A 72,089-nucleotide genomic window follows, 5' to 3' on the forward strand; every position below is an offset into this window, starting at 1 on the left:
GTTAACTAAAACAGCTTTTTACAAACAGTCTTTAAAATACCTTTTTTTCATGTTCCACAAAAGAAAGGTTCAAAATGACAATGTGAGTAAATTATAAGTAAATGATTAATTCACGAATGACGTAAATGGCTCTTTATGAATGAATGGGTCTTTGAATCATTGATTCACATGATTTCTTCAAAACGCGGATTCATTCAGAAGTTATTCTTTATTTATTCATTATTTATTTTATGAAATGATGCTCTAAACAAAAAACTAAAACTGCCGACAGGTGGTGGTAAATGTCTTAATTCATTAATTTGATTCGTTCAAACGTCTGATTCATTCAGGAATTAAGTAAATGGCTCTCTTTATGAATGAATTGACATTTGAATCATTGATTCACACCATTCCCTCAAAACATGGATTCATTCAGAAACTATTATTATTATTATTTTATTTTATTTTATTTCATTTTTTTTGTGAAATGATGCTCTAAACAAGAAACTAAAAGTGCCAGCAGGTGGTGGTAAATGTCTTTATGAGTCATTCATTCATTCATTTGATTCATTCAAATGGCTGATTCATTCAGGAATGTAGTAAATGGCTCTCTTTATGAATGAATGGGCATTTGAATCGTTGATTCACGTGATTCCTTCAAAACACGGATTCATTCAGAAACTATTATTTATTAATTTATGTATTTATTTGTTTGTTTATTTAATTAAATTCTACTCTAAACAAGAAACTAAAACTGCCAGTAGATGGCGGTACATGTCTTTATAAGTCATTCATTCATTTGATTCGTCAAATGGCTGATTCATTCAGGAATTAAGTAAATGGCTCTCTTTATGAATGAATGGACATTTGAATCATTGATTCATACTATTCCCTCAAAACATGGATTCATTCAGAAACTGCTATTATTATTATTATTATTATTATTTTATTTTATTTTATTTTATTTTATTTTATTTTTTGTGAAATGATGCTCTAAACAAGAAACTAAAACTGCCAGCAGGTGGTGGTTAATGTCTTTACGAGTCATTCATTCATTCATTCATTTGATTAGTTCAAATAGCTAATTCATTCAAGAATTAAGTAAATGGCTCTCTTTATGAATGAATGGGCATTTGAATCATTGATTCACACGGATTCATTCAGAAACTATTATTTATTAATTTATGTATTTATTTGTTTGTTTGTTTGTTTAATTAAACTATACTCTAAACAAGAAACTAAAACTGCCAGCAGATGGCGGTGCATGTCTTTATAAGTCATTCATTCATTCGATTAGTTCAAACGGCTGATTCATTCAGGAATGTAGTAAATGGCTCTCCATTTTTCTGTGCACGAGCAGCATCATGCAACATGCAACATATCTTAAGCAATGCAGGTATTTTGTAGTTGGATGTAAAAGTGAACTTTGGCTTCATTTTCTCCCGACATCAGAGTTACTGAGAATGCAGCGGATTAGTTTTGTTTTTGATGGTAACACGTTTCCAAATACACAAAAAACTGAGAAGCAGGGTGAGTGGTAGCTTATTAGCATTTTAAAGGGACATGCACTGAAATGTTCTTTGTGAACATAGCTGTTTCTGACAATATACACAGCCATTGAGGAATTTTAACCAAAGTAGCCTATGTTGCAGACTTTTCCTAAAGAATCATACCAACTTGTGGAAAATGGGCATCCGATGTCCCTTTAGGACTGTTGGACTGTTTTCACTTGTAAACATTGCTCGATCTGTGCATATTTCTCTCCTGATTCAGATGTGACAGCTTTTTCACTGGAGAAAGCATTTTTATAAATAGAAGACTCGTACAGTGTTTTAGCCGGAGGCTCAACAAATTCATCTACATCTTGAATGGCCTGAGGGTGAGTAAAAATGCACATTTTTACTTGAATCAAGTCATGAGGTTCACTTCTTTGACCACATTGGCTCACCAAGATTGCCTAACTTTTGAGAGATTAATTAATAACTTTGAGGCAACTTTTAATTAATTATCTGGAGACAATTAATTTGAGGCAAACTGTGCTCAAACTCATACATCTTGTTCACAACTTGTTCAAGTTACACTGCAGTCTTGAGGAGAAAAGTGGTTTAGTCTCCCTCTCTCCGAAAGCCCGTAGATCTAACTTCCGAAAGCTTTTCCAGCTATTAAGACAAGAATCAGTAAGATCATTACAGAGGACTAATCGCTCCAGTGAGTCCGTCTGAGGAATTTGCCCCACAAAAGGAACTCGCATCATTTTCCAGCAGCTTCCAAAGCCTCTTTGCCCCTTGACAAAGATTGAGCGATGAATGCATCAACACAAACTACTCAAACAAAACTGATTTTGTGGTAATTAAAATATCAATGAAAACAAGAAACATTTTGCAGCATAATAGAAATGAGATGGACCATGACATTATTCTCGGTGGAGATTTCCTCTCATATTGGACTTTTCGCTTTAATTTCACTCCATGCAGTTAATGAACCCCTCTGAATGACTTCCTAAGTTACTTCAGGGGAAATATATCTGCATAATGTGGACACTTTGCTGTTTCCCTGTGTGTCATCAAAGAATTTGTATGTCATATCCTGAGATGTTATCGCCATGAGAAAATTGTTGCTTCTACAACAGATTGAAAGAGATAAGTTCATTGCAATCTACTCGATCTGTTATACTGTATGATCAGGAAGGCTTATGTCCTTCAGATGTTCTGGATCCTTTCAAATGCTTTTTTTTCCCCTTCTCACCCAGCAGAGTTCGAAAGTGGCAAGCGGCTTCATTTAAGAGACTCTGACAGTTTCCTATACATCTCTCTGTCCTCAAAATTATTTTTTTACATTGACTTATGAGCGACCTCAGAATTTGCATTTAACACCCTCCGGAATATTGAAACAGCATATTAAATAGCTGAGAAAGACAGATAGAAAGAAATCATCCCCTCCCCCCTCCCAACAGGTTTTACCCTCAAGAAGCTGATAAGGAAAGACTTAAACCAATCGTAAATTGGTAGAAAAAGAATTGCTATAAATGCATGAAATGTATCTTTATTTAGCACTTAGCATCAAATCAGAATATGATTGAATGTGTTTGTTGTCTGAGTATACATTCTCACACTGCTCAAAAATATGTCTTTTTCCACCTAATTTTCACACTTTATGTTAACCGTACACTCTTAAGGAGGTAATTCACCCAAAAATGAAAATTCTGTCATCATTTACTCACCATTTTCATTTTTTTAGGCAAATGAAATTTAATTTTAGGCAAACTGTTCCTTTAAGCCTGACACATTGCTAAGGCAAAAGCCATTACTAAGGTGCTTTACTTCAAATAGTTTAGATTTTGTGGTGACCTAAAGAAACTGAAATAAATAAATACATACTTTGAAACCGTAAGGCATGAATGAACAATATCAGTAAGTCGTTATGCCAGTAGGAGGCGAGAATGGATCATCTAGAATGAATCATTCATTCAACCGATTCCTTTAAAATACAGATTCATTCAGAAAAAAATAGGTGTTTTTTTTTTTTTAATGTGAAGTCACAGACACTGAATCATTCACTCAACTGATTCTTTCGCTGATTCATTCAGAAACTAAATGAAAATGAATTTGAATCAGTTGAGTTTTGAGAATCAGTTGAGAATCATGTTGTTGAATCATTCATTCCAATTCGTTCAAAAACACACTAACTAGTTCAGAAACAAAACACCACTGCTTTGTTATCTTTGTTAGCAGATAATAAACAGACCAAGTAAGTGACAATGTTATGTCTAAAATGTAAGTTATTATTCCTCTCTCTCCATTTTATTATTTTGTGTGTGTGCGTGTGTGTGTAAAACCAATATCATACAATATCATATTTTGTTATCATACAATATCATATTATGTTTTGTATCACAGTTATTCTGTAACTTCACTAAAACAACCAAAGCTTCGTTGTTACAGTAGTTCTAACGTGACTTTTCAAATTCATAATGTGAACAATTTTGAACTAGCAGGGTAAATATTAGCAGTGAATACTACAAACTAGTTTTAGGACACTCCTACAGATTTAGGTACTTGCCACAAGTCCTTGCTCATATGATATTACTTTAATACATTTATACATGCTGTATAATACACTTCTTGGGCCCACCATTTTACACTACTTGGCTGTAACAGGCTATACCATTCTGATTGCATGTATCATCATGTAAGACATCACGTAAAATATTGAGGAATCTGAGGATGCAAACAAACAAACAAAAAAATTATTGAGAAAATTGCCTTTAGATTTGTCTAAATGAAGTACTTAGCAATGCATATTACTAATCAAAATTTAGGTTTTAATATATTTACAGTAGGAAATTTACAAAATATCTTCATGGAACACGTTTTTTACTTAGCATAAAAGAAAAAATACAATGTATTTTGGCTATTGCTACAAATATACCTGTGTTACTTAAGACTGGTTTTGTGGTCCGGGGTCACATATGAGGATTTCCAGAAACAATATGTAATAATTATCACTTTTAATTGCACTTACTGTCTATAAATTTGTATGCATTTATTTATTTCTATAATGATTTACAAATGTAATAACGTGTATGTGTTAGACTTTTCTTATTTAAACTTTCTTCATTCTTTCCTTACCTCCATATTTTTTTAGTCATTTTCAAAATTTGGAAATAGTTAGTCTAGATATAGTAAATCCTGAATAATATTGGTATTAGTGGTAATGATGAGGTTTTGCCATGGTTGTCTTCTACCCTCTCATGTGCATCTGTGTTTAATGTCATGGGGTCAAAGCTAAACTCTAGTTCCAGTATTGTTGGTCTCAAGTTATTTGTCATGGTCCCAGGATTCAGCAGTTGTAAATAGAAGGTAAAATCATCTCTTTAATTCCTCAACCTGGTCCTGATTTATGTGTTTGTGTACATGTGTGACATATGATACGGGCTCATGCCCTCTGCCCTTTCACACGCACTATGAGAACTGCTTTTAGGACAAGACAGTGAGATGCACTTTGACCTCTCAATAACAAAAAAATGTTTTCGCTCAGATGAAGTCCCGTTGTGGGATGCTGACAAATTGGAGCTGATGTTTTTCAGTGTGCTCTATGAAAATTGCCTTGCTCTGTAATGACATTGCAGTATCAAGTTGGGTTGAAGGGGTCACTGAAAACACCCCATGTTGACACACGGTTTTGCCGTAACCTTAGCAGCCTGGGCTAAGTGAGGCCAACGGCTTTTCTGGGCTGTCTAGCTGGCAGCCAGTGTCCTATCTAATATTCATCACTCTTGCAAAACCTGGCCTTTGCGGTGTGAGAGGAAGTATTGATTCCACTGCTGCGCAGGCTGGCATTGAGGTGGCATTCTGAAATGAGCAAATAAAACCAGCAGAACAGCACAGATTTTTTTCAAAGTGATATCAAATCAAAAAGGGCAGACACCGTGGCTCGACGACGAACCTGGGAAGCGTTCAGTAGGGCAGGGAAATGGCTTGTTGCCTTGTGGGAGATGCCCTGGCCAGTCAAGCAAGTAAGGCAACCAATAAACGGAAGTGAAGTTCAGGCGGCACTCCAGGGTACGTCTAGAATTTCCACCACATTGTTTCCTGACTGACACTGAAAGGCAAATCAAAGTTTAGGAACAGCTGTCAGCACTCCGCTGTAGGGAAAAGAGGTGGACACTAAGCAGTAAAATATGTGTTTTCCCTGACAACTCATCTGCAGGAACAAAACAAGGTGCTCCCATTTATTTATTCCATTAGCACAAGAAACCAACCCAGACTCACTGGAGAAACATGCCTCTGGTGACATTTCTGCAGAATGATTTTACATTGCTTCTTGCATGTTTCGCAACATTTTCAAAGTGAAATGTCCAATGAGTGGCTCTAAAAGTCAGTTTTATCCAAAACAGATGAACGTAAATCTGGCAACGTTGGGTGAAGTTGTACTTATATATGTATTTCAGATGTTAAAAGGTTAATGCTTTTGTTTCAAGGGATAGTTCACTTAAAAATGAAAATTCTGTCATTACTCACCCTCATGTCGTTCAAAACTCATAAGACCTTCACTACAAACACCCACATGGAAAGAACCTATATGAGGATATATGCGCATATATGAAACCTATATGCAGTATATATGCACATATATGATAATATATATGCTGCATATATGCGTATATATGCCACATATAGGCAAAATTGAGGTGCATATATGTGCATATACAGGCCAGGTCCATGCTTCTTTATGTCCACAAAAAAGCCCTATATGTACATACAAGATATGTCTCCTATATAGCTCATGGCAGGATCTGGTCATTTTAGCTCATATCTCACTTTGGGAACTGTCATACATGATGCCTAGCTCATATTTTCTATGAGAACTAACTAAAAAAAAAAAAAAAAGCAAAAACTTATGTGCGAACACGTGAAATTGGTATCACATGTAATTGGCATGTTATGGAATTTACCCACACGGAAATAACCTATATAAACATATATGTTTTAATATAGGTTTTGATATAGGTTTTTAATATATGTGACATATATAAAATTGGCCATTTTCCTATATTATATGTACATATATGTACATATATGCACATATATGTACATATAATATAGTAAAACGGCCAATTTTATATATGTCACATATATTAAAAACCTATATCAAAACCTATATTAAAACATATATGTTTATATAGGTTACTTCCGTGTGGGCAGCAGAACACAAATGAAGATATTTTTGGTGAAATCTGAGAGCTTTCTCACCGTACTTAGACAGCAACACAACTGACACGTTCAAGACCCAGAAAGGTAATTTCAGGTAATTTTATGAAGCTGCACAAAGAAAATGAAAATAAAGACTTTCATTCATTCAACAATTTCTTCTTTGGTGTGCATTCATGACACCATTTTCTGTTGACAGTTTAGTTTTCTTTGCGCACAAAAAGTATTCTCATAGCTTCATAATATTACGGTTGATCCACTAATGTCACATGGACTATTTTATTGATGTCCTTACTACCTTTCTTGGCCTTGAACATGGTAATACCGTTGTTGTCTATGCAGGGTCAGAAAGCTCTTAGATTTCATCAAAAATATCTTAATTTGTATTCTGAAGTGAGTAATTATTGGCAGAATTGTCATTTTTTGGGTGAACTATCCCTTTAATGCTTTTGAGAATAATGTAATACCTACACTACTACCTTTTAATGAAGGCAAACGTGACATAAAAGCATATTTTCTGAAGCAACCATGGCATTTTAACTGTAGTACAGGGTATTGTAGGGAACTGTGCAAAAATAAGTCTTTATTTATTAATCATCTTCTGCGTATTGAAGCCTGTGTTGCAAGAAAGATGCCGGTACAATCCAGTTGAATCTTTGTTTACACTACCTTGCTTGTTTCTGCACATTGTAAAAGCTAGTCCCTCGGAAGCGGAATTACTCTTGAAACCAACCACGTAACCTTTGACTCTACTAACAACCCAACATATATTCGGTTGTTTTCCCAGCAATGCGTTGAATAGCCACCATCCATGTCGATGCTCCATTAAAGATTATTTGTAGCATGGCGTCTCTGTTTTAAATACGCTGCGATGCTGTTCAATAAAAATCAATGGTGCATGTGGTTTGAAACATTGGCATTGATGGAGCCACTTTTGCATCCTTGGCTGTAGTTTCATAAGGTCAAGTTGCTTTGTCTGATCAATGGCTCGAGAGCCTGGCAGTCTAACCTTTATTACCTCATGTTCTGGATCATCGCTGCCTTCCTGCTTGATCCAAATCGAAGCATCCCAAGCAAAAGCCTTAGGGTGCCTACACACTAGAGTTTATGTTGCATCAGAGAGTGCTGAAAATCCATTCATTTCAGTAGGGATAGTATTTCGCAAGGACATACAGTGTAGGAAAAAAATGCAAGTGGTTGTGAAAGTGGTTCCCTCAGTGTTGGGAAATGCAACCAGAGTTGAGAATTTCTCATGTAGACATTCACTGACCAATGAGAATTTAAGAGAGGCGGGTCCATTTATGGCTTCATAAATTAAATTTGCTGCATTCATGGTTGATTTCAAAGTGACACAGTTCTTTTCATGCTCTCCATATGCATCCCGTATGCTCCTTTAGATCACTGTAAAACTACTCATTTTTTTGGTCAACATATCAGTGGGTAAGTCTTTTTGTAAATAACAAACAGATGCAGCATTGGTAAGTGTTAGTGTTACTGAGTCCAGCACTATGTAAGAAGACATCATCGTGATTGTTAAAGTGCAGCCATGGCCCACTGTCATAAAGTTTATGTCAGCCCTGGGTCGCACTTGATTAGTTTCAGAGCTGTTTTTGGCATTTATGTGAACAGACCATGTTAGATGTCAAAACTGGCAGTGTAGTTTGCGTAAATGTGTTTTGTAAATGCAAAACACCCCGGGTTCATGCTATTTTCACTGTTGAGTAATTTTGAAATTTATTTGGCAGTTTACTCTACAAAATGAATGTCATGCAGCTACTCCAGGAAATAGTTTGTGGATAGAACAATTTCCCCCTTTTAGTCACTGAGTAACAAATGCATGTAAAGTCATGCGATCACAACTGGCTGATTATCTAGATGGCTCTGTGAATATATACAGTAGTGTGGGTAATGTTTATATGGTTGACAAAGACTGGAACGCTGCTGTACATTATAATCAAACTTGGATATTGACTAAATCTTTTATACATTTTACTTTAGATTTCCCAAAGAAATTGGCAAGAATTAACCTGCTGCCTCAATGATTACTGGTCTTTCTGACAACAAAGCACTTGAATGTGACAAACTAGTAAATACAACTACAGAAGTAGGAAGTAATCAATTTCCAATAGCATATGTGACCCTGAGATTGATACATATGAATAAATAAGCTTTCCCTTGACGCATGGTTTGTTGGGATAGGATAATATTTGGCTGAGATACAACTATTTGAAAATCTGTATTTTTTTTTTTTTTTTTTTTTTTGTTAAAGTCTATTTTTGAAGAAGAAATGCATATATTTATGTAGTGTAGAAGTCTGATCTTTGAAAAAAATATAAAGGGTCACTAACTTCTTTCATTGTTTTCTTTTTTGTTTGTTTGTTTGTTTGTTTGTTTGTTTACATTTTTACTGAACTGTACCATAAAAACTCTTAATAACATACAAATAGCATGAGAGAAATTTATCTTCATTTTTAGATACTTATTTTCGTATATTGTTATTTATTTAATATGAAATTATGGTTAACATAATGTTTTCCCTCGTTGGACAATTTCAAAACAAACTTTGAAAACAAAGCAAACTTTGCTGTCATCTGTTCAAAACTGCTGAAAATTATACCATTTTAAGATGAGTGATATTTCTATCTCCCCTGTTGCAATACTCAACTTTTATTTGTTTGTTTGTTTGTTTGTTTGTTTGTTTTTAGATATTTTGAGATAAAAACAAATCTGTGGTTCTTTTATGTGTATCACACCACAGGGCATTTCGCCACACTAAAGGACAGAAACAGCAGTTAGTAAGGTATTTCTATTTAATTTTGAACATCTCAAAGGAGAAAGAAACTTTCATTTTGATACAAACAATATCAACATGTTTTTTAAACAAAACAAAATAATTTTTTTAGCAACAAAATTCAGTCTCTTAGTGTGAGATTGTAAGAATCCTGACCTCCTGTGCCCCTCTCATACTAAATTGAAAAGCAGACATGACATAAGTCTAGTCTAGAGAATCATAGGACAATCAGTAGGTTACTAAACTCCAGCCTGATCTCACAGCAATTCGTACATATTTTTTTGAAGTGGCTAATTCATACAAATTGTTACGACCTTACTCGTACAAATTCATACAATTTTAGCAAAACCGTACATATTTTATGAGTTGCACAATACGTATAAATTTGTACAAATGATCTTCACCTAACCCCATCCCTAAACCTACCCGTCACTGAAATCATACAAATTCATACGATTCATACGGTATAAAAATACGTACAACATCATAAAAAATAGCGTTGGAAACACTTCTAATCTTATTTAATTATTTAAAATGCTTCTTAAAGAGACCTTGTCCTCTGGTGTGACATCTTTGTCCTGTGGTGTGACGGCTGTACAGACAGAGGACATTTCAGCCTTTAGTGTCAGTTAATGACCTTGCTATTCCAAACCTGCCATTAGCAGGTAGCAAGATGCATTTGCATAATTTTCCATGATTATGTAGTTTAAAATACAGTTTTTAATTAGGGGTGTCACACCAAAGGACAACAAAACGTAACACTTTTGTAGTGATTTCAAAAAATCAATTAAATATTTGAAAAATTCTGAGAAACAATTGTACCATGTGCACATGTCATGGGCCTCACAGGGGGCTTCAGTAACATGATCATCAATGGGGTCCTTCAACTAATTAAAATTTTCTCTGGAATATGGCGATTTAAAATCAGGATGTGGTGTCACAGGGGACATGGTTTTCAGAAATAAAATGTATCAAATTCCTACGCTTTCAGAAATATATGGATGAAACTAATGATTGCCATTTACTAAAATAGACAGTTGTACAATTATGCCAGAGGTATTTATTAACATTTTTATGCTTCTTTTTTTAATTTATAAAAGTTGTTATTTATTGAACCGTGCTTGAGACAGTCACACAATAGGAAAATTTTGACATTTGGCTCAAAAATTTAAAAAAATCAAATAACACTGCAGCTTTTATAACAACAGGTCCATGTAGGACAAAGAAAAGTTTAATGATTTGCTGCATTTTAAATAACGACAATATTAATTATATTCATTTTAATCTTTTGGGACAGTGAAAACGCCATGTCACGTCAACAACCCGGGTGCAAAAAAAAATCTAAATATTGAGAAAATTGCCTTTTAAGTTGTCCAAATGAAGTTTAAGCAATGCATATTACTAATCAAAAATTAAGTTTGGATATATTTACAGTAGGAAATTTACAAAATATCTTCATGGAACATGATCTTTACTTAATATCTTTTTGGCATAAAAGAAAAATCAATCATTTTGACCATTTATTTTTGGCTATTGCTACAAATATACCCATGCTATTATGTCTGGTTTTGTAGTGCCATGTGAGGACAGTATGTAGATCGCTAGGTCTCCAATAGCACACTGCCTGCTTTTGTGATTTGAAAGTAATTGAATCTTATGAACAACCAATGTTCCTAATAATTTGACTTTCAAATCCCAATATAACCCCAAAATAAGCAGTGAGAGAATCGTAGCTTTTCTTTCTTTCTTGGTCACTCTAATTTTGTACACTCCTTTGAAGGAATGCTGATGAGAATGCATTTGAATAATCAGTGATTATAGATGCTCCTCTGATTTCATGCACGTTTAAGATGAGTTGAAATTAATACAGCATTAAAGTAACACCTGCTGAAGAGAGAAGAACGATGTGTGTGCGAGCATGCTTTTGTGTTTTAGATGGACAGGAAGTCATTGCTGTTACCCTCCCAAAGCCTTGTAAGAAGGCCAGGACTGGGGTGAGGACACGATGCCAGGTCTTCCCCTTTGAAAGGTCTTTAATTAATAGGCTCATTACCTTTCAATCTAACCTTGCTCTCCCTCAGCAGGAGCTGAAAGAGTCTTGTCTGCATAAAGAATACAGCCCCTGGACTGTTAGCAATGGTTCACTGATGGTGCGCAATTGATGTTGCTGTAAGCGAGAGCACAAACAAAGGGAGAGGCTGCAGCGGTGCAGCGGGCCTCCTCCTGGTTGGGCCAATCCCAGGAAGCCACTGAAAGACCATTATCTCTTCATCTTCCTGGCCCAGGCGGTGTCAAGTCCTGTTGATGAGATGCAAGTCTATCAGCATGCAGGGCACAGGGGAAATTATACCACCCAGATGATGCTTAAAGACAAGGACCTGAAAATTGTGTGTGTGTGTGCAGAGGGGCTTCTCTAGCAAATATTATCAGAGGCTTATTTTTTATCCTAATGATCTCAGAGGAAATCTTTCATTACTAGGCAGATTGTTTGGCGTTATTTATGAAGGTGTACCTGTTTTCTTCAATTTATCATTTTATGCTTTTAAAGTTTGATTAGTCTTTGCCATGTGATTGCCCTGTTTTAATCAGTGCAACACCATGTTGACCTTGTCTACAAGCAGATGAAGCGCTTCTGCATAAATTTAGAGGCAGGCAAGCTGAAGGTGCGAAGAGCACAGTGTTTAAATTAGAGCCACGACCTACGCAGAGGTGAAACGGACCATTTTGTTTAAAAAATGTTAATTTATGTATAATTCTAAAATGGATTTGGTGATTTTAGTGATCATAGCAAACAACTGTTTTAGATTTGCAAATGCTTAAAAACTGCAAAGCTGGGGGGGCAGTTGAGCTAAAAAATCTCAGTAAATTTCACCCATTAGCAATATTCAGTACACTCTCACAAGAAATGTGCAAATTGTACCTTGGGGGTATTATTTTAGGGGTGTCATTTTAAAGGTATTGGCCCAGTGAATTTGTTCTAATATAATATAATATAATATAATATAATATAATATAATATAATATAATATAATATACTGACTGAGTGCAGTAGGTAATCACAGCATGCCTATATACAGCCATACAGAATTTATTTGTTTTGGGTAAACTATCCCTTTAATGTTTTTATAATTATTATTATTATTATCATCATTATTATTATTTTAATGAAATAATACTCTAAATAAGAAATCAAATCTGCCAGCAGGTGGCAGTAAATGTCTTTATGAGTCTTTCATTTGATTCATTCAAAGCGCTGATTCATTCAGGAATTTAGTAAATGGCTCACTTTATGAATGGGCCTTTGAATCATTGATTCACAAAATTTGTTCAAAACGTGGATTTATTCAAAAACTAAACACCGCTGTGTTGTTTGGAGACATGCTACAATTCTGCTATGGCTTTATAGTTAATATGTTTTCTGCAAAAGTGAGCAAAAACACATAATATTTTGTTTAAAATGTAACACAATATCAACTTAATATTTACTGAACTGTTGTATAAACTCACATTTAAGCTCGTCATAGATCGGGACAAAATCAGAACTTGTGTCATTTTTTTTTTTTTTTTTTTTTTTTTTGCACCAATATCTTGAATTTTAGGGCATAACTGCATTTATGGAGCATTTATTTATATCATATTTGTCATCAGTCAACTATATGGTCTGTAAGATGATGTACAGGTCCAGGGGCAAGGGCCAGTGTGTTAACTGCATTAAAATATTTTAATAAAGTTATTTTTTTCTAATTAAGTTAAACTGACAGCCCTAGTATAAATAAATAAGAAACAACAACAGAGTGGCTTTTGTATGAAATGCTTCTTTCCACTATGGATTCAAATGTCAGTTTGACAGGAGAACAGCTGAGCCCAAGCCTCCATTACTAATTCAAAAACATCACTTTAGAAGTATTACTGTATTAAAGCTCACTGTATTATATAAAGTATAATGAGAGAGAGATGGACTGAGCGAGTGTGATTATCTGCGTTTGATACAGCATACACTCTTCAGCTCATATTCACACTAAATCATTAGTTTAAATGTCTGAGGAAAGCGATATCTTTGTCGGAATATCCCTTCATCTCTTAAGGGTGACTTCTGAACAAATTATATGTCATGTCATGTAAACAGTATTGTTTATAAAATGATGGCGGATTTGTATGTCCGCCATGACATTCGCTGTGAGAAATTTGCTGTGATACTAACAGTAAAACGGTTGCAGTTCCAAAATCACTCTAATATCACACTCCTCTCAGCCAATCAGATTCAAGGACCAGAAAGAACTGTTGTATAAAATAAAATATTTTTTAGATGAATGTTTAATTGAAAGTTTTACTATAACAAAATCACTGAAAAAAATAAGAATTACAAATTAACTGACAAACTGGTGCTTAAGGAAACAAAGACAATTTAATGTTTAAGTTAATTTTTCCAAATATAAATAATCAATAAATATCACTGAGTTTTATTTTAAAGCTTCCTTTCATAAAGAAATTCTTCCCATGGTTGTTAAATGGTGTTCTCCAGGAGCAGATGTCAATAAGTACTTGTAATTATTTTTACACAACCCTAAGAATGACCCCCAAACCACCCACTTTCGCATTGTCTTCCCGCTGGATTCAGAAAGCAAGTGAACTAATTGTTGGGCTTGTTCAGACCACCCCCACATTGATAAAGCTGTGAGACGGGCAGCCTGCGAATCCTGGGGGACCATTGGCCAATGGGCTGATAGATTGTTGAGCTTTCTCACCAGACATTTTTATTGGTGTGTCTTTTAACGAAAAGGACACAACCGTGCTCGAGCAGGGCTCTGACAGACATTGTCCTCATTCAGACGGCATTGTGCTTGTTCGTGCGTGAACGTATCCAACACGACTCACTTTGAAAAGTCAACAAAGGATGCGTTTCGCATCTGATGCGTCTGACCTCTGCTTGCATACAAGCTGCTGGTTTGAAATAAACCACTGATGTGAAATCTAAAGTAATTCATTCAGAAGTCTAAATGAAATCTCTTAGGGCATTCATGAGCATTAGCAAGAGAATATAGTGCAGTACAGATGAGTGCACTCGAGACTGTTGGTGTGGATGGTTAACAGTAGACAAAGTCTGTGCTTGAATGCCCACAACAGCATAATCGCTCTCTGAAACTAATTTGAATTTTACTGTAAATGAACAGCTCTTGAAGGGCCAGATCCAGTTGAATAACTAAATGAGATAATTAGCTTTGCACAACAGAGAAAATGAATTCATTTTTGGTATTTCAGAGGTCATATGGATGTGCTAACCTACAGTAGTGGCATCAAGAGCAGATTATTCTGTATTTATAGTAAAGATATAAATACTTGATCTATAAAAGATCAAGTATTTATACACTAGGAAAGCGATGTGAACATGTACAGAGACAGTATGTTTAAAGGAGAAGTCCACTTCCAAAACAAAGATTCACATATAATGTACTCGCCCCCTTTTCATCCAAGATGTTCATGTCTTTCTTTCTTCAGAGGAATACATTTCTGCATTTTTCTTTATGTAATAGACTGATATGGTGCCCCGATTTTGAGCTTCCAAAATACAGTTTAAATGCGGCTTCAAACGATCCCAAATGCAGTTGTAAACGATTCCGAGGAAGAAGGGTCTTATCTAGCGAAACAATCCGTTATTTTCATTAAAAAAAAAAATACAATTTAAATACTTTTTAATCTCAAACGCTCGTCTTGCCTTGCTCTCCCTGAACTCTGTGTATTCTGTCTCAAGACAGTTAAGGTATGTCAAAAAACTCCAATCGTATTTTCTCCTTCAACTTCAAAAATCATTTCAAAACCATTCTACATCACTGCAGAAGTTCTGACCCAGTCTTTGTAACGTGAACATGCAAAGAAGATCAAACACCCTAAACAAAAAACAGCGATATAGGACGATTTCGAAGTTGAGGGAGAACATGAGATGGGAGTTTTTCAACATATCCTAACTGTCATGATCCGAAAAAAAAAAAAAAAAAAAAAAACAGTCCAAGCAGAGTAAGACAAGACGAGCGTTTGACATTAAAAAGTATACAAATTGTATTCTTTTTATTAAAATAACTAATTGTTTTGCTAGATAAGACCCTTCTTTCTCGGCTGGGATCGTTTACAACCACATTTGGGATCATTTGTAGCCGCATTTAAACTGCATTTTGGAAGTTCAAACTCTGGGCACCATATCAGTCCATTATATGGAGAAAAATCCTGAAATGTTTTCCTCAAAAAACGTAATTTCTTTATGACTGAAGAAAGAAAGACAGGAACATCTTGGATGACAAGGGAGTAAGTAAATTATTTGTAAATTGTTGTTCTGGAAGTGAACTTCTCCTTTAAATAAGCAAGGCATATATTGTAAGATGGTTTTCTGAGGTTAACAACATATGTTAAATTCCAAATATGTTTAGGATCAGGGACGGCTCACCTAAATTCTGTACCTATTCTGCACCTTCTGTACATTGCAAAGTGTTTATAGGAATATCAGTACAATAAACGGAGTTATAATAATGGAGAGATCAAAACGTGTATTACCTCAAGCTCAAACAGTCCAGAAACAGCAGAAACTTCATAATTTTTCATATTTCAGCTTTCGCCAACTGACATTTCAAAGAACATCTAGACAGTTGATCATCAAAGGCCATCAGTGAAAATGGACATATCTGAAAGCATAGCTCTTCTTTGAAGTATTATAATTAGCAATAGTTTACTTTTTATTGAAGTAAAAATGTGTGTGTACAATATATTGTGCTTACCAACAGAGTTATGTTTTATATTAGGAACAGTCCTCATTTATAAATCTGTTGTCTTTTATAACAGAGTGGACCATATGGACCAATTTAATTTATAAATGCTAATTTATAATTTATAGTGCTGCTTTTTGTAATTTTCACTCACTTACATTCTCCTAAATATTCACAAAAAAAAAAAAAAATCACCTTTTGTGTCATTGGAAGAAAGGGAGACCTTTGAATTTGGAACAACTTGAGGCTGAGTAAATAATGACAGAAAATAAATTTTTGGAGTCAACTATTCCTTTTTAGTACCGCAAATGAGTAAACTATGGAGTTCATTAATTGAAATGTAAGAGCTACATGCTGCAAAGATCTGCTTGTTACCTTTTCCTTTTGTTTTTTAATTTTTTATATTTATTTTTTAAAACCTGTTCATCCTGCTTCAGTATGAAAATATTATTATTGCACAGAACATTCCATATTCCTTAGAGACTTTTAGGTGATATATGTATCATTTCAGTATCTATTGGTATTTAAATTTGTCTTTTTCACTGAATGGAGGTAAATGAAATCTTAGCAACTGACATTTTGCAATTCAGGTGAACACCTCAGGGGGAAATGCCTGTGGCACTGTTTTGTGTTGTACCTTCTCAGCAGGTATGAAAATCAGTCAAGCACTGAATTTTTAGTGAGCTGTCTTACTAATGGGGTAGTCGGTGCAGTTCAGAATGGCTCAATTTGGATAAAATATTTCAGATCTTGGTGATATTTACCACATTAAGCACCTTGGTGTGGTACATTTTCATTTTGTTGACATGCAGTTGAATATCAGTAATGAGTGATAAAGGTTTCACATTCAAATTTTTGAGAAATTAACTATTTTGATATACCGGATGACATTTTAACTGTCAGTGTGATCTCTTTAGTAATTCTAGTTGTTTGTACATACAATTGTTATTGTATTTAATCAATGAGATTTAAATATACATTCATTTATTTAGCAGAGCAATATAAAACTGTAAGAAAATCCATAGAAAAAAAAAACAACTGAAAATATTCTGGTGCCCTACATGACTGCCTAATGCCAGTACCAGGATAACCATTACTATCTACAACCCAATTACAGAAAAGTTGGGATGTTTCGTGAAATGCCATAAAATTAAGAATATGTTATTTGTTCATTATCTTTAACCTTTATTTATTTAATTAAAGTACAAAGAAAAAATTCCAGTGTTTTCAGTGGCCAACTTTTAATTTTATTTTGTAAATATAACCAAATTTTGATTTTCATGGTGCAACACACTCCAAAAAAAGTTGGAACAGAAGCCAAATAAAAGTAAAAAGGTTATAGATTATCCAAATTAAACTGTTTTGAAGCCGTTCACAGTAAGCAGGTGAAATTGATATAGGTGCGGAAATCATGTTTGGGTATAAAGGGAGCAATTCAGTCTTTGCAAGCAAAGTTGGATCATGTCTCATCACTTTGTGCCAAATTTAATGACAAAAGTGTCAAACAAATCAAAAATCACATTTCTTAATAGAAAATCATAAGGAATTTAGGTCTTTCAACCAATTACCACACATAATATTTTGAAAAGATTCAGGGAATCCAGAGAAACTTCAGTCTGTTCAGGGCAAGGCAAGACACCTCAGTTGAATGTGCATGACCTCTGAGCCTCAGATGGCAATGCATAAGAAACCGTTATACTGTGGTGTTAAATATAGCCACATGGGCTCAGGAGTACTGAAAAGTCCTGTCTCTCAACACATTCTGTAGCTGCATCAATAAATGCAACTTGAAGTTATGTTACTCCAGCAGAAAGCTGTACATCAGTTCTATGCAGTGATGCCATGGGTTTCTCTGGGCCAGAGCTCATCTCATATAGTCAAAAAGACAATGGAAATGTGAGCTGTAGTCAGACAAGTCCGCATTTCAGCTTGTTTCTGGGAAAAATGGACGTTGAGTTCTCAGTACCAAAGACCAAAGGGACCATCCAGATTTCATCAGCGACAGATGCAAATGCAAACGACTGTCATGGTTGAGGGGTGCACTGGAATATGTGCAAAGGTACCATTGAAATGGAGGCATGTATTGGGATTGTACAGACACATATACTGCCATCAATATGACGTCTTTCATGGGAAGACCATGGTTATTAGATCGAGACAATGCCAGGACTCATTTTGCATGTGCTACAACAATGGTTTCGTAGACACAGACTGAATGTGCTAGACTGGCCTGCCAGCAGTCAAATGTATGACCAGTCATGAAAAGGAGAATCAGACAATGACGATCACAGTCTGCTAAGCATTTGAATTTTTTTTATCAAGCCAGGTTGGACAACAATTTTGCTTGCAAAACTTGAAGTATTAGTATCCTTAATTCCCAAACAATTAAACATTGTAAATAAAAGGAAGGCTGTCCCAACTTTTTTGGCATGTGTTGCAGCCATAAAAAATCTAAATTTGGTTATATTTACAAAATAAAAATGGAAAAACATTGGATTTTGTTTGTACTTTAGTCAGTTAAATAAAGATTGAAGAGAATGAACAGATAACATATTCTTGATTGTATGGCATTTCACGAAACATCCCAATTTTTCTGGAATGGGGGTTGTATTTTTAGCCATATATTTAAATCCAAATGTACTGACTAAAGTGGGAAAATCTGTGTGATCATCTGAGTTTTTCTCTCCTTTTACAAGCTGTGGATTACAGTTTGATAAAGTGCTCAGCTTGGATCTGGCACACACACTTCATCTTTCACAGCATCGCTGCAATCCATCTGTTCCTTCTGTGATCTGCTAGAGATTCAGGTGCCTGTTTTTAGTCTCTTCTCATCTTTGCTTAGGTTTATGTAGGGAGTGCTAAATCCAACAGTAAACATCATATAATCCAGTTTTTAAGATCACAAATACTTTTATTTATTTTTTTAATATTTAAAAAAATCACAGCATCATGAAGACACCACTTAGATCCATGGTTTCTTTCTCCTGGCCACTTATTTCCAAATAATGAAATGGGAACAGGTGCTGCAAAGCTCTAAAAAAACACCATAAAACAGTCATAAAAGTAGTCCATCTGATTTATGCATTATATTTCGAGTCCACTTAAGCCATTATAGTGGGTTTCTAATAAGGCACAGACAAAAAGGTTGGTTTAGCCCAAAGGGATCTTTATTTTTAACTGCTGTGATTTGAGTGAAGAGGAAATATTATTTTGTACAGGTGCTGGAATGACATGCAGTTAAGTAAATAATGACGTTTAAAAAGAACACTTTGCAGTCGTGTCAAATTAAAAGTTCAGCTTTGAAGTATATTTTAAATCTTAATGCTTTAATAATCTTGTCACACTTATTCTGATGTGTTGACTAACATACTAAAGCACATGTAAGAAAAGTACTTGATTATAATTGTAACTGTAATGTGTTATTTGTTATTAAATATGTAATTACAAAAGTATTTAAATACATGACATACAAGTTTCAATAGAAATGACATTAAAGTCAACAGTAATCATATTCAAAGACAATAGAAGTAATTATTAAACATGTCAAAGTAGGTCAAAAAGGCATTTTAAAGTTCAGCTAATTGCGCTTATTTTTAAAAGTATGGCAAAGCATTCTTCTTCATATATGTGGGTGCACTATTCCTTTAAGGCATACCCCATTTGTCCATTGTTATTGTGTATAGATTTTGTGTCTCAGTCCATTAAGAGCTAAACACCTTATCCCTGATTCATCTTTCCATGATGACTCATTGCTAGACAAACAGGCAACATGAATCTGAGGATGGTAATCTGAACATTAAAACATAATTCAACCGGGAAAAAACAATTGGAAGGCAGAGGGAACAAAAGAGGTGTGTTGACGACATGAATTGTCTCAATCCCCAACAAAGTCCTCCGAATCTCCAGAGCCCAAGCTTGACGCGGTGAAGTAAAGCAGTAAATAAAAGACTCTTGTCGGAGTGATCCTCCCTCTATAAAGCCTAATAGAAAGGCTGGCGTGCGTTTATGCCGAGGTTTACAGTGCGCCGTAAAACATGGAGCAGGGGGCTGTAAACGCAGAGTAATGAGATGGGTGAAAAATGGCTCTTCCTCACAGAGACGCATCTGGATGTGAGGGACCTGAGCTTGGCGTGCACTGTCCAAGTTGATATTCAACGACTAATACGGCAACTCAATTATCGGGCCGACCCCCCATTAGTTCCCCGTGCCCTGCGCGGCGTTGCGGACACGGGTTTTAGCGGCATTATCCTCACGCACCTGCTCTCCGGGGCGTTTCTGGAGCACCTCGGCCCCAGCACTCGAATTCTCTGTCGCCTTTCATTACTCACCCCTATTATATCCCAATCCCCACCCACAGTGGGGAACTGGCAAGCCTGATCACCGTGACGATTTGTTTTCACTGGCAGCCCAGGGTGGGGGCAACTGCTCTTTCTCCAGAGAGACTCCGATGAAGACATGAGATGGAGCACAGTTACACACACAGCTGTCAGAGCTGTGGAGGGACAGTAGAAAAATGGTGCCACTTGGTTGTTTTTTGGTTCTGAGTGCTCAATAAATAAGCCTTTATTTTCCAAATATCCCAGAGTATGAATATTAATACACGCCTTGTGCAATTAATCCACATGTTTGGAGTCGGTGAGCTATTATTAAAAACTGAATAATTTGAAAAGTTTAACTCGGGATTGAGACTGATGGTCACAAACTTGAAGGAAAACATGATTTGTGATAGCTCTGCTTCAGTAAAGCATGTGGGATGCTGTGAAAAGGAAAGGGCTGATGTTTGTTTGCCTGCAGTTCCCTATAGAGTTGTCTATGATGCAGGCTGGTCCAGACTTTTCCCCAGGCAAGGGACTATAAAAGAAGATCACGCCAGGATAGCCTTGTGTCAGATAGGGGGGTGTTTCAGCTCCTCCAGTGTAGTTTCCTTCAGTTCAGCAGGCTACAAGATGAGTTCAAGATGAGGTAACTTCTTCTTTTGGGATTGAAGTTGGTTACTAGTAGGTCAGTGGTTCTCAATGTGGGGCACAAAAAACTCTCATAGCAATTCATAACTATTTTATATTTTGGCAAATTGGTGGGTGGCAAATTTGTAGAAATTCATATAAATTCTCATTTGTATGTTTTTGTACAGTCTGCTTACATGCCACTGATGGTTAGGTTTAAGGTTAACCTTCATGCTCATTTTTTTTTTCCTAAAAAAAATGTATTTGGCGATAAAAATCGCCACCTCATTAAAAAAGTAAAGTTTTTTCTAGTCTTGCGTAGCCAGACCTTCAGACTGACGACAGAAGGTCTGGAAACCTTGGCCACTTTGAATGGCCAAGGACCGCCCAAGAAGCCGTATGAAAACAACCAATCACATTTAGTTTTGTGCCACGTTATGTTTAGGGGTGTGGAAATGTCCCCACAAAAAACAAACTGTTTGTAAAACTCTTGGACGTGTTTTAAAAAGTCTATGCTGTGGTAAAATTCCAGTTAAAGTCAAAAGTTTACATACACCTTGCAGAATCTGCAAAATGTTAATTATTTTACCAAAATAAGAGGGATCATACAAAATGCATGTTATTGTTTATTTACTACTGACCTGAATAAGATATTTTACATAAAATACATTTACATATAGTCCACAAGAGAAAATAATAGTTGAATTTATTAAAATGACCCTGTTCAAAATGTTGATTCTTAATACTCTGTTGTTACCTGAATGACCCACAGTGTTTTGTTTGTTTGTTTGTTTGTTTTGATTAGTGATAGTTCTTCACAAGTTCCTTGTTTGTCCTGAACAGTTGAACTGCCTTCAAGTCCCCCCAATTTTTTGGTTTTCCAGTATTTTTGTGTATTCGAACCCTTTCTAACGATGACTGTATGATTTTGAGATTCATCTTTTCACACTGAGGACAACTGAGGGACTCTTATGCAAATATTACAGAAGGTTCAAACACTCACTGATGCTCCAGCAGGAAACACGATGCATTAAGAGTTTTGGGGGTGCATTAAGAGTTTTTTCTTATTTTTTCATTTAGTTCTGCCTTTCTGAGGCTGCAGAAGATAGTTACATGTTTCCCAGAAGATAAAATAAGAAGCTAAAAATAAAATGCTGAAAAAACAAAGAATTTGTGGGACCTGAAAGATTTTTCTGAAGAACAGTGTGGAGTTTAACTGTTTAGGACAAACAAGGGAATCATGATTATCACACAACAATAACACAACTATCACAAAAACATAACATATAAGGTGTATGTAAACTTTTAAACTATTACTTTCTCTTGTGGACTATATGTAAACATTTTTTATGTGAAACATCTTATTCAGATCAGTACTAAATAACGAGCATTTGTATGCCCCCTTTGGTAAAATAATTAACATTTTGAAGATTCTGTAAGGTGTATGTAAACAATTAAAAATCCAGTGTTTAGTTGATGCTGATAAACGTTCATTGTCACAGTTGTAAACACGATGGCTTTCTTCTTTCATGAGGAGGTTTGGCGTCACAGCATCTTTGATTCCAGGCGTAATGCAAAGACCACAAAAAAAACGTGACACACACATCTCCCGGAAATCCTGTATATTTTAACCAATCCAATGACGAGTTTGAATCTCCTGAAGCGTTTCCAATTTTATGTGCTGTATACATCAGACATTCAGCCACCAACTTCCAGGTATACTACACAAGGTCAAAGAAAAAAATCATTTAGTCAGTTAAAACCCCACCCCTTTCTTACAATTGAATGCAAGCTCACATTCAGATCTGCTTTGAACTAGTCAAAAGCCAATGGATAGATGCCAGTCCCTGTGTGTGCATATTAATACTTTTAAAATACAGTTTAAGGACATTTTTGTTTACTTGGTTTGTTTGCCATTTGATGTCCTGCTGTTTATAAAATATGGGTTTTCAGCCAAAATCAGTTGAGAGCCACTGAACTATTTTACCCAATAGGTTTGTCCTATATGTTTATATTACTAGTTTATCCTATAGGTAACTGCAGAAATCTTTTAAGCCAGGCTGAAGCGCTCTTTTGGCTAAGTTGATAAATGTAATCAACATGCGATGTCTGGCCTCCTTTATTACTTATTTGAGCACTTGTGAAGAGAGTATCTTCAGAGTGTTGATTAAGGACGGTGGGTGGTGGTCTGTGAGAGTGCCGGCACGCTCACTGAGAGGGAGAGTGAGAAAGAGTGTGTGTGTGTGTGTGTGTGTGTGAAGGGAAGAGAGAGAGGTGATGAAGATGAAGGGCTTGGCAGGGGAGTACTGGGTGATTCTACAGCTCACAGGCTTGACGATTCCACGGACAAATACAATGCAAATAGGATTTTACACCATGTTGTCAGGCAGAGCTTGGAGCTCCAATCTGGCGAGACCACAGTGGGAACTGGAGGCTAACAATAGCAGACAGTGTTTCACACATAAAGAGCCGTATGGTGAGCCAAAGTGAGCGGGCAAGCAAGTTCATAGAAACTGCACTGAACTGCTCAGTCGAGTTTCACCCAGTAAAGCACACCACTTTTCAGATGTTTCCACAAATTGAACTATACTGAAGTGAAAAAAACAATATGATGTTATGAGATGGAACAGTAACAGGCTTGATCATCCATGGAAAAGTTTTTTTTTTTTTTTTAAGTTGAAAAAGGTTCTTCAAAATAGTTATTTTAGGAACTGTTCACTGAAAGGTTCTTTCCCAGATAGCACACGTACGTCTGCAAGATGTCTGTTAAAGATCTGGAAAGCATCTGCTGTGTACAAACATCTGACAGATGTCTGTAAGATGACAGTTTTACATTCTAAATCATAAACATCTTAAAGACATCTAACAGACATCTATTTGACATTTGATAAGAAAAGTCCTATAGATGCAGATGAGCAAACAATCTAAAAAATATGTCTTGCAGATGTAAATGTAGATGTCAAATAGATGTCACCGAGATGTACCTGTACTATCAGGGATGGCATCACTACCCAGATAGCACACATTCCGGAGACGATTGCCTTGTGGGCAACGCGCCGACATACAGTGCCTTTGCGCTATGGGCGTCCCGTGTTCGAATCCCGACTTGAGGACCTTTCCTGATCCCACCCCCCTCTCTCTCTCTCCCCCGCTTTGCTTCCTGTCATATCTGATCTGTCCTATGCAAAAATGCCAAAAAAAAAAAAGATAGCACACATATGTCTGCAAGATGTCTGTTAAAGATCACTTGATCTGAAAAGCATCTGCTGTGTACAGATGTCTGTAAGACGACAGTTTTACATTCTAAATCATAAACATCTTAAAGACATCTAATAGATGTCTATTTGACATCTAATAAGAAAAGTCCTATAGACGTATTGCAGATAGGCAAACAATCTAAACAATATGTATTGCAGATGTAAATGCAGACATCAAATAAACATCTCCGAGATGTACCTGTGCTATCAGGGATGGCATCACTGCCCAGATAGCACACATACGTCTGCAAGATGTCTGTTAAAGATCACTTGATCTGGAAAGCATCTGCTGTGTACAAACATCTGACAGACGTCTGTAAGATGACAGTTTTACATACATTCTAAATCATAAACATCTTAAAGACATCTAATAGACGTCTATTTGACATCTAATAGGAAAAATCCTATGGACGTATTACAGATGAGCAAACACTCTAAAAAATACATCTGGCCGAAGTAAATGCAGACGTCAGATAGAAGTCCCCATGATGTACGTGTGCTCTCAGGGTTGGGGAACCAGAAATTGTTCTTCTATGGCATTAAGACAGCACACATACGTCTGCAAAATGTCTGTTAAAGATCACTGAATCTGGAAAGCATCTGCTGTGTACAAACATCTGACAGGCATCTGTAAAAAGTCAGTTTTACATACATTCTAAATCATAAACATCTTAAAGACATCTATTAGACGTTTATTTGACATCTGACAGGAAACGTCCCATAGACGTATTGCAGATGGGCAAACACTCTAAAAAAAATCTTCCAGATGTAAATGCAAATGTCATATTGACATCTCCATGATGTATGAGTGTTCCTCATATGAAGTGCACGGGAGACTTGATTCACATTCTTGTTAGAGTTTGCCATTAGCATGTTGCAAAGCTAATAATGAGATTCTTAAATACACAGTACACACAAATATTAGGATTTTTAAATTGAATGAATTATGTGTATAAATTATTATAAATAATACTTATTTTTGAATAATTAATGAACGTAATTCAATGAATTTGACCAACAGGCACTCTTATCAATACAATAATTTTGGATGATTTTTTGTTGTTTTTGTTGTTTTACTGAGATATTAGCAAAGTGTAATGGAATTGCCATCTCTGTGAGAATTTACGATAGAGTTTAGGATTTTGGAAAACTGTGAGATACCGACTCTGTCAGGAAATGAAGGTCTCCAACTGTCAGTCAAATCTTCCATTACACGCCTATGTGCCCAAACAAATATTATGACTGGATTATATTATTGTTGCAGAGACACACTTTAACTTGGCCTCATTATATGTGACCCTTTTTTATGACCAAAACATACATGCCCCCAAACCATTCAGATTAAAAGAAAAAAAAATGTTTGAAGCATAACACAGTATAATACGAGATGGTCAATATGAAGTGTAAGATACAGCTCAGTATTTCATATTAATCTGAAAGGAAATATCTTTCCCACTTTATAAAGGAATGCAAACCCAGACCAGAGAGGACTTTACAACCAACCAGAACTATTTGTGAGAAGAATGGCGTTGCTGTTTGGCTATTGGTAAACCAATATGAGAATCAGACTCTCTTGGGAAAAGGGGGGAAAGTAACTTGACTGCTCTGATGTTTTTAGTGAAGGAAATCAGTTTTTGTATTTGTTATTTATGTACAATTCTACAACTATCATAACAATACAGTGATAGAAGCTCACTATATCAACATATGTGGTAAGGAGCAGCCAATAATACAAAGATATCATAACTTTGAAAGAAACTTGTTCGCATTGTGGCACTAACTGTTAATTCTTACTCATGGCAACAAATCAGTGTTGTAAAAATGAGAAGAATCTTGTTGAACATGTTTAGAATCCAAGCCACAGACATTTGACTGTGTTAATCACAGAGTCAGTCATCCATTAGTTACAGCTCTTGCTCAATAGAATGAAAGGCCACAGAACGCAAAATCACTTCTGCTGCTTGGGGCGACCCAAATTACAAACAGATTTATATCAGGATACAGGGTTGGTCGTGCAGAAAAAGACCCTGGACTTTCGGTGTGGAGTTTTGTAGGCATAATAGACCATTAAATGGGGGTTAAACACTGGAATGTGAATGGCCTAAACAAACTGCCCAACATTTACGACTCCATACAATTTGCATAATCAAGGGTCACTGGTGCTACACAGTAAGTGCAAAATAATTGGAAAATAACTGCCATGTCTCCCATGTTTAATTCACTGAAAATTGTTCATTTTTAAAGGGAGAAAATCAAAACAAGTCTCAAATAGTCTCTTTTACATGTCAGCTGTTTTACCATTCAAACGTGGGCTTTTAACTTCTTGTAATTCTTCAGAGATTTGGAGGTCTTTGTAAGGCTGTACAGTTTGATGGTTTCTGCAGCAAATAATCAGTTCATGTCGAAGCACACTAGGCAGCCAAACAACTGTTTCAGAAAACAAGCAGAACTGCTGTGAACAACCCACAATCTATGTAAATCCTGCTTCATGAAGCCACCGATCTCTTCGGGAAACAGCAAGAGGTAAGACCCATAACCTGACCCTCAGTGTGACTAAGCACAATAGTTAGTCCAGCCCAGCCTATCTGCCGTCTCTCGGGACTGGCCCTATTTTCAAAGTGAGGAAAGAGAAGCGAAAAAAACAAAGCTGCATGTGGCACAAACTGGACCCCTGAGAATCCCAAACCAATTTGCGTTTGACAAAAACAAACGATGCCATGAGTCTCGATCTTGAGGTTTGTGAAGGTTGCAGCAGATTGGAGCGTGCTAGAAAAGGAGACTGCTAAGTTTCGAGGTGCTCGCTCATTAGCTAAATTAAGATGGAGGTCTGGAGGTGACAGTTCAGCAGTAAGCAGACAGTGGGCGGCTTGTGTGTGCTCAAGCGCGATCATTAAAAAGACACGGCTGCTCCTGCCATGCCTGTAAGGGTCTCAACAGGCCTGGCGTCCCCAAAGCTCAGGCTCACTGATACCCCTGTGCTTTGTAGTCTTTAAAAAAAGAGGGCTGTAGAACACGTTCATTGAATTGTGAAAGTGTGGAGAGCAGGACCTAACCCAGAGGAACTGAGCGCAACCTGTGGCTCTGAATTAGGCAACTATGTGGCATGAAATTGCTTTCACGTTTTCTATGGTAATGTCACGTCGAGAGGTTATGATGATGAACCTTTAACATCACTGCATTAGATTCTTGAACTTCACTTGGAGCTCCTTAAAATTGCTCGAGAGCTTGCTTTTATGCCTTTAAATGCACTAGGGATTGAATTAACAGGCTGTTGTTGAGGTGCATTGGTGGTGACCTGTTTAGACTAGAGATCTGTGGGCATCTGTCCAGTTCATAGGCACTGAGGCGTACCATGCAGCTCAATAGAGACATGTCCAACCACAACTATCTTAGCCCTTGACTACCAAGCCTGTTGAACTCCTCACCCACCCCTTTAGAGGACATTCACTTCTTTCATTAGACAAATAATAGCATGCCTTGACCACCATTTTGTAGGTCAGCTAGCAGGGCTTTTGTGTGCATGCTAAATAACTAAGGGAACCACCTCTAATTAAAGCTGTGAGCATAGGACTAAATGCTTCCCTTTTTGAAGATGAAATGGCTGTATCCGGTGTGCTATATTAAGCTGTTACTGTGCATCTAAATTGGCCCCTATTTTTCAGAGCAGCTTTTGTGACACGAGGCATTCAGTATCACGAGTAAGAAAAAAAATGAGCGAAATGAGATGTAAATCCCACAATTCATTTGGCGATGTGTGCTGTAAGGGTTTAATTCTTCCAACCGGGACCAAAATGGTGCAACATTACTCTGATATACAGACAAAGGCGGTAACAAAGTTGTTCATATAAGGCTATTGTGGGATGCTGGCAGGGAATGAAATCAGCGAAAGTGCCCGAACAATGGGGGAAGTTTAAACAGGCTGCAGAATTTTGGTAAGAGACCTATGAGTTGGCGAAGGAGGGAAACCTAAGGTGCGAGAAAGAGAGAGCGAGAGAGAGGAGGGACCTTCAGAGAAGGGCTTGGTAAGTCCTCTAGCTCCATTGTACCCTTGAAACAATCCTTACTTAGAGCTTGGATTTGCATTTGTAATAGAGTTCAGGCCCCTGTTTGTGAAAGCCTTTGGTTGGGCCTGACCCTGTGGTTCAGCCCCACGTTGACACACTGTGTACTGCCCCAGCCCCATCCTGCCACAACCCACAGCGCTATCATGGGAAAATTCACCAACTTAAGGGATCTTTTGGAAGGCATGGGCTGGAATGAAAAGCTCAAGGCAGCCGCAGTGGTATTTAGTAGGGGAAATTACTTGGGCGTACAATGGAACCCACTGCTGTTAATTACTGCTAACAAGGCTCTCCGAAAAAACCCGGTGTGACACATGGGCTTGAAGAGAGAAAGGAAATGAATATGAGACACACAATTGAGCCTTAAACCTCTCAAAAGCCCTGTCCCATTCAGCCTTCGGCCAAACTCCTCCGTACTCATTTTGGTCTCCGAATAGTACTAAGTCAGGAGAAACGTCTTACTTGATTTGCTTCTGTGAACGAAAACATCTAATAGCTCTGGGTGGTATTATGGGTGAAATACTACCCAATTAGCATGTTCGGCTCTTCTGTTATGATTTCGCTTAGAAGGAAATATGAGCCAAGCATAAGTTATGCATTTCCCATATCTTGGGTTTGCTGAGGTGGAAATGGGTTACATGTGTAGTAGCTAAATAGTGTATCCTACTGCAGTTCTCACAATTAGATATGATTTCGGCCTCTGGAGAAATGATCAGGCCGTGCTCAAGATCTGTCAGGCGTTAAGTAAACAACACTCTCTGACTGCCTTGCAGTTGTCAGTCAGTACTGACTTATGCAATCCAGTATGTAAGAGGAAAAACAAAAGTTGGACTGGTTAGGGTGTTTCTTTTAGCCATCTCTGGTAGATCCCTTAACAGATATCAAATATTATTTTTCTTTGATGTTTATGGATTTTATGGACCTCCTCCCAGCTACTGCCTCTGATGTCACAGAATAGTCACTAGTGAAATGTTTGGGACTGTGTTTTTGTAGCACTATTACACAATCAGTGCAAAGTTGGCGTCAGCCCATACAAACAGGGTGGGCATTTGCGTTTTTAGAGGGGGCCTCAGTAATGTGTTCTTGGTAGAAATCGTGTTTAGGGGTTGAGATTCTTTTTACTAGTTATTAGTCACATGGGATTTATGGTTCAGGTGATTGGCTCAAAAACCCTGACAGCAACCGAGTACCCTTAAATGAACATGGCTGTCCTACACCAACCCACCAATTACTAATGAGGTGATTGGGATTGTAAGTAACCAGTTTTACCTAGGTATTATAGACCACCTAGGTGCATTCTAAAAAAATGCTGGGTTGTTTTTTTAATCCAAATGCTGGGTTCAGCCCATTGGGTCATTTTATTGGGTTGTTTTTCATATTTTTACCCAGGTGCTGGGTTATTTTTTTTTAACCCAAATGCTGGGTTCAGCTTGTTGGGTCATTTTATTGTACTATTTTTAATATTTTTTACCCAGGTGCTGGGTAGTTTTTTCTGTAACTAAGTTGCTGGGTCTTTAGAGTGATTTGGTGTACGTCTTCAGCGAAATAAAGGTTTGCATACATTTTGTTTAATTTATAATGTCTTTACTGTTCTACTGTTCTAGAGTTTAATTTAATCTGATGTTAAAATATGTTCTCTAATGTCAGCACTGTTTGTTTATGGGCATGTTTGGAGTCAGTCACGGCATCATTTAGCTATTAGGTCTAAAATGCTTGGTAAATGTATGTTTAAATGTATATAATATTGTAAACTATGCAGTATTCACTCAAATACATTCACTTTGTCTTGTATTTTGTCCATGTGTTCTTGCTTAATCATAAATATTCATCTTTTGATTAATGCTGTTGCCTCTAGTAATTCTGTGTGTGCGTTCTGTGTGTTCCAATCAATTTTAAGCAAACAATATAATACTTTTAAAACAATAGTTGACTTAAATAAAACAACCCTGCATGTTTGTTAAAAAGCTTTATCCCAACCAGCTGGGTCATAACCCAGCATGTATTCTGCCCAATATTTACCAGCACTGGGTTGCCAAATAACCCAAGTTGGGTCGTTTTTAACCCAGTAGTGTTTAGAGTGTGGGGAAAAAGTTGAATGTGCATCAAAAATTGTTGTGAAACCTATTTTATTTTTCAAACCTATTTTTATTATTTTCTAGTGCTGTGTAAATATTGGACAGAAAACATGTTGCATTATTATGAATAGCTGGTAGGGTTAAATGTTTTTACCCATCATGCTGGGTTGTTTTAATTTAACTCATCTATTGTTTAAAAATTACTATACTGCTGTCTTAAAATGGGCTTGAAATTAAAATTCATGCACAGAATTACTAGAGGCTACAGCAATATTCAAAAGATGAGCATTTCTGAGAAAATACAGCATACAGAATACAGCATAGTTTACAATATTATACAATAAAACATTAAGGGGACAAATTTTCACTAAAGGGTTTCAAAAGCAAACAAATGTTATTTGTTATTTTAAGCAAATTAATTAAGGTGATATTTCCATTGGACGATATATAAACTGCAGTGACATGTAATCTACGGTTGGTCTTTGTAGATACTGCACAGCGATGCATCAGCATTCAAGACCAATACATTTTAAAATTCCGTTTGAATGTCAGTGAATTCAAATGAATTAACTTTGACCTAAACAAAACAAAATATTACAGACATTATGAGTGCTTTAATTAAGAATTATTGTCTCAAAATGGATTACGCAAGTATTGCGGGAATTAAGTGAGTGCCATACAGCTGCCATTCTCCTGCAAACCCAACCGTTTAAGTCTGGATATTTTCCAGGGAATCTTTTAATTACAGTGAGTGAATTGAACTGTGCTGGGTGGGCAAGATAAATAACAGGCAGCACATGCAGTATATGAAACAATTAAACTAATCTATATATTTAATTAAAATAACACATCTGGGAATGATTGTTAGTAATAGACAAGTACCTCACAAATCGAAGTGTCTAACACAATCACTTCCAAAAGCCTGCTCATAAAGCATTCCAGTAGACAAATGGGACACTCTGGTGGGCCTGATTTAAACACATTACTTCACTAGGTGAAAGCACTTTTATTTAGAGTATTCACATGCAGGCCCTTTCTCATGAGTATTTATGAGTTTGGATGCGCACTGCACTAAAACGTTCTCATGATTTAATGCAAAAGTAAAACTCTTGTCAAATTAGCTTTATTTTATCCCTGCTCTTATTTATATTAGACTGTTAATGTAAAGGAAGTTGCTAAAGCAACTAAGCATTTTAAACCATTATATAGGCAGCTGTGCATGATACAGCTCTGGACTTTTACTATATTAGCACTGATACTGGTAAAATAAAATAAATTAAAATAATGTGCAGCAATGTTACCTGCATTTTTTGTTCTTGCTGAAATCTATTTCAGGCTATCCACCTGAGTAGAAACAGATTTCCCCTCTGAGACATTCTTTACAAAGGAACAATAAATATTAATAATGCAGAACAGTTCATTTCTTTATTAGATTCTTTATCATATTTTGGTAGACCCTTTGAGTGTGTTTCAATTTATTCAGTGCCTTCTAATAATTTTTCATAAGTGGTGTTGCTTTAAAATATTATGTCAAATTGCTCAGCCCCACACTCTTTAGATACATATAGTAAGAAGAAGAAAAAAAGAAAAAAAGAAAAAAAGAGATTTAGAACTAAAAAACGTGACCCCTTTATGTGCATTGACCTTGTAAATACTGTATATATTATATTATATTTATTATATAGTATATTTATATTGTTATATTATATTTATTATAAGACATACAGTATGTCTTGATTAAATCTTATCAGAATTTATAAAGAAATAAAACTGATAATTTGAAGATATATTCTCTGAATTACGTTTATTTATCTCACCCCACTTAAAAATGTCTCCTTTATTAAACTTAAAACTCAATAAAGCTTAAATCAAAACTTAAAACAAAACTTTAAAATGTATGAATTACTTAAAATGTATTACTTTAAAATGCATTAATTAATTAATTTTAACATTTTATTCTTAAAATGTTTTCAGCTCTTTCAATGGAGTAAGTAGAGTAAGTAGATGGTATTTATATATATTTATTTATTATTTATTTATTTACTTTTATTTTATTTATTTACTCTTTTATTGAAGTGAGAAAAATATATAATATATATATTTTTTATAAATATATATTTATAAATATATTTTATATAATAAGTATATTTTCTACTTTTCTTGTTCTTAAGTAAATGTATCTTTATAAATGTATCTATTTCATTTTATTGATTACAATTATTATTGGGAAATGAGGCAGAAATTCAACAGATACAAAAATACTTTTTCCATTTTTGATTTCCATTTTGAAAATTAGTGAACATGTGAATAAACTCTAGCTCAACTGCTGTCTGTTCAATTCTTAAATAAATATTAAATAAATTAAATAAATAAATAAATAAATTAATAAATAAATAGAGATAGAAAGACATTTTAATTAAATCTTATCAGAATTATCAGAATTTATTACAAATAAAACTATAATTTCAAGATATATTCTTTAAATTATAACTAAAAATGCATTACTTTAAAATAATAATAAAAAAAATAATTAATTAATTAATTAATTAATTAATTGAAACATTTTTTCGTAAAATGTTTTCAGCTCTTTCAGTGGAGTAAGTACAATAAGTAGTTGATATTTATTTATTTATTTATTTGTTTGTTTGTTTTATTCTAAAACAGGTTTAAACTCTTTCAGTGGAGTAAGACAAATAAAACAGATGATATATTGAAAAAAAAAAAAACATATATATATATATATATATATATATATATATATATTACCATTACATTTCCAATTTGAAAATCAGTGAACATGGATAAACTAGCTCAAATTCTGTCTGGTTTGCGTGGGAGCAACATCAAAAAGAAAAAAAATGTATGTGGAAACTCGCACACAACTCTCAAAAAGCATGGCTGAGCACTGCAGGGGTCTTTGTATTGATTAAACGTTCAAGCAGCAACAGGACCGTCTTACAATAAAATTACCTTAACAGTAACAGCCGGTGCACAATGTCTTGGTTTGTGAGGCGTACAGGAAGGACACTTGTGCCGTGCTCCCACGAGCCCCTTGTGTCTGCAGAGACGCCCACAGCGGAGCATGTAAACGATTCCCCATGCAGCCCCTCCGCTTTGACTGCGGTACGTTCAGAGGCCCAAGGTGAGTTGGGCTCCTTACCGCTAAGTGTCTGAGGGCAGACAAGCCCCTCAAACTATTATTGTAAGGACCGGCTCTGGCTGCAGTTTCTCAGGGAGCCGATGTCCACCGAATGAAAGAGCAATTTGTGCCATCTGTGCAGAGCCGGACATGTGTTTCCCATTCTCCAGGCCCGTTGAGCCAGTCAGAAACCACATTAACATAAAAGAGAAGGTACGACTGTTCTCCTATTTAGCCTCGAGCCTCTCAGGTTGACAGGAGAAGGCAGGCTCCTAAATTATCTAATTTATTATTATTTAAATCTTATTTACTTTCCGTAGAATGCATCAGAATGAGGCAGCGCACAGCAGCTCCCGGGTGTCTGCAAATCGCACCGAGGGTCTCGTTAACCTCGGGTTTGGATGATTCCCTCCCCCGTCTCCTTAAACACACTCCCACAGAAGCTTACCACAGTTTGGCGACCTAATGGTCCAGTTCCTGACATAGCCATCCATGTACGGGTACCGCAGGAAGTAGGTGAAATAGTTCTGGGCACACACTGCAGGGGCCCTGCAATGTGCAAAACTAAAACCTACTGTAGTTAGGCACGATCGCTTTTATCCTGGTCCTCGTCGCAGTCCTGGTTCCCAGCGCGTGATGTTGAAGCAAAAGCAAATTTGCTTTTTAAAGCTCAAGTGAATTAATGGATGTCGCAGAAGTTTATTAGTGAACATGCACGAGAACATTTACATTGTGTCTTCCAGCGTATTCCAGGATAATGGGAAAACATTAGCTTTGCTCAGAGCCAAGTTAGTTTTATTCATAGTTTACAGGAATAGTTTGCTCTGAAATGAAAACCTTGCCATTATTTATTCAGCTTTATGTTATTTTAGGCTCGTATCCGGATATTTTTTCTTTTATTTAAACAAAAATGGATTCATTTATATACAAAATTTTAACAGATCAACAACAACAATTCATTGTGACCACAGCTGTCAAACTCCAAAGGACACGTAGTCTATTCCAGGTTTTCTGAAGCCATTGTGTGACGTCAGTACAAACTATTATGAGTTGCAACTGAATGTTACACTCAGGCTGTAATATGCAAATATATCATGTGTTTTTTCTTCCTTTTTAGAGCTGGGCAGATGTGGTCACTATTGTAGGGAAAACAACTGGGCAACTCTTTTTACAGTGTTTTTGTTACACGTTAAAACAGTAAATTATGCACAATTGCAATTAATTCTACTCATAACACTATAGTAAGTGCATGCTGTTTATTAATATTACTTAGTGCTTAACCCTTGTGCTGTGCTGAAATACACTACCGGTCAAACGTTTTGAACAATATTTTTTATGTTTTTTAAAGAAGTGTCTTAAGCTCACCAAGCCTGCATTTATTTGATGCAAAGTACAGCAAAAACAGGAACATTCTGAAATGGTTTTACTATTTAAATGAACTGTATTTGAATATATTTTAAAATGTAATTTATTCCTGTGATTTCAAAGCTGATTTTTTTTAGCATCATTACTCCATGATCCTTCAGAAATAATTCTAATATTCTAATTTCCTGCTCAAAAAACATTTTTCTTCTTCTTCTTATTATTATTATTATTATGTTGAAAACAGCTGAGCTTCTTATTTCAGATGAATGCTGATTTTTGGATCTTTTTATTCATCAAAGAATCCTGAAAAAAGAATGTACCTACCTGTTTTAAATATTGCTATTATTATTATTATTATTATTATTATTATTATTAATAATAATAATAATAATAATAATAATAATAATAATAATAATAATAATAATAATAACGATAATGTTTCTTGAACAGCAAATCTACATATGAGAATGATTTCGGAAAGATCATGTGACACTGAAGACTTGAGTAATGATGCTGAAAATTTAGCTTTGATCACAGGAATAAATTACATTTTAAAATATATTCAAATAGAAATCAGTTATTTTAAATAATACAAATATTTCCCAATATTACTGTTTTTGCTGTATTTTGGATCAAATAAATGCAGGCTTGGTGAGCAGAAGAATTAAAAAAAAAAAAAAAAAGAAACATTAAAAATCTTACTATTCAAAAACATTTGACTGGTAGTGTACTACCTATTTTAACGGTCCTGGTCAAAAATGACCATGCACCATTAAAAAAAAAATAAAATAAAATAATAATAATAATAATAATTGCTTCTCCCATTATGCTGTATTATTAACAATTCTTGGATTACATTTTTTGTCAACTTGAGTAAACAAAATAAAATAAAATAAAATAAAAATAAAATAAAAAAATAAAAAAAAATAAAAGTGCATAATTTAGGCAATGATTACCCAAAAACTGAGGTGCATAAGCTCAGATCAGTGAAGCCTACAATCAATCAATTGCATTTTTGTCTGGGAACACCACAAGTTTATCAAGGTGGATGGAAAAAAAAAAAAAAAAACACAAAAGTACAAGTTGTAAAGCTGTTACACCCTCAGTAAGTTTTAGTCAAAATTGATCACATTAACTAGCATTTACGGGAAAAAAGAACATTCTGGGTGAAAATGAACACAAATGAACACTACATGAGGGTTAATGTGTAATTACACTGTAATAAGGACACATTCAAATTAAGTGAAACCGCAAAATGCATTTTATTTATTTACATTAAATAGCATTCTCAGGGAAAATTATTTCTGGATGAAAATGAACACAAAATAAACAGTACATGAGGGTTAAATGTGTAATTACACTGTAAGTTTTTTCCACTGAGGAAAAAAAAACTGTTTGATTTGAAGCAACTGGTGAGTATAAATGATTTAATTTTATTTATTTATGAAATATTTGTTCCTACTAGATGCTACACACTGTAGGATCTTTTCATGAATACACTCACTTTTGGAAGAATTTTGGAACAATTACTCAGTGCAAAACTTGGCATTATTCCACCAAGCTGAGTTTTACATCCGTTTTCTTTAAAAGTGTTCTTACTGAGATATGTGTGAGGCTGCCAGTAAGAAGAAAAACTGGAAAGAGAGCAGAATCCTCACTGTGCCAGTCAGTGCCCTCTCCTGGACAACCTGTGGCAAACGGGCAGGAGCGAGTCGGAACCCGAGCCGCACTAGACTGAATAGAGACCCAACTGCTTTAGTGTAAACACCACTAACATGGACTGAAGGTTGAACATTAAGTCACTTCTCTGAATCTGTTTTCATCCCGTGTCAGTATTGTACCCACGTTCGTGCTTCTTCTCAAACGAAAATTGCACTTCAAATGAATGCTGCATTTTTAAGTGAAAACAACAAAATGCAAAATACTTAAGTCAGACTACTGTAGAAAACAGTCGATAGACCACTTAGACTTGACGGAGGTAAAAAGAAACGAGGCTTTTGCATAATGTCAAAGATGAACAACCTTGGTCAGAAGTCATTATCATATGCAGCGGTGAATTTCACCTTCACGGCTCCGCAGAGGAAGTTGGTGTTCAGTCAGATCACCTCTCTTGCGGAAGCACTTACGCTGTGTGCCTGCCAGCTAACAAGACAGTAGGAATAAATGAGCCTTTTGTCAGAGAGTAATGAATAGAATTTTGTGCAGTTTGATTAAATCATAATGTGTTTCGTAATGAATCTTCTCCCCGATTCCATTATTCTGTGTGTTATCAGTGCTAAATATAGCTGTGTAATAGATTCATTTTTTCCCCCTGCTTTACTCTGAGGTGATTCTTTTATGCATGTGTCAGGTATATTTAACCACACTGAGAATCATCCAAATGCAGCTAAGGAGGTCTACACACCAATTCGTAGCAGAACCGTCTGAGAAATGTCAGCCGCACTGTAACATTTTTACACGTAGAGTAAAAGTCCATACAGAGGGAAATATAATCTGTTATCCTGTGGTAAAATGGGTCTGTTTTACAGTCTCCCTAAAAAATAGTTTCAACAGCTTCACATATCACCCTTGTGTATTTACTTTTCATCCTCTTTTCCCCCTCTTTATTCATCTGGGAATTTGCCCAGAACCATTTACATTTTCCATCAAATGTTAAAATGATCAATGATTCAGTGTCTGGTTGGCTAATATTTACCACCATAATTTATGTGTTTTAAATGGAATTTAAACTCAGTAAAATGGCTGAAATGTAAATTAATTTGATTATCATTATGATTAATTAACTGCAGAATGATGCTGTTTAACATAACTGAATTTACAACAAAACATTAACCCCAAGTCACTGTTACACTTTTTTTAAAAAAAAAGAAATTAATACTTTTATTCAGCAAGGATGCATTAAATTGTCAAAAGTGACAGTAAAGACACCTATAAAACAAACAAGTGGCAAAACTGTTTTCAACATTGATAATAATAAAAGTTTCTTAAGCACACACACACACATATATGTATATACTCATTTTTTATTTTAAAAAATCATGTTTTTATGTTATCATGTTTTTATTGTGTTTTATTATGTTAGCTAGCTGTATATATATATATATATATTTTTTTTTTTTTTTCCCTGTTTTTACTTAATCAAAATTACCCAACTGCACTTTGCTTGAGATTAATTGGAATGCACAATGAAAAAACATGATTTTTAAAAATAGTTAAAAACTGAGTTATCTGTTTCTGCAAATTGACTCATCATATATATGTATATATTTCACAATATTACTTTAATATTACTTTTTGATCAAATAAGCACAAGTGCAGAACAGACTATTTTCAAAAACACTAAAGTAGAAAACAGAGGACAAAATGCATAATGATATAATAATAATAAAAACATAAAAAAAAAAATTATATACTTATGTATCAGTTTAATATTTTAGTATTCACTTGTAATTTGTTGGTAATCCTGTATGCTTCTATTATTTGCTTTGGATAAAATGTCTGCTAAGTGATTAAATGTAAATAACAAATAAGTGTTTAACATTTATATTGGATATTGTAATTAATCTGTGGGCCGTTTGAATTTATTTTGACACTTTCCAAGCCCAAATCTCACTTTTTCCACTTTCTAAGCTGTGTTTCGCTATCAGCGCTGCAGTGCTTGAGAAGCGACTGTCCGCCGGCCCTGATGTGGAGGCCCACTTGCCACTGATGCCGTCAGGACGTTTGTAGTTTTCTCACGTCCCTCACTTCCACATTCCGAGAGGCTCTCTGGAGACTCTGATCTCCAACCGCCCTACCCGCTCAACCCCCCACCTTCCAGCCCGCACCTGCTGTTTCCCCGGCAACAGAGCAGGTGCTCCCTTGGTGTGGCCGGGTCGTCTCCCTTGACAGCCGGCCCTCCCGATCCGTACCGGCCTCAAAAACAACAACAGATCGGCCACACAGGCTCTGCACATCAGCAGAGCCAAGCCAATGTCAGAGCGGTTAAACAACTGGACAAAGTGAGAATCAATGTCACCTACATACATGTGCACAGCGGGACACTTTTTATCTATCAATTAATTATTCATTAACTTGGCAGAAGAGTTCTCAAGGATGTTATTTAGGTGGTGTTTCATGCACAGTCTACATGTGCTCAATACCATGATTCACATTTTAAGAGCAGATTTTATGTTTTCAAGGAGAAAAGTGTTTGGTTTTGGACTGCAGGACTTTTTTTTTCTGTTTATCCTTGTTTTTTTTAGTTTTCTGAAACATTGTCCTGCTCTAACCTTGATCACAGATCAAGAATCCCAAGGGGACCCGCTGTTACTGCAAGAGGGTCACTGGTGGCTTGTGGAGGTGTAATGAGCAACATATAACATATAAAAGTGTAGTATGGAGATTACAAACATGTGATTATGCCTTCTTGTATTAGCAAGTTTTATAGGATTTATTGGCCACATTCACATCCTGAGCAGTAAATAAAAAAAAAAAAAAATTGTTTCTACATAAAGTGTAAGTAAAAATGGTGTTTCAGTCATAAAACTTAGTCTTTATTCCTATATTGTTTTTAAAATGCACTGATTCTATCCCTAACCTCAATAGGACTGGATTAATAAGACTAATTAATGGTTAGAAATAGTGGGCGTCATTTATCAATCTAACATAGAAACGAGCGCAGATCCGAGCACACAATCAACTTACGGCAGGGTTCACGTGTGATTCATGAAGCATTCGTATGTCGCCAATCCCATCGTACGAATGATTGATAAATGTTTCGGCTAAAAACAATCGGCATTTAAATATCACACCCCTAAAAATTCACGGTTTAGAAGCCTTGAACCTAGAGTTTATGACATGGAGAAATGTAACTCACCCAAAAAGAGGAAGTAATCTCATGAAAGAGCAGCTTTACTAAATCTTAGTCCAAATACACCCATTAGCCTAATTTATTATGTGTATCAAATACCAGTAAATATAATAAAACATTTACAAATTATAAACACTATATAACTTATTCAGTTCCCCTCACTCCACAACAAATCATTAAAAAGTATTTAAATTGTATTTAAATTAGAAGAATTAAGAATTTTAAAAAAAGTGGAAAAGTTTTTTTTCACATGTGGGCATGGTTACTTTAGAAATAATGAGTTTAGAAACTGGAAAAAAATAAACTTCCGTTGGTATCACATGGATTACTTTATCAGAAAATATTTGTTTTCGACATAACTTACTTCATTTAAAAGCAGACATTTCAAGCTTTCTATACATATATTTGCATGTCTGTGAAGTAGGTATTCGCTGAGATTCAGGTTGTTTTATTTATGTGTCTGTGAAGAGAGGTGACGGAGATCGAGGCGGCAGAGAGCGAACACTGTTTATTTTCTTTATTTTACAAAAGTTCATTGTTTTATTGTCATTATGGCTATGCACAAATAAAAGTAGACCCTTTGCAGTTTTAAACAATACCTTATTCTTATCTGTGGGATGTTTTTCATGTCTGTGGGTTAAAGCAACCCCAGTAACATGATATTTAGCCCCTGTAAGGTGTCTCACAGCAACATCAAAATTGTAGATTAGTGTACAATGTTTTATTAATTTACCATATTTAATATTTGGGGGCATCCAAGTTCTTTGACATATTTGAACTTTTTTTTTTTTTAAGTAACACAATAGTTATTTTCCCTGGTAATTAGTTACTTTTCTGATGATGTAACTCAGTTACTAACTCAGTAACTATTTGTAAGAAGTAACTATTAACTATAACTAATTACTTTTTTTAAAGTAACATGCCCAACACTGGAGAAGCCACTACAGTATACAGTATAATATATTGCTTGTGCCTCAGAAATAACAAACGAAACACTGCTTTCAGAGGTGGATGCCTGCTGTTTGGGAACACAGTCGTGTAAGATAGTTCTAGGAGGCAATTATGCAGAAATACGTCAAAGACTTCAGAATGACCATAACAACATTTCAGATGCTGTTTAACAAGATTGGTCCACTGGTTACTCAAGTTATGCTGTCCCATCGCACTAAATCACATGACTTTTTTGATGCACATGGAGGAAATTATTCGGCAAATGTGTTTCGATCTCTCGTTATTTGCTTTAAAACTTTTTCAAAAACCCAAGTCAAAAACCAGCTCAAGTGAGCGTAAAAAACATTTTTCCCCCCTGAAATTTGGTGGTTCTATCATTCGATTCTGTCGCGATACTTTCAAATGCTCATAAAAACAGGATGATGGAAGCAGTTTATTTTACAAAGTGCCAATTAAGTATAAATTGTTTACGATGTGAATTGTACGATTTTTAGAAAAAAGGTCCACCATTAACCTCACCACAAACATAACTGTCAATGGGGTGTCAGCAGATCACACAAAAACTACTAATAAAACTACTAATAAAATAAAAGTAATTACAAACTGCCATAAGATTGTGTGGCATGGTTTTGTGTAGTAGGTTTTGGAACAGCCTTTGTGCCGTGCTCCTCGTCTCTCTCTATCCTGAAGAATGTAAATGAGCCAGTGGTTTTCACTGAGGTGAGTGTGGGTCAGCAAGATCAAGACCAGCTGGATGCACACAGGAAAGATTTGTGCATGAACCTTAAGGGGCATCCTAGTGCAAGGTCATCTTGAGGTTATTAGCCTAATATAGGATAGAGTCACACCAGCAGCGTGGGTTTTTACTAGGCCAAATGAGATCAGGGGACCCGGGGCCATCATCTGGCCCCACTGTTGTGATAGGCAGCATGTTTGTTTCCTCAGGAGCATGGAGGCTTTTCTCTGGGGAGCTCCTATCTGAGTGTGACCGGGACTGGGGTCAGGCCCCGTGATAAGGGCATCTCTTTCCCTCCTCAGGGGTCAGAGGAAGTCTGGAGAAGGAGATTGTCTACATTGGCCAGTCCTGCGCAGGTGCCTGTTCATGGTCACCCCAAATGTTCATCATTTGCTGTTTGCTTTCCGCCTTCAGCAATCGAAGTCTGCAATAGATAAGTCTGTTTGTCCTGTCTTAGGTTTAGACAATGAGCTTTGCATAATACATTCTGGCAGCAGTCTAAATATAAAGAGTCAATGGCAAGATGTCCATTTTTATGTCTATCATCTATTAAATCATTCAGTTATACTGTAAAATGACCGGATACACGTTTTATGATGAATGTTTGTTCAGTGAATGATTTCAAAGAAAGTGTGTTATTAGATTTGTGCTTGTCAGACAAAGTCTGAGCAATGAATAATATTGAATAAACTCATTTAATAAGCTCATTCTGAAAGAGCTCATTCTTTATCATTATGACTTTGTCTCTTGCTTCTGCTCTTCTCTGGCTTTAATCAGTCAACTTCTTGGCTGATAGAAGACCATTAATGAGTTCTGAGTATTAGACAAGTACGCTGACAAACTGATGTTTTCTGACAGGTTATAACATTTTGATCCGATTGGGTTGTTTTGTTGGGCTTGAAATCGAAAATGTCTAGACAGTGATATAGAAAAACATCTGAAATTCTTGAGAAAAGTAGTAGTTTGAAATCTGTTTGATTATATAATTAAAAATAAACAGTGAATTAACTTTTTTATGTACAATTTAAATATTTTATCAAACTTTGTCTGCCAAAGCTTGTATAACCAACATACAAGAAAATATTTTTCCCTAAAAATGTCAGATGGTATTACCAAGTGTTTAGACCACTTGACATGTTTGGAGTCATTCAATTTTTATATAATACCAATATATAATTTTGACTTTTGTAGCACTTCTTGACTGTACTGCGAAGGGTTCACTAGTTCTGTATATAAACTTTTATAGCTACACTTCAGCTCTCATTTTGCCAATACTTGCTGTGCCTGAATTATTCATTGGTCCTATTTCAATATCCCTACTATATTCTAAGATGTAGTCACCATAATGTTGCATTGTTGGGTTTTCTATAAAGGCATTCCCCAGCACAAATATTTTTGCTTTTCGGGAAGCTGCACTTTGTATATTTTCACTTTAGCTATTTTCAGCAGCGAAAGCATAGGTGGTTTTGGTAGGGCAAACAGATGTACAAAGTGTCTGACAGGAAGTGTTTCCCCTCCCCTCAGGACTTAATTAATAGAAAGTGTTGGTGCTGGTGAGGTGTTAGAGAGAAAGAGATAAACAGAGAAACGCAAGCGATGGAGGGAAAGGCGAGGCGAGGTGAGGAGAGGCACGGTACTGACAGACAGGGGAGTGAATTAGTGAGCAAGGTGAAAAATATGCAGAGTGATGGAGACGAAAGTGTGTAAATGAGAGGTGAGAGGACGACAGATGCAGGGAATGATGAGCTAAACTAGAAAAAAAAAAGAAGAGAGGAAATGATGAGACGGGTACGAGGGTGTGGTGGCTGACAGGACTGATCCTTTGTGTCAGTTGGTGCAGAAGAATTCCTCTCAATAACGTCCAAAATGGCAGACCTAATTTGGGCGAATGATTGCAAGATGTATAGCTTCAGTGTGGTCAATGATTGATTTTAATACATGGCTTAATACATGCTTGATTAAAGCTGGAAAATGCTAACATTATTTCTAAATGCTCACAGCGTACACATGGTGTCAATTTAATACACTTATGTTAACCCAACCACAGCTCAGCCACAATGAACGTGAAATGGGTTTGAAATCTGAATTAAATAGAGAAGTAACTACATGATGGGAATCATTCACCCAAAATGAGTCATTTACTCACGTCATTCCAAACCTTTATGCTGTTATTTTACGTGAAATACGAAAGCATGTTTTTTTTCTTCTTCTTTTTCTTCTTTAATTGAATTGAATTCAAGAGCCACTGTGACTGGATCGTTGAGTTCAATTCAGTTTCAGATTTCAGCAACTGAAGCAAGTTTAAGTACTAAAATGAGTAATTTTTTAGGTTTAGCTTCACTATCACTGTGATGCCAGTTTTCATTTGTGTTTCTCCTGCCAGTTATTAACAAATCACTTTATAAAGGTCATGAAGGTCGTGGAGTGTTGAACTCTGACCGCTGAATGAAATGATCAGTTTTAAACTGGAATGAATATGACAGTAGGGTTAAACACAGTAGTGCTGGTAATTCTTTGTGACAAGTGTCTTGACCCCAACTGACATATATTTAATGCTTGTCTGTTCTCATCCTTACTCTTAAATTTCAACCCCCTTCTTTGTTTTTTAAACATTTAAACCCTAATGGCTCTTTATCAGTGCAATTTTGATTACTACTGTATATTCTCTTTTTCCGACAATCTGACAATTGTAAATCAGCTGTCAGCTTTACTAAAAACAAGCCAAGGACGTGCAGTCATTATTTTACGAGGGCTGTCAAATTAATATTAATTTAGGAATATTCATTTAATTTAGTTAATTAACTGAAATTATTAAAAAAAATCATTCTATAATAAGGAAATTCACACAAGTAACAACACAGAGGAACAATATCACTAAAATCACTTTAAGAAAGTAATTTTACTATTGTTTAATCAGTTGAAATGTTAGTAACACTTTTCAAAAAGGTCATATTAGTTAAAGGAGAAGTCCACTTCCAGAACAACAATTTACAAATAATGTACTCACCCCATTTTCATTCGAGACGTTCATGTCTTTCTTTCTTCAGTTGTAAAGGAATTATGTTTTTTGAGGGAAACATTTCAGCATTTTTCTCCATATAATGGACTGATATGGTGCCCTGAGTTTGAACTTCCAAAATGCAGTTTAAATGCGGCTTCAAACGATCTCAAATGCGGTTGTAAATGATCCCAGCCGAGGAAGAAGGGTCTTATCTAGCGAAACGATTGGTTATTTACATAAAAAAAATACAATTTAAGTGCTTCTTATTCTCAAACGCTCGTCTTGCCTTGCAGTCCTTGAACTCTGTGTATTCTGGCTCAAGACAGTTAGGGTATGTTGAAAAACTGAAGACCGTATTTTCTCCCTCAACTTCACAAATCATTTCAAAATCATCCTACATCGCTGCAGAAGTACCGACCCAGTCTTTGCAAAGTGAACATGCAAAAAAGATCAAACACCCTTAACAAAAAAGGTAAAACAGCGATATAGGACGATTTCGAAGTTGAGGGAGAACATGAGATGGGAGTTTCATACCCTAACTGTCATGAACCAGAAAAAAACAGTCCAGACAGAGTAAGACAATAACCGATCGTTACACTAAATAAGTGTCGTTTACAACCGCATTTGGGATCATTTGAAGCTGCATTTAAACTGCATTTTGGAAGTTCAAAATCGGGGCACCATATCAGTCCATTATATGGAGAAAAATGCTGAAATGTTTTCCTCAAAAAACATAATTTCTTTACGACTTAAGAAAGAAAGACATGAACATCTTGGATGACATGGGGGTGAGTAAATTATTTGTAAATTGTTATTCAGGAAGTGGACTTCTCTTTTAACATTGGTTAAAGAGCATTTAAAGATTATTTTAAAGTGTCCCAATATTGTGTTGAAGACACCTACAACAGGTTTAAATGCATCTAAGATCATTGTAAAACATTGTAATTTAAGAATATAGATTTAATATTAGAGTCATTTGTCAGTGATACAATTGAAAAAGTGAAACAATTCATTCAAACCAAGTTTGGAGCAAACCCCTTCCTTCCATAAGCCCAGTCTGCTCTGATTGGTCAACTGGCCAAGACTGTTGTGATTGGTACAGAGAGGAGTACTTGAGCAAGTTAGTGAGTGCTACCATTAAAGCATGTACCTTTACATAAAACTATATAGTGCTCCAATCTGTTCTTAAAATAATGACATAAAATACATTTTGTTTGACACTTATGCAAGTGAGTCGTGCCCACAACTAAAGTTTAAGTGCTAAACTGTAAACACTTAACAAAACAATAGTGGTGGATACGTTAGCCTAATGCTAACGTGACAACAGATGAAACAACAAAGTTTGTAAACCAAAATATGAAGAGTTCAGATGCCAAACCAACTAAAAGCCATCTCGGTCAAAAATGAGATAATGATACTGAGTGAATGTTCCTGACACATATACGTCCATCAAATACTTTTACTTGAAACTCACTAAATTCCAGCCTCAGCCCAATAAGAAGTACCAGTACTTACATAGAAACCTGTACAAAGTAGCCAGAAAGAAATTATCATTTTAAAGAAATATGTCGGATGGATTTAGGAGCTTTTGCATCTGAACTCTTCGTATGTCTACTGTAATTCTCTCTCTACCGGGTATTTTACTTTTTGCATTAACCCTGTGCGCTACACTACATTCTTTATTATTAAACAAAGAAATTACAACAATGACAGTCTACATTAATTGACACATTCTTAGGAAATATAACTATAGCACCTTAGGAAATATACTATAACTATAAATGTAACTATAGCATCTGGATAATTTTCATTCTTAGTTCATGTTAACTAATGTAGTTAACGTATGTTAACAAATTAAACATTATTGTAAAGTGTTTTTAAAATCCTAAATTTTCACATCATATACAGTATCTGTCACTCAACAGTGTGAAAAGACATTTTGGCTAATCTCATCAGCTTAAGCTTTAGTACTGTCTCCTCTAACAAGGATAAGCACAGAGGAAACTGCAAATGACATAAAGAATCTGCTTTCAGACATCAACATGCCAGGATTTCAAATCCATGCATATTTCTGCACTCATAAGCCGATATCCCGAGTTCAGCAGGATAACCTTAAAGTCCTTATGGATTGCATTAAAGTTCAAAAGAGCATGTAGCACAAGTCGCAGTCTCCACAAACAATAGTCAAGTCTGCTCGGAGCTATCATGCGGTTCCGTGCATTATGCGCGTCTGAACTTGTTTCAATGAAATTGTATTGAAATGATGGCATGGTAGTTCTAAATGCACATTTCAACTCTAATGAGAAACAAATGTCCATTTGCTCCTATAGGGATAGAGTGAGCAAACACAGTTCCCCCGAGAGCAGGGTGAAGTTTCTGCAGTGTCAGGGGCAGCGTGTCCTTTGCCGAAATGCTGAAGTCAATTATCTTCAGTCAAGTTACATGAATAATGGATAATGAACCCAAAATAAGAAAACCTGGAACTAGTGTGCCCAGAATCATATGCACATATGGACAACCACATTGACTATTCAGAATATTCATTCTGTAAACATCTTATATGGATATGAGGACATGTGAATTTAATCTGATGCAGAGTCAGAACAATGTAATGGCCACACCAATACACTACAGTTATCTACGGTTTTTACATGCTTAATTAAGTCTTGTACAACCAACAACGTGATTTTAGTGTATGTTTACAAGCAATTACAAAAATAGCACAGAATGCATCCTGTGTGAACGGCTCCTAATGAGCATCAACAGCACGCTGCCAATGTTGATGGTGTTTTGCCTAAAATTGCTAGATGATTTGTGTCTGGTCGCTAATAGTCAAAATACACGGTATGCAATACCAAACAGGCTTTGTTAGCAAGTTGTTACCATCCATGTTTCTTGTTTACAGCTGCACAACGGTGTAATTATCACCACATAAACCATAAGAAATTACTCTTCTGTTCCATGAACACGTGGAACAACGATTTATGTGATTGCTACTTACTAACAACTTTAAACTCATTCTCAGTCTTAAAGTGTCAAAAACTGAAACATGGTCAAGTGATTTGTGTGTCGCTATTATAAAGACCATGTACAGTTGAGGTCAAAAGTTTACATACACCTTGCAGAATCTGCAAAATTAATTATTTTACCAAAATAAAAGGGATCATGCAAAGTGTGTTTTATTTTTTATGTAGTACTGACCTGAATAAGATATTTCACATAAAAGACGTTTACATACAGTCCACAAGAGAAAATAATAGCTGAATTTATAAAAAATAACCCTCTTTAAAAATTTATACACTTGATTCTTAATACTGTGTTGTTACCTGAATGAGCCAGAGGGTTTTGTTTGTTTAGTGATAGTTGTTCATGAGTCCAGTCAAACTACCCACTATTCTTCAGAAAAAATTCCTTCAGGTTCCACAATTTTTTTGTTTTTTCAGCATTTTTGTGTATTTGAACCCTTAACTGTTATACCCTATTAACTGTATAATATTGAGATTCATCTTTTCACACTGAGGACAACTGAGGGACTCATAGTTCAAATATTACAGAAAGTTCAAACGCTCACTGATGTAGGTGTATGTAACCTTTTGACCTCAGCTGTATTTGTAGAAGTTTCAGATGCAAAATTTATAGGAGGAGAGTTTAGATAAATCATGCAATGTGATTATAATAAGGTTTGCGGTAGTCAATTTACTGGCATTTGTGCCATTATTTAATGGCCAAAAAAAGTGTCTTAACACTTTTTGCACTTGACATGGATGCGATAGTTGCACATTTGCACCACTCTTGGTAGATTGTGGTGTTCATTATGGAAATGATCTGGCTGTTTGTGTGCTTCAATTTGCAAATTGTCAGTAGATCATCAGCAGAACTTTCCACTCCAGTCAACGCTTTTATGTGATTGTGCTCTCATGCCAATATGCCCTGTTTAGTAAATCTGGTCTTAAAGGAGAAGTCCACTTCCAGAACAACAGTTCACAAATAATTTACTCACCCCCTTGTCATCCAAGATGTTCATGTCTTTCTGTCTTCAGTCGTGAAGAAATTATGTTTCTAAGGGAAAACATTTCAGGATTTTTCTCCATATAAAGGAGTTCATTGGTGCCCCGATTTTGAACTTCCAAAATGCAGTTTAAATGCAGCTTCAAAGGGCTCTAAATGATCCCAGCCAAGGAAGAAGGGTCTTATCTAGTGAAACGATCTGTTATTTTTTTGGAAAATAATTTTTTTTATACTTTTTAAGCACAAAAGCTTGTGTTGCACAGGTTCTGAGATGTGCGTTCACGTACTATTGAATCACGGCGAACGGCCACGCGGAACCACAGACCCAGTGTTTACAAAGTGAACGCGCAAAGACCAAGAAAGTGCAAGCAAGTCAAATGCTGTTTACAAACAAAAAGGTACAACGATGTCTGACGATTCTGAAGTTGTAGGAGAAAATAACATAAAGTTTTTCAACATACTCTACCTTTTTGAGCCGGAGTACACAGACCATGAACTTGTGGTGATTCGAAGACGTGGTTCGTAGTAGTGATGGGAAGTTCGGATCACTTTATCAACATTTCAGCAAAATGAACGAAACTTTGTTCGAGTCATTTTGTTCATTTTAGCAAAATCAGCATCATGTGACAGCCCGATAAGATGAACGAACGACTCGAAAAACCCGAAGACTCAAAACAGGTGAACTAATTCCAGTACAGAACCTAATAGGATGTTGCGCATGCGCGACTGAACGAATCACTCCCCGAGACGACTCGTTCTTCCCGAGTCACATTAAAGATCCGTTCAAAATGAACGAATCGTTGAAGAACTACCCATCACTAATTCATAGAATCGTGAACGCACATCTCAGAGCCTGTGTTACACAAGCTTTTGTGCTTAAAAAGTATACAATTTTTTATTTTTTCGAAAACAATGACTGATCGTTTTGCTAGATAAGAACCTTCTTCCTCGGCTGGGATCGTTTAGAGCCCTTTGAAGCTGCATTTTGAAAGTTCAAAATTGGGGCACCAATAAAGTCCACTATATGGACAAAAATCCCGAAATGTGTTTCTCAAAAACTATAATTTCTTTACGACTGAAGACAGAAAGACATGAACATCTTGGATGACAAGGGGGTGAGTACATTATTTGTAAATTGCTCTTGAAGTGGACTTCTCCTTTAAATGTACATCTAGTGTCAGTGAACTGAACTAGAAACGCTTTTAATAAAAAACATCCTGGTGTCATTATTTTTATCATCATTACATTATTTATTGTAATATAACATTGTCATGATGACACACACACACACACTTTCTGTGAGGAACAGACACAATTGATCATATGTCATAACACTAAAATCTCACATGCATTCAAAAAACGCCTCGGCAGAAGTGTTAAGTCAACTTTTTTTGAATGATCTGCAATGCTGTTTTCTCTTGTGTCTTATGAATGACTGAAATGTGCTTTAAGGCATAGTTCACCCAAAAATGAAAATTCAGTCATTAATTACTCACCATCATGTCGTTACAAACCCATAAGATCTTCGTTCATCTTCAGAACACCGATTAAAATATTTTTGAGAAAATCCGAGAGCTTTCTGACCCTGCATAAACAGCAACACAACTGACACGTTTAAGGCCCAGAAAGGTAGTAAGGACATCAGTAAAATTGACCATTTGACATTAGTGACATCAGAATACTCTCTGCGCACAAAAAGCATTTTCATAGCTTCATAGCGAAATGCGTTGCTGTCTATGCAAGGTCAGAAAGCTCTTGGATTTTGTCAAAAATACCTTAATTTGTGTTTTGAAGATGAACAAACAGGTTTGGAACGTGATGAGGGTGAGTAATTAATGACAGAATTTTCATTTTTGGGTGAACTATCCCTTTAAGTTTGCTTGTACATCTGTAACTTGCGTTGTAAGTCGGCCTTTGCATCTGTATGTGCTCCTCCTCACACTCTGTCCCTCCATCCCCTGTTCACGCCATCTGAATTAACTTAAGAATATCCTATTTCTAACACCCGTTAAGTGAGCTTGACAGCGGATTTAAGAGAGAAAGCTGTTTGTCTGCCTGGAGCCAATTGAGTGCACCGGTGTGGCCTAAGATTGCCTTAAAGACATCATCCATTCACTGCACACATTGGACTAATTGCAATATTGGTCGCCTAGTCATTTGCAAGTCTCTTCGACCACGGTTAATCGCATGGACTGAGAGACTGAACTAATTATCTGTTCAATGTTTTCCCAACATCGGCGAGTAATTTGGCGGCAGTTGAACTCCTGCAGTTCACTGCCAAAGGAAAACATGTAGACCGACCCACTAACGACGGAGGCTAACAGCCTAGCTTAGCAGCTCTAACCCCTCATTCCCGGCTCTTACCTCAGCTGCAATTTACATTCTAACCAGTTCAATATGACTGACACTTGGCTTGCGTGTTTTTGCTTGTTAAGGTATTAAGACGTCGATGGCTAATCGGAAAGTGGTTGCGGTTTCATAGGTCGTGCAAGATTAGGAATGATTCTTGTAATGATGCAATGCATTTTTCAAAAGGTTTGAAGTGCACAGGCACAGCATTTGGCCCATATGATGTATTATTACATGCAGATATGTTGGTATGGTGCTCAGTTAATTAACTCTGACATGTGCTAGCTATTATGTTATTAGCCGAATGGAAATCTAGATTTATCAGACATAATCCAGAAGTGTAATCAAACAAAAGAGAGATTTTCTTTTCCACTTTTTTCCACCTTGCATGAGAAGACCTCCTTAAACTATAATCTGTTCTGTACTCTTTCCAGTCTATGAAAGGCTGTTTCCACCACAGAATAAAAGAAGGTAATTGCAACTTTTTAGCGCACAGTTTTGAAGAATTGCAAGATATAAACTCAAAACTGCAAGATATAAACTCTGACTTTTTACTCACAATTCTTGCAATTCTGACTTTTTTGCTCTCAATTTTGAGTTTACTTTCTGAATTCTGATTTTTTTTTTGTTTACTCAACAGAATAAAAAGAAAATGAATGAATGAATGAATTAATTAATAATAATAATAATAATAATAATAATAATAATAATAATAATAATAATAATAATAATAATAATAATAAAACAGTGACTGTGACTTTTTATGCCATAGTTGTGAAGTCAGAATTGCAAGATATGAAATTAGAATTGTGAGAACAATAGAGTGTATGTAACGCAATTCTGTTATATTGTTTCCTCATTGGAAAATAAATAAACAAATGAATAAAGGTAATTGTAAATATTATTCGTAATTGTAAATTCAGACTTTTTTCTCACGATTGAGAGTTCATATCTCACAATTATGACCTTTTTTCTATTGCCTTTAAATCGTGCAATTTTCTATTGCCTTTAAAAGTTCATTTCTCGCAATTCTAACTTTTAGTTTTGAGATATAAACTCAGAATTGCGAGGAAAAAAGTTGCAATTACTTTTTTTTTTTTACACCAAACATAATAGACCTTATAATAAACCTGCCAGTGTTATTGTAAATGAATGAATGAAAGAATAAATAAATAAACAAATAAATAAATATCATTCCAATTAAATAACAATAAATAAATGTAATTAAAATAATTACCTGAAATAAGGCATTAAAAAATAAATAAATAATAATAATAATAATAATAATCAGCTAGTTGCCAAAGCAAGATTAAAAATTAATAATAAAAAACTAATAAAAATGACCAAAAAACACAATAAAATTACAAAAATTATATAATAATTATATAATAATAATAATAAACAAACAAATAAATAAAAAATAAACAATAAATAACTAACTAAATAAATAAATAAATATCATTCCAATTAAATAATATTTTAGTTAAATGTAATTTAAATAATATAAATGTTACCTGAAATAAAGTATTTTACAAAAAAAAAAACTAGTTGCCAAACCTCATTAGTTTTTAAATCATTAAAAATTAATTAAAAAACAAAACAAAATCAAAAACCATAGCTAATAAAAATGAAAAAAAAAACACAATAAAATAAAAAAATAATAATAAATAAATAAAATTCAATATTATTTTAATTAAATATAATTTAAATAATATAAATGTTACCTGAAATTAAGTATTAAAAAAAAAAAGATCACTAGTTGCTAGTTCAACTTGATGTACTATTGTGAATTGTGAGGAAAAATATTGAGTTTATGTCTCGCAATTCAGTTTTTTTTTTTTTTTGTCTGTTTGTTTTCTCTATAGAAAAAAAATAAATAAAAAAATAATAATAATAATAAAAAAGGTAATAAAAAAGGTAATTGTTGTAATTATTGTGAATTCTTTTTTCTCACAATTGGGAGCTCATAGCTTGCAAATCTGACTTAAAAATAAATAAATAAATAAAATAAAAAATAAAATGAAATAATATAATTATATATAATAATTATTTGTATTTAATAATATTTGAATTCAGATAATATAAATTTTACCTGAAATTAAGTACAAAGAACCTCCTATAGTTGCCAAAACTAACTTTAACTTGATGTGTTAAAATAACTAAAACTAAAAGTGAAATAAAAATGAATAAAAAAAATGTAACAATGATGCCTGTATGAAATCAGTTGCTTCTACAAAAGTGTATGTAGATAAATCAACATGTTGTCACACAAAACCCAACACTTACACAGCGAGAAACTTAATTTCCTGTGAGCCTTGTAATAAATAAACAGCCGTGCTGCGGCGACTGGACTTTGGAGTGACTAACAAGGCCACAGAGACGTTGTTAGAGCTGCACGGTTTTGTGACAGTCACACCAGGCCCTGTACGCATCTGTCACAGATGTCCGGAGCATGCTCACACGCCTCTGCTTTGAGTTATGACGGAGATTTGCGCTGTGGGACATCAAAGCCTTATAATGGGAGGTTTGTGATAAAATACCCTTGGCACCTCCACTTGTCTCTTGCCCGCTGAAAAAGAGGCTTTTCTCTGACCTCTCCACGGTCACTCCTCCCCTGTGAAACCTTTAAGCTTAGAGTGCAATAAAAGGGTTATTACATGCTGAAACACATATCTGAGCCTCTCTGCTCCATTCATGACTGAGGCAATGCAGCATAGTGGAAATCTGCTCCATGCTGTAGCTTGTCTTGAACAAGAACCGCCCACTTAAGCAGGAAGACACTCTCTGAACAACCAACCACATTTGCTTTTGTTTTTGTGTGCTGTTTTGTGCCATGTTTATTGTAGTTGATGCTACAATAATATACCACCAGGAAATCAGTAGAAATTTGTGCAATCAGAATTCAGTACACTCAAACCCAGTGCAACTTATACAAAATAGTCACTTTTTTCATGGCTAAAATATCTTTTGAATGAAAGAATGAATGGATGAATGAATGTGAACCCCAGTGAAATATATTTTTAATTTGAAAATATATTTAGTTTTAACCTTCATATACCAAAATATATTTCAAAATGTATTTCAGAGACAAGAAAATACATTTTCAATCTTACAGTAGGCTAAATGCAAATGTGGATAGAACAGCCTATAAAGATAATAAATATGCATATATATAAATATACTAAATATTATTTATTTATTTATTTAGGAACATTGGCATAGTATTCTTGCTGATTTTTTACCAAAGTGTGTTATACATTCACACACATTATAGACAGCAAATAAGGGTTTTCTTCAAATGTAACATATGTAAGTGTATTTTCTTGTATTGTGTATTTGTACATGTTTTGTAAATAAATAAATAAATAAATAAGGACAAAAATATATGTAGAAAATGTAAATGTATTTTCTTGTATTGAAATATATTGTATTTTTTTGGAATATATTTTAAAAAATACAAAAATATATTTATATTAATATATTTTGAAACTGTAATCAAAAAATATTTTGAACTTTTTTTGTATGTTTAAATATATATATTTTTAAACAAATAAAAAAAGACAAAAAAACAATATAAAAAAATATAACATATGTAAATGTACTTTCTTGAATTGAAATATATGAAGGGTACGTAAATAAACCTATTTTTGCAATTTTGACCATTGTTTTGTATATTTTGGAATAAATGTATTTTCTTGAATTGAAATATATGGAGGGTAAAATATATGTTTATGTGTGTTTTTTTATATATTTAAAAAAATTAAAAAGGGCAAAAAGTTACTTGTAGACAATATATTTATGTAAATATATTTTGAAACTTACTTTACAAAAAATATATTTTTTTACTTTTTTGTATATTTTGAAATAAATTTAATTTAATAAATTTTATATATATTTTTTTACAAATACAAAAAAGACAAAAATATACTTTTAGAAAATATATTTTAAAATGTAACATATGTAAATGCACTTTCTTGGACTGAAATATCTGGAGGGCAACATATATATTTCATTATTTTTTAAATATATTTAAAAAAATATTCAAAAAAGAAAAATAAAAAATTTTAGAATAGAAGATATAAATAAAATATATTTAAAAATATATTTTGAAACTTATTTTAGCAAAAATATATATGTTTTTGACCTTTTTTGTACATTTTAAAGTAAATTTATTTGTGTTTTGTTTGTTTGTTTGGCTTTACAAATACAGAAAAAAAGGACACAAAATATACTTGTACAAAATATATTTAAAAATGTTACATAGATGTTATTATTAATATTTTATTATTATTATTATTTATTTTTTTTTTTATTTTTTTTTTTTGTCAGATGCATTAAATCGATCAAATGTGACAGTAAAGACTTTTACATTGTTACAGAAAATTTCCATTTCAAATAAATGCTGTTCTTTTAAACTTTCTATTCATAAGAAATTCACAGAAATAAATTACACTTTTAAAATATACAAAAATAGACATAAGTTATTTTAATTCATAAAAAAAAATTCACATTTTTATTTTATTTTATTTTATTTTTGTTCAAATAAATGCATCCTTGTTGAGCAGAAGAGACTTCTTTCAAAAACATTTAAAAAATATTACCAACCCAAACGTTTGAATCACATTGTATACCTTTGGCACCGCAATATCCTGCAAAAGCAATGCTGAGCAGGGTTTCATAACCCAAGTTAAAAGCTAAAGCTCAACTCCCATTCAAACCTGCAAGTGTAAAATGATGCTTTCCTGGAGTTTAAAGTGGGGTTTAAAGAGCTGCAGTTAATCAGAACATGAAAAGTGCATTTGTTTTAAAGTGGACTGGGCTGAGACTGCAGTAATTTGAATAGAAGTCAGCCAATCAGATTGAAAGTGACAATTTTCAGGTTGCCAATATGCTTCAGACAGCCAGTGAACGGACTGTGTGCGCCCATGCTTGTTTTGTATGGCTGAGACTAGCGTTTCGAGCCAAAGCACAACTATCATCGCTGGTTTAAAGCAACAATTCATTACAGATGCAATGAAATAATATCCAGCTTGTTTTATCGCACAAGGAGACGATAAAATAAACAATCGATCGTCACTGTCTCTGACTAAATGCAGCTTTGTATTCGTTCACTGGGTTTAGGCGGTGTGTTTGGTTTACGTTCGGAACTGCACTCAGAGCGAGCAACACTACACACAACTAAACAAGCCTGAAATGTAAATACATGTGTTGTATTGTTTAACACGTTCCATATGTATACGAGAAACACGTTATATTGAGCTGCCAATTTTGATTAATGCTAAGGGGCTATGTTTGTTCCACTATAAACTCACATTGTACCTTTCCGTGGCTCTTTTCATGCGGTAGGAGTCACGCAGGCTGCGGGATGGTAAGTGAACCAAAACAAACTGAAGTGATAATGATGAACTCTGACCTGTGGAGGAATCTGGAGCGTTGATTTCCTGCTCGTCTTCTCCAGCAGCTGTGTGAGAGGTGTGGAGTGTGTGTCTCTGGCTCAGGACCCGTGTGCTCCTCATTAGTGCTGTTGAGGAGCGGTGGATGAGTGCCATCATAGACAGACGCTAATGGAAAGCCCCATGCGTGTGATCAGGCTTAGCAATATTCTCTCGGCAGCATGTATAAATAGAAACGGCCAGAAATGATTTGTTTACTTTGTACTACATTAATATGTTGTTTTATTCTTGAGATGTCTTAAATATGCATTGCTGTGCAGCATTACTGTACAATTTACTGTACTTTTTTATTCACTTTATGAAATTAGGTACATTATGTACATTTTATATGTAATATCCACATTTTTCATATGCAGTTACTGCTTGTTGACTTTGAAATATAGTAAAAGTGTACTGCTGAATATACTGACAATCATTTATGAAAAACCTAATAAAAATATTTAAGCTATTTGTATTTGTAATGATGAAACTGCAAATTAACATATTTAAAATATATTAACTTTAAATGTAATATTGAATAACACACTCTACACTGTAAAAAATAAAAAACACAATTTGTTGAGTCAGCTTAAAATAATTTGTTACCCTGCTGCCTTAAAATTTTAGGTTCAGTCAACTAAAATAAGTTTATTCAACTTGAAATGTTAAGTTGTACTTAGTAACAACTTAGATATTTGTGTTTGCTAAACTTAACAGATGAGTAAGTAACCCAGCTGCCTTAAAATTTGAAGTTGATTCAACTTAAATGTCTAAGTTGTCACTTAGTATAATTTAACATTTCACGTTGAATAAACTTTTTTTGAGTTGACTGAACTTAATCTAAGTCAGCCAGGTTACAAATTATTTTAAGTTGACTCAACAAATTGTTTTTTACAGTGTAGTTAAGATGGTAAAATAATGGTAATACTTTAAAGTATGGCAAAGGGTTATTAAAACACAAAGATTTAAAATTCACTTTAAACTTTATTTCAAAACGTTGTTAAATGAATAGTTTATGAGTTTCTTTCTTCCGTTGAACACACATATTTTTATTATATTATATTATATTATATTATATTATATTATATTATATTATATTATATTATATTATATTATATTATATTATATTATATTATATTATATTATATTATATTATATTTTATACAACAGGGGCACGTTCAAGCTCAAACCGGTGCACAACGTTTTGCTACGGATTCCCGGTTGAACGACATGTTTCCTGGAAACGGTGTGCAACGGTGTTTGGTGAGTGTGTCAAAATGTCAGCCCAATCAGCAGCAACACGTATATAAACCATGCGGTATTAAAGAGACAGCTTGCACAATGGGTCCAAGTAAGTATAATTAACATCAAAATAAATTCACAAGAGCAAGTATATTGTTTGCACATGTGTATTTACATTAAAGACAAAATAACTGAAATACACTGACCAAAATTATAAACGCAACACTTTTGTTTTTGTCCCCATTTTTCATGAGCTGAACTCAGAGATCTAAGACTTTTTTTCTATGTACACAAAAGCCCTATTTCTCTCAAATATTGTTCACAAATCTGTCTAAATCTGTGTTGGTGAGCATTTCCTCTTTGCTGAGATGATCCATCCACCACACAGGTGTGACATATCAAGATGCTGATTAGACAGCATGATTATTGCACAGGTGTGCCTTAGGCTGGCCACAATAAAAGACCACTCTAAAATGTGCAGTTTTATCACACAGCACAATGCCACAGATGTTGCAAGTTTTAAGGGAGCGTGCAATTGGCATGCTGACTGCGGGAATGTCCACCAGAGTTGTTGCCCGTGAATTGAATGTTCATTTCTCTACCATAAGTCGTCTCCAAAGGCGTTTCAGAGAATTTGGCAGTACATCCAACCCGGCCTCACAACTGCAGACCACATGTAACCACACCAGCCCAGGACCTCCACATCCAGCATCTTCACCTCCAAGACCTGAGACCAGCCACCCGGACAGCTGCTGCAACAATCGGTCTGCATAACCAAAGAATTTCTGCACAAACTGTCAGAAACCGTCTCAGGGAGGCTCATCTGCATGTTCGTCATCCTCATCGGGATCTCGACCTGACTGCAGTTTGTCGTCATAACTGACTTGAGTGGGCAAATGCTCACATTTGATAGTGTCTGGCACTTTGGAGAGGTGTTCGCTTCACAAATGAATCCCGGTTTTCACTGTACAGGGCAGATGGCAGATAGCGTGTATGGCGTTGTGTGGGTGAGCGGTTTGCTGATGTCAACGTTGTGGATCGAGTGGCCCATGGTGGCGGTGGGGATATGGTATGGGCAGCCTTATGTTATGGACAACGAACACAGGTGCATTTTATTGATGGCACAGAGATATCGTGACGAGATCCTGAGGCCCATTGTTGTGCCATTCATCCACGACCATCACCTCATGTTGCAGCATGATAATGCACAGCCCCATGTTGCAAGGATCTGTACACAATTCCTGGAAGCTGAAAACATCCCAGTTCTTGCATGGCCAGAATACTCACCGGACATGTCACCCATTGAGCACGTTTGGGATGCTCTGGATCGGTGTATACGACAGCGTGTTCCAGTTCCTGCCAATATCCAGCCATTGAAGAGGAGTGGAGCAACATTCCACAGGCCACAATCAACAACCTGATCAACTCTATGCAACGGAGATGTGTTGCACTGCATGAGGCAAATGGTGGTCACACCAGATACTGACTGGTTTTTGGACCCCCCCAATACAGTAAAACTGCACATTTTAGAGTGGTCTTTTATTGTGTCCAGCCTAAGGCACACCTGTGCAATAATCATGCTGTCTAATCAGCATCTTGATATGTCACACCTGTGAGGTGGATGGATTATCTCGGCAAAGAAGAAGTGCTCACTAACACAGATTTAGACAGATTTGTGAACAATATTTGAGAGAAATAGGCCTTTTGTGTACATAGAAAAAGTCTTAGATCTTTGAATTCAGCTCATGAAAAATGGGGACAAAAACAAAAGTGTTGCGTTTATAATTTTGGTCAGTGTAATAAGAGCACAAATATAGATCTGGAACTTAGAGTCTGTCTGTAGTAATTGCTATGTTTTCTGGTCCATATCCTTTCGTTAGGAAGGTGTGCTAGACACTGATTAATGTAACATAAAAATACTGTACATATTTATATATTTTGCTGTTGTATTGTGGAGTGACACTTTCATAAACTTTTCTATACTCCTTTGATTGTATAATGGCAAATATTACAATATCAGCACAACAACAGTGATCAGCAATAATGATAAGCTTAATACTCACAATAAAAATAATAAGGTCATAGATCATAACACATCTCAGGTAAGAATTGGATTATCCTTCACCTGAAATGTTTGTCTTTTCATTCTGAAATGCAAGGCAAATGTTGGATCACAATAATTAGGAACCACAACTTCCACAAATCCCTTCACTCGATTGGGATGGTCTTTTTTATGTAACATATGCTTATTTTGCAGTATTAAACACATATTTATACCGATTTTAACAGGCCCTGAAAATTCTTCAAAAAAAACAAAGAATGGCCTTCTCAGTTGCCATAGTTGCAACTCTTGCATCATCACAACAGGGTGTTCAACACACCAACGTTTCTGTTTAAAAAACGCTTTGCATCGTTATGTTGGGCCTAAACAAAGCCCAGTTCAGTCTGGTTCTCGAATCTGATTGGCTAATAAGAGTGCGATATAAGAGTCCAACAGAACTCTAACAGCCGTTTCACCGTTTGTAATTGTATCACTCCGCTTGCAGTACTACTTACAGTACTTGCAGTACTCCGCTTGCAGTACTACTTACTTGCTTTTGTTTTCGTGGAGACCAGTCTTGCCAGGCTTCCTTGAAAGAACGAACTCGGAAGGACGCGAGAACACAGAATGTGTCTTTGTGAGAATTGAGATGTGCTGTGTTCTTGTCCCAGCAGGTTATAAGGAGAGAAACAGCAGCACGAATGCACAATAACATCACAAACAAATGCTATAACACTTTAAAAACATTTATTTCATTTTAGACAATATTTTCATATTTTATAGCTTTTACCGCATGTATATGTGAAAATGATTAGGCTATGAATAATGTTACATAATTCTTTTTAATATGTCAATCAAAAGTACCATAAGCTTTCTCACTTCATTAAAATTATCCAAAACAAAACGACAAATGTTTACTTTCACGAGCCGTCATGTATTTGTGCACTTGCAGCGGGAATGTCTTAAGCCAGAACAAGAAGTGTAAAGCTTACATGCTTCCATACGCCATCTGCCCGCAGCGTCTTCTGGGATTTCTAACGGTTCGATTCTCTCAAGTCTGTATTCGATGCATCCTCGATTTTAAGAACTCACCCGGGCACTTTCATGTGTCCTCTGTACTTGCGTTCTTGAGTATTAGAATTGCACTTTGAAGTCGCTGATAGCCTTGTGGGCAGTGCACCGACATACAACACATTTGCGCTACAGGTGTCCCAAGTTCAAATCCCAGCTCAAGGACTTTTCCCAGTCCCGCCCCCTTCTCTCTCTACCACTTCACTTCCTGTTCTGTATGATCTGTCCTATCATAATAAAGGCAAAAATAAATCTAAAAAAAAAAAATAATAATCGTTAAATACTATGTTATGATGTAGAGTGAGAACACAAGGACACAAGATTGTATAAGAACGCATACTGAGGCACAGCCTTTGATTTGAATCCGTGGCGGAAGGAAGTAGTTCTGCACAAAAGAGTGTTTTTAAAGACACTCAGTTGTTATTTTGTTTATTTACACACTCGTGCCGTCGAACTGTTGTATAAATGCAATAGCACTCGTAGACTTGAGATATGGCTGTATAACGGCACGCTAAAAATAAAATGAAAACATAAAAATACAAACTTGATTCAAAATATTAGGCCTAATAACAACTACAAAAGTCTCTCAATAATAATAAAGTAACACTGCTATGAAACTGCAGCAACTAGTAACCCGAAATGAACTTTAATGTCCCCTTAAAGCGCTTAAAAATTGTACAGAAATGGCTTTCACCAAAACTTTTTTTTCAGTACGCCAACCTTGGATTCACCATAGAGCGACATGCATGATTTGAGCTGTAATTTAATTTCCGAACTTTCTAGGCGACTGCTGCCGCCAGACTTGTCACTGGCATCTGAGGTGTCCTGAAATAGACGAAGGAAAAATTGTGTGAGGGCTGAAACGGGACATGACGGCTGGTGTCGCTTTGAACTTGCTGAGGTATACACTCTAATATAAGCTGGACTCTCGCGTGAGCTGTATGGCAGATTCTGGGCAAAGTGGTTTGGCAGGAAGGGAGCGTCTGCCATTGGCGGCACACCCAGGTTCTCACTTCATCCATTCCGACTAGCCAGCTAGCATTATGCACGCATCATTTGCCCCCTGTGCATCCTGTACAGCTCCAGGACAAGAGAATAGAAATTACACAACAGATCCTGCTGTAAGGGCTCCTGCATCATGGCCACTTTTAATTATGTGTCATTGGCGAGCACTCTGTGTGGGGCTTTATTTTGTTCTGTGAAATGTTTTTATGAGCATAGCAAGCATGAGGAAAAACAGCGCTAGAAGCAGACAGTGCATTAGATGCGTGCTCAAGAACTCGCGTGCAGTTGCACAAGTCTTGTTTGAACGCGTGTGCTCTGAATGAAAGAGCTGAGATGGATCATTAAACCGTCCCATTCTAGACTATTCTGTTTACTACTGCAAGGCAGGATAAGACTCCTCTTGATCAGCCACTCCTTAAAATAACACACCCTCATATATGTAACTCCAGACCCGAGAAAACATGAACTTGGAAACAGGCTTTGAGATATTATTTGTGTTTATCTCTTACTGCATTTATAAATCATTATCTAAATAAAAGAAGTGTCAGTGCTGTTTTCTTAAGTTGATGTGTCCTGCAGTCTGACAAGGTTTGGATGGCCCTGGAGCCAGTTGCATAAACGTAACCTGTTAGGACAATGTCTTAAGTACTACTCTGAATAACTAGCCTGTTATAGCCTTATATTTTGGATTCAATGTGGACGTTTTTATGTAACCGTATTAAAAATTTTATGACTATCCTTAAAGAAAAAAACATTTGATGACTAAGACTAGTCTAAATCTTTTACGCAATCTGCTTCTGATGATAGATGTTATAACTACATTATTTGGATCTAAAAAGCTTTTTATTCATTGACAGTAATTCAGAATTCTATTCTATTTTATTCTGTTCTGTTAATAAATGCTGTAACTACATTATTTGGATCTAAAAAGCTTTTTTTATTTATTGACAGTACTTCAAAATTCTATTTTATTCTGTTCTATTCATAGATGTTGTAACTACATTATTTGGATCCAAAAAAGCTTTTTTATTCACTGACAGTAATTAAAAATTCTATTCTATTCTATTCTATTCTATTCTATTCTATTCTATTCTATTCTATTCTGTTCTATTTTATTCTATTCTATTCTATTCTATTCTATTCATAAATGCTGTAACTACATTATTTGGATCTAAAAAACTTTTTATTCATTGACAATAATTCAAAATTCTAATCTATTCATAGATGCTGTAACAACATTATTTGGATCCAAAAAAACTTTTTATTCATTGACAGTAATTCAAAATTCTATTCTATTCTATTCTATTCTATTCTATTCTATTCTATTCTATTCATAAATGCTGTAACTACATTATTTGGATCTAAAAAGCTTTTTATTCATTGACAATCATTCAAAATTCTAATCTATTCATAGATGCTGTAACAACATTATTTGGATCCAAAAAAGCTTTTTATTCATTGACAGTAATTCAAAATTCTATTCTATTCTATTCTATTCTATTCTAGTCTAGTCTAGTCTAGTCTAGTCGTAAATGCTGTAACTACATTATTTGGATCCAAAAAAGCTTTTTATTCATTGACAGTAATTAAAAATTCTATTCTATTCTATTCTATTCTATTCTATTCTATTCTATTCTATTCTATTCTATTCATAAGTGCCGTAACTACATTATTTGGATCCAAAAAAGCTTTTTATTCACTGACAGTAATTAAAAATTCTATTCTATTCTATTCTATTCTATTCTATTCTATTCTATTTTATTCTATTTTATTCTATTCATAAATGCTGTAACTACATTATTTGGATCTAAAAAGCTTTTTATTCATTGACAATAATTCAAAATTCTAATCTATTCATAGATGCTGTAACAACATTATTTGGATCCAAAAAAGCTTTTTATTCATTGACAGTAATTCAAAATTCTATTCTATTCTATTCTATTCTATTCTATTCTAGTCTATTCTATTCTAGTCTATTCATAAATACTGTAACTACATTATTTGGATCCAAAAAAGCTTTTTATTCATTGACAGTAATTAAAAATTCTATTCTATTCTATTCTATTCATAAATGCTGTAACTACATTATTTGGATCTAAAAAGCTTTTTATTCATTGACAATAATTCAAAATTCTAATCTATTCATAGATGCTGTAACAACATTATTTGGATCCAAAAAAGCTTTTTATTCATTGACAGTAATTCAAAATTCTATTCTATTCTAGTCTAGTCTAGTCTAGTCTAGTCGTAAATGCTGTAACTACATTATTTGGATCCAAAAAAGCTTTTTATTCATTGACAGTAATTAAAAATTCTATTCTATTCTATTCTATTCTATTCTATTCTATTCTATTCATAAGTGCCGTAACTACATTATTTGGATCCAAAAAAGCTTTTTATTCACTGACAGTAATTAAAAATTCTATTCTATTCTATTCTATTCTATTCTATTCTATTCTATTCTATTCTATTTTATTCTATTTTATTCTATTCATAAATGCTGTAACAACATTATTTGGATCCAAAAAAGCTTTTTATTCATTGACAGTAATTCAAAATTCTATTCTATTCTATTCTAGTCTATTCTATTCTAGTCTATTCATAAATGCTGTAACTACATTATTTGGATCCAAAAAAGCTTTTTATTCATTGACAGTAATTAAAAATTCTATTCTATTCTATTCTATTCATAAATGCTGTAACTACATTATTTGGATCTAAAAAGCTTTTTATTCATTGACAATAATTCAAAATTCTAATCTATTCATAGATGCTGTAACAACATTATTTGGATCCAAAAAAGCTTTTTATTCATTGACAGTAATTCAAAATTCTATTCTATTCTATTCTATTCTATTCTAGTCTAGTCTAGTCTAGTCTATTCTATTCTAGTCTATTCATAAATGCTGTAACTACATTATTTGGATCCAAAAAAGCTTTTTATTCATTGACAGTAATTAAAAAATTCTATTCTATTCTATTCTATTCTATTCTATTCTATTCTATTCTATTCTATTCATAAATGCTGTAACTACATTATTTGGATCTAAAAAGCTTTTTATTCATTGACAATAATTCTAAATTCTAATCTATTCTATGTATAGCTGCTGTAACTACATCATTTGGATCTAAAAAGCTTTTTATTCATTTACAGTCATTCAATTCTTCTATTCTATTCTATTCTATTCTATTCTATTCTATTCTATTCTATTCTATTCTATTGTTCATTGATGTAACTACATTATTTGGTTCCACTGACAGCCATTAAAAATGTTATATATTATTATATTATATTATATTATACAGGTGTTTTATCTACTCCAGAGTGATTAGTTACATGACATTACAGCTTAGGTGACATTTATACATTTAAATTACTCCAAAACTTTATTTTAGTTTAGCTAATTATTATCATGATTACAGCATTTATACTGTCATATTTTTCATTTTACATCATAGTTTATAACACATTCATAAAATTACCTGAAATTATTAATAGACAGACAGACTCCATAGAATATGTGACTGTTAATTCATTAATATGTCACACCATGAGAAATAAAATGAATCAATGAATGCATGAGGCGATTAAAAAATTGTGAAAAGCATGAACAAAACAGTGACCAGCTACAGAACTACCTGTGTGGAACTACCATTTATACTTCATATAAACAGGATTACTTCTGAATATGTAGTACTCAAATGTTGTTTTGAACATTGAATATTTCTATGAAATATTAAGTCTTGGCTCTATCGTATTCAGCTGGTCTTGTGAAACTAATTAATTCTAGGTCTTGCAGCTGGCCTTTAGTCATGTCAATACTTCACCTCTGCAAGAGAAGAAATGTCAAGGTGAATCCCTAGGACTCCAGAACTTGCTGGATCGTTGTTGTATTGTTTTTGCAGGTCATCCGGGCGATTACTTCAGCCTCCCACGAGCCGAGGCGAGGGCCAGTATTCTAATGTGCTAGTGAAGATAAATACTAGTAATCTCCTCCCTGTCGAAATGCATTGCTGTTGACTGGCCAGGGTGCTCTAATGTTTGCTCAACGGCCTTCTGCAGGGAAGCAAATCCACGACGCCTGGAGACCCTGATTTACCACACGAACACAAACACAAAATGATGTCTGGTTATTAGCAGAACGGCTCAGCATCAGCTGCGCTTCTCCATAGTCTCCGAAACTCATGAAGGTGTAGAAACTTGGAAACACAAAATTATGTTATATTGTTTGTTTGTTTTTATCAATATATTGAAACATTAAACATCATGTTTATTTGGCACAATCAATGCATTTAACTAATTCTACATTATAATGAAACTGTTTAATAACATAGTCTTGCACCCACTAGTAAAATGTAACATCATTTTACACTTTAAGATGTTAATAATAGGTAAATTCAGCAATTTAAATGACGATAATCGTATTTTATTTTATTTTATTTTATTTTGAAAATAAAAAAGTCTCCATTGTTTACTTAAAATTGAGAGTCGTCTAGTATTGTGTATGCACAAATAATTATTTATTATATTATGCATTTGGTTGAACTAAGAAAATAAGTCAAATATTCACATTTTTAATTCATTGAAATTCACTTTAAATTAATAGTTGGGTCGACAACACTTTAAATTTTTTACTTTAAATTTAAATTAAACTTAAAATGAAATTATTATTATTTTTTTAAATAATGCAATTTTATTTATTTATTTTAAAATATTATTAATATTTTCAAATTAAATATTTAGTGTACCAATATTTACCACCCACATTTAATTTAATTTAATTTAATTTAATTTAATTTAATTTAATTTAATTTAATTTAATTTAATTTAATTTAATTTAATTTAATTTTGAATTACATATAAATAACAGACAACATTTCTCCACCATTAACTTGAAATTAAAAGTACTCTGAAAGTATTTATTATAATTTATTATAATTATGTAAAAAAAACAAAAACAAGCCAAATTAGGATAAATTAACATGAGCTTTGGTACTACAAACTTGAAAAAATAAGTTTACCTTGTATAAAGATATTTCAGTACTATTTTATTTTATTTTATTTTATTCCAATTAAAGGTTTAAAAAACATTAAATGAATGGTTGGGTCAATAATATTCTTACATTTTAATTCAAGGTTAAATTTAAATTCAGGAAGGATTTATTTATTTATTTATTTATTTATTTATTTATTTATTTATTTATTCATTCATTGATTCATTCATTCATTCATCTAAATGTTCAAATAACATTAAGTGAATGGTTGGGTCAATAAAATGTTTACATTTATTTATTTATTTATTTATTTATTATTATTATTATTATTATTATTATTATTATCATCATCCAACTAAACGTTCAGATATTAAATGAATGGTTGGGTCAATAAAAAATTTTTTAGTTTAAATTTAAATTCAGGGTTTATTTGTTTGTTTGTTTATTTGTTTATTCAACTAAATGTTCAAATAACATTAAGTAAATGGTTGGATCAATAAAATGTTTACATTTATTTATTTATTTATTTATTTATTAATGGTTGGGTCAATAAAATTGTTACATTTTAATTCAAGTTTAACTTTAAATTCATGGTTTATTTATTTATTTATTATCATCATCCAGCTAAAGGTTCAAATAACATTAAATGAATGGCTGGGTCAATAACATTTTTCCATTTTTAACTGAAGTTTAAATTTAAATTCAGTGTTTATTATTTTATTTTTATTTTATTTTATTGTTTGACAATATTTACCACCTGCCAAATATACGGATTTGAGCTCAGTTCAGTATTTGTAAATTTGTACATACTGTATGCAAATAATATGTTTTGGAAGGTCTCAATACATTCCCTTCTCTGTTCATATACTTTAAAAGACGAATAAAAATAAGATCACCCTTGATATCACAGCTAAACATTCTTGTGGCCCGTTACATGCCTATTTCACATGCCTCATTGCTCAAATATGTGAACGGTTTGCTTCAGCGTGCTTATTTCCCATCAGAGAAGCTTTAAAGAGCCCTAGAGGAATGCTGGGGTCTCCGGGACGTCTCTTCTGAAAGCGGCTGATGTCTTTAGTGGCTTTCTCAGACTGGGGCAGCCCCACAGTTGGCATGGCTGGCCTCATTAAAGTGCCCTGTCACTGATGTTGGGGTCTGGAGAACGGCCTGCCACTGTAAGACGCCCCCCATGCAGTCAAGCCCAGCCAAAAGAGCAGTGCAAGACAGCTGTAATTATGCTGTATTCAGTTAATTACCCCCCGAAACCCACATCTTTAGCAGAGGTCTCCTTGAATATGCAGATGCCGCTCTGTTGTAATTAACTCTGCTTTGTAGGTTTTCAAGGGCTCCTCTTTCCTCGGCCTTTGATCGAGCGGAGCATATCTTGCTATATTTAGAGAGAACTCGAAGGCTTCTCTAAAAAAAAAAAACAAAAAAAACACAACAACAGAAATGGCTGAGCTGTGCTGTCATCAGCATAAGTTTAAGGTGTCTCGTGAACATGTGTTGTGTTTCAGTCCGCTGCTGCTGCGCTCACCCACACGTCTGGGTTGATAAATGCAAATGGCTTCAGTTTGGCAACCTATAATCATACACCTGACAGCCACTCATTATTGCTTGATACGATTACTTTCAATTCAGCTCAAATTATCGCTTGCTCGGAAAATCATTTCAGTGTGAGTGGGACAAAAAAACTGACTTTTTTTTGGTAAAAATGCAAGTATATTTAGTTCAGTATTTTGATAATGCGGTACTATTTTTTTCAACGAGAGAGATTCATTTTGATTATTTGCATATATGATTGTCCTATAAAGTATTTAGACACTGATGCTTGAGTCCATCTGTTATGACTGAATGAATGAATGACTAATAAAAAGTAAATAAATGTAAATAACAAAAAAGTACATTTTAAGTAAAACACACAAAAAAATTAAATAAAACAAAAAGATGGATAATGCATCATAATGCATAAATATTAAATAAAACTGTGTGTGTGTATGTGTGTTTACTAACATTTGACAACACACAGTGTCACAATACTTTTTAACATCATTCATTCATGCATTCATTTATTCATTCACTCATTCATTTTTTAAAATTCAAGTTAAAAATTAAATTTAGGAATTAGACATTTAAATTTTAATTATTCATTCATTGATTCATTCTTTTTTTTTTTACTTTGTTTCAATTTAAATTTCGGAATTAGAATTTTAATTCTAATCATTGAATCATTGATTCATTATTTATTTATTTTAAGTTTAAATTTAATATTAGGAATTAGAAGTTTTATTTAAATTATCTATTCAGTCTTCATTCATTCTTTCATTCATGCAATCATTTTAAATTCAAGTTCATATTTATATTTAGGAATTAAAATTTTTTATTTAAATTGTTCATTCATTCATTTACACATTTTTTAAATTTAATTTAGGAATTAGACATTTAAATTTAAATTATCATTCATCTATTCATTTTTTTATTCAAGTGCAAATTCAAATGTAGGAATTAGAAATTTACATTTAAATCATAAATTCATTTAATCATTCATTTTTTTTTTAATTCAAGTGTAAATTTAAATGTGGTAATTAGATATTTAGAAGATTAATTCTTTCATTTATTCATTCATTCATAGTTTAATTCAAGTTTAAATTTAAGGAATTAGATATTTAAATTTTTAATTCATTCATTCATTCATGTTTTAATTCAAGTTAAAATTTAAATGTAGGAATTAGAAAGTTAATTTATTCATTCATTCTTTCATTTTTAATTTGTTTACATTTAAATTTCGTAATTAGAAAATAACATTCATTCTTTCATTCATACAATTATTTTTAATTCAAGTTTAAATTAGTTCAAATTTAGGAATTAGAAGTTTTAATTATTAATTAATTCATTATTATTTTTTAAATTTAAATTTAAGGAATTAGACATTTAATTCAAAATATTCATCATTCATTCATTCATTAATTCAAGTGTAAATTCAAATACAGGAATTAGAAATTTAAATTAAAATTATAAATTCATTCATTAATTCATTCATTTTTTAAATTTAAACTTAAGGTATTAGACATTTTAAATTTATATTATTCATTCGTTCATTTTTAATTCAAGTATAAATGTAAATTTAGGAATTTAAAAATTCTAAAAATTTAAGAGTTTTACATTTAATTCATTCATTCATTCATTTATTCATTTTTACTTTTTTTATTCAAGTTTAAATTTAAATTTAAGAAATTAGAAATTTAAATTAATTGAATTATTAATTTGTTCATTCATTCATTCATTCATTCATTTTTAATTCAATTTTAAATTTAGGAATTAAAAATTTAAATTATTCATTAATTAATTTTTTTTTTTTTATTATTCAAATTTAAATTTAAACGTAGGAATGAGAAATTAGAAAGTAAATTTGTGGCAAATTGGTTTAATTTATTTCACCAGCAAATATTAACATAATTATGTTGCTTAAGTGTTGACCAAATATTTAATTTTAATGAACAAATGAAATATATTTTATTGTATTTATTATATATTTTTAGATTTAACTTCTAGGACAGTTAAGTACACTTTTGATTGTCATGTGTTTGTGTGTATTAATCCAAATTAAACAACAGCAGCCTGTGTGTTAATGTGCTCTCAATAAAGTGACGTAACGCGACTGTGCACGCATGCCTGCGTTTGTTTGCGTGTGCTCTTTCTTTCCAGCATTAAGTGTAGATCCCTGCCATTTGGGCTGTGAAAGTCTTGCAACCTCCAGTCAGAATCATGCCAGATTAGACTTTGTGTCAGGCCTGTAAGCCTAATTAAGGGAGCAATTACACTTAGCTCTAAATGAGAAGTAGACACAACTAATTGCTTCCGAGGGGTCTCTGTTTTCCTAATAATGTACCTCCAAAGTGGTCTGGCATTAGCCTATTTTATTTGCAATGAAAATACATATTACGGCATCAATGAGCGCCGACTTCCTGCGAATTGGCACCCGCACAAAACTCTTTCGGCAGACCCCGCGGGTTTGGATTGTAGCTAATAAACGCAATTGTCATAAGAGTAATCACGCTAATGCTATAGAGTATAACTGAAACCTGTCATCTGCGAAGACTGGCTCGTATCAGTTTTCCCATCTCTTTTTTTATGCCGTTGCAGCTGCATGGCTGCGATTCATTCAGCTGCAATTAAAGGCTGTGATTAATGAACTCACGAGGGTGAATTTTCTGACTTTGAGCAGAGGCAGATCATGTGGGTGGCGTGTGTGATGCAAGCTTGTCTCGATCCAGTACGGTAACACTAGGTCTGTGGTAGGGCCCCCCCTCGCTATAAGGTCTAGACGACACAAATGTGCTCGCTGAACAGAGCCCTAATAAGCCAGAGACCAATAACGTGCTATTAGACAAAGTGCTCATATACATCGTTTGCACACATGAGGCCTGCGCTATATCATATACCCCGCTGTGATTAATCTGCGGCCTGTTTTATTTTTGGCCATTTTTCAAACACAATACAGCATTATAATTCCCAGTGTTGTGCTTGCATTAGGTCTCGATGGGTAATTTGTCAGTGGATTTCCTAAGACGTATGACGTGCAAATATATATGCTTTTAAAAGGTAATGAGCCATGCAAAAAAAAAAAAAAAAAAAAATTGGCATTATATGACATTGTTGGTCAGTAACTGAAGATTGTTTGAGTTTTTTGTTGTTTGTTTTGTTGTTACTGTACAGTGGAAGTCAGTGGTCACCAAAACTTTGGTTACCAACATTCTTAGAAACAACTTATTTTTGACTTAAGGTCATCCAGGTTTGGACCAACATGAGGGTGAGTAAATGATGACATAACTATCATTTTGGTAAAATATACTGTAAAAAAAACTTTATTTAACCTAAAGCAAAAGTTCATTTAAAGCAAAATAGGATAGCTGAAAGGGTAAATATTGTAACTAACAGATATTATAATACTTGATTGCTTGAAGAAATGCATTTTTTTTTTAAGTTTCTAAAAATGTTATGTTTATGTATGCAAATTAGGAACTATCTAATTAAGTATGTACTAATTTGCATTCATTTCCAGCCAGGTTCAAAATTTTGTTGTCATTTTAGAGTCAAAGGTTTTTACAAAGGAAATTTTGGATATGTCTTTTTATCACTTCATAAATCAAAAAATAATGTCAACAAACAAACATCAAAAAAAAAATGAATGAATGAATGAATCGCATGTATTCAGGGGGATGTTGCATAAAATTAAGCTAATTATGTATGAGCAAACCTTCAGAATATAGATATGAATAAAAATGGTAAAGACTGATGGTTTTGGAGACTTTGGCTCATCTCATAAAATAAAAT

Source organism: Labeo rohita, chromosome 9 (assembly GCF_022985175.1).
Source record: "Labeo rohita strain BAU-BD-2019 chromosome 9, IGBB_LRoh.1.0, whole genome shotgun sequence".
NCBI classification, from domain to species: domain Eukaryota; kingdom Metazoa; phylum Chordata; class Actinopteri; order Cypriniformes; family Cyprinidae; genus Labeo; species Labeo rohita.